This window comes from Quercus suber, unplaced genomic scaffold, assembly GCF_002906115.3.
Source record: "Quercus suber isolate HL8 unplaced genomic scaffold, Cork oak 2.0 scaffold_435, whole genome shotgun sequence".
Taxonomy (NCBI): domain Eukaryota; kingdom Viridiplantae; phylum Streptophyta; class Magnoliopsida; order Fagales; family Fagaceae; genus Quercus; species Quercus suber.
The window spans coordinates 546860-618948 of NW_027069886.1; the positions used below are offsets into that span (position 1 = coordinate 546860).

Genomic DNA, 72089 nt, shown 5'->3' on the forward strand with positions numbered 1-72089 from the left:
GTTCCTGATTATCTCAATGATACCCTCATCACCCTGATTCCTAAATGTTCTTGTCCAGAAACTTTAAATAATTATAGACCGATAAGCCTGTGCAATTCGGTCTATAAGATTATATCCAAGATTATAGTTAGCAGGATAAGACCCTTTATTGGCAAGTTGATTGCCCCTGTTCAAACTGCCTTTGTGCCTGGAAGGAAGGGTATTGATAATGTTTTGATTGCCCAAGAACTCTTTTTTGCCTTGGATAGAAAGAAGGGTAAAGAAGGCTATATGGCCATCAAAGTGGATTTGGAGAAAGCCTATGATCGGCTAGAGTGGAGTTTCATTTATAAAGTTCTTCAAGCTTTCACTTCCCTCAGAATATAATTAAGGTGATTATGAGTTGTGTTACATCTACCAAGATTTCAATTCTGTTTAATGGTGGTATTTTAGATCCCTTTATTCCAACAAGGGGACTAAGGCAAGGGGACCCGATTTCCCCATATTTGTTTATTTTGTGCATGGAATTTCTTGGACATTTGATTGAGCAGAAGTGTGTGGCAGGAGATTGGAAGCCTTTAAAAGCCTCTCGTGGGAACATAGGTATTTCCCATTTGTTTTTTGCGGATGACTTAATTTTGTTTGCTAAGGTGGAGGAGCATACTTGTGAGGTTATTTCAGAAGTTTTGAGCAGATTTTGTAAGGAGTCTGGACAGAAGGTGAGTCTTGAGAAATCAAGGATTTACTTTTCTCCAAATGTCCAGGAGGGAGTCAAAGAGGAGATATGCACTAATTTGGGTATCCAAGCTACGACAAACATTGGCAAATATCTTGGGTTTCCTATTAAGCATAGAGGGGCTGCAAGGAATAGAATGAATTTTGTCGTGGAGAGGGTGATGAACAAACTTTCTGGATGGAAAGCAAAGATAACAAAAAAAAAAAAAAAAAAAAAAAAAAAAAAGATTTAGGGGTTACAATTTATAATCAATTTAGACTCTCTGAAGACTCTTCAAAGGTCTGCGAGCAACTAGATGGCTATTATTTTTTAAATGCATTCAGTCCGGATGGGGTGTAAAACCCCCACTTTACACCACCCAATAAAAATATGTCACATTAGCAGCTTCTCCGTGCGATTGGACATTTGAGGCTGGCGTCTGTGGTGTTGTTCTCAACTGCAGCTTTTCCATGGGATCTAAAAGTGGGGTTTTTTTTTTTTTGAATTTTGAATTTTGAATTTTGTGAAATTGGCTTTTAAGGAGTTACTATGGTGTAACATGTGTATTTTATTGTTAAGTGTAATGCTTACTATGGTGTCGTACATAAGATATAGATAAACAATATAGATAATAAGAGGGCATAATTGAAAAACTCATACTTTAAGAATTTTAGAGAATAAATTTCCATGACCTTGTGGTGTGCAAAGAATGCTTTCTTGGATGGCTTCAATAGATGGTTACCACTTTCTCCAATTTTGTTGAAAGCCGTTGTTTCAAGATAAAAATATAAAGACAAAGAGAGATTAAATAATTGTAAATCAATCCGTGTGACCATTTTTGTTTACAGAATAGGTTAGAGGCTTCTTTGGGTGAGAAGATTGCTATTACGAAACTATAGATGCTTATTGTTCTATCCTCTTCCTCTATCTCATTCAACAATTTTTCTCCATTTTGCTTTGGAGTACACTATATGGGGGGTCAAAATTAAACATGGTGTAAATAAATACATATAAAATAATACAAAAAAGATAATTTCATGAAAAAAATCTGTTGTTGTACTTATGAATTATGATGCTAAAGAGAAAATTATGCACTTATGAAGATAATGGAGAACCTCTTCAATTATGCTAAAATGCTAATTGATAATATATATGGGGGTAGCACCACCATGGTAAACTTATGTTTGGAAAATTTTATTTTTCTTAGCCACAACTTAGAAATGATGAGCAAATTGAGTTATGGAGCATTGCCCATGCATGGACTGAGGTGGTGCCGTGACATTGGGTTCAGACAAGTGCTCATTGAATGTGAAGATTTTTCTCTGTTAAAGTTAATAACCAGTGGGGAAAAGTGTTAATTTGTCTGAGGTGGGGCTATTATTATTAGACCATATCCATTTCATATCACTATCATCATTTGTTTTTCAACATATCTCTCTCATTTGTGAATAAAAGTTGTGACAGAGCTTCCGGTGAGAGTGTCCTCATTTTATCCCATCTAGTGTATTGGAAGATTAAGATTTTCGAACAAAAATAAAGATCATCTAGAATTTACACACTTATTGCACACTTATAAAAGGAAAAAGTTTGTTCTAAACATATTCAAAGTTTTGGGCTTTAACTATCAATAGAAAGTTGATATTTGTTTTTGTCATATGCATGCACATGATTCAATCAACCAAATTTAATACAGCTAACCAGATGAATCATGTGCATTGCATATGATGAAATGTATGTCATCTTCCTATTGGAGGTTGAAATCTAAGGCTCCTAACATGTTTGCAGGCAAATCTTTTTTCGTATAAAATTAAGATTATTTGGAGTTCTTATGTAGTAATTAAGTTAATAAATTAGAACAAATAAGTGTTTTTTTAAGTACATTTTAAATCAGTACATGTGACAAAGTGAAGGAAAAATAAGGTTTTGATATCATTGAAAGTTGAAACATAAAAATAAAAAAAAATAAAAATTTTATTATTATTATTATTATTATTATTATTATTAAAAAAAGAAAAGTGTGGGGCCTGATAATCTGGCAGCCCTGTGAAACATAAAAATAAAAAAAAATAAAAATTTTATTATTATTATTATTATTATTATTATTATTAAAAAAAGAAAAGTGTGGGGCCTGATAATCTGGCAGCCCTGACCCATCTTATATCCGGCCCAAGGCCTATGCCGAGGATCAAGAAACGTCCGAGAAGGAACACATATAGCCCAAGCTGCCAGGAAACATTGCCGAGGATGATGTTGTCCTCGGCCAGCCGAGATCGTTGAAAGGGGAAGTAATGAGCCACCAGGAGCATCCAAAGAGAAAGGGCAAGTACAACGTGTCAGCCATGGAAGCAGGGTGGAGAAGCAAGTCCAGGATGAATTGTCACCTCCACATTAAATGCCCACAACTAATGTCCTGGTCACATTAATGAGGAGATGACCCTTGAATAGCGCTGCCTTGGTTGCTGCAACCCACAGGAAGAACGGAAAGGCGGCTAATGGGACAAGCACTCAAGTAGCGGCCTGATTTATCAACAAATGTAGGGCTGAGATCAATTGAGGGGGGGATATGTAATGTAAATCCCTCTAGAAAAAAGGAGGAAAAATCTGAAAGAAACTCTTGACATCAACCTGTATTCTCCCAGAAAATCTGAAAGAATACTGTAGCAACCTGTATTCTCCCAGAAACTCTTGTAACCAATCACGAAGGAAGTAATAAGAGCCGCAAGCTCCTGAGAGAAGGGCCAGGGAGCACCATTGCGCATTCTAACCCACATTCATGCTATTCAATTCACATGCAACCATGCCTAGCCGTTGCATCCCCCACTAAGGCCTAGTTCTTGAACCCGCTCTCTACAAATTCATTGTAATGGGCTAGTTAGGCTTGAGTCCACTCTCAATAGTAGACGTACTCAAATCCAGTCCCTAACAAAAGAAAAGAAGAAGAAGCCATAAATTCGAAAAAAAAAAAATTTGGGGGTATTTCATACGTAAAAAAGAATAAAAAAGAAAAAGAAAAAAAAAGTTGGAGTCAATTATTAATTTTTTTTGTTTATCCAAAGAATTTAAAACAAATAGAAATAAAGTAGTTCATAATAACAATTAAATTGTCATTTTCATCTAAAATTTACTACAAAGAAGTGATAACGCAAATCTCAAGGGCTCCTTTTGCATTTTGGCCTAAACAAAAACATGAACTTAATAATGAGATACATGAAAAGTTTTACAATTATTTTCCTTTTTAAATTATCAATAGTTGTAAAACTATAACACTTAATATGTCATTACTAAAATTTCAATTGAAGTGAAAGTGGAAATATAATTCTCTCTCTAAGTCTTTTCTATTTGATTAAGAGAAGACATTTGGTCCGGATGGGGTGTAAAACCCCCCACTTTACACCACCCAATAAAAATATGTCACATTAGCAGTTTCTCCGTGGGATTGGACATTTGAGGCTGGCGTTTGTGGTGTTGTTCTCAACTGCAGCTTTTCCATTGGATCTAAAAGTGGGGGGTTTTTTTTTAAATATTTTTTTTAAAGAATTTTGTGAAATTGGCTTTTAAGGAGTGACTGTGGTGAAACATGTGTATTTTATTGTTAAGTGTAATGCTTATGTGGTGTGTTTCTATTGGATGGAGTAAAGTGGGGGTTTTACACCCTATCTGGACCAAATGTATTCTCCTTGATTAATATATTTTTAATAGTTAATGCCATATGCCAAATTATAGCATCACTTAATATAATGAAACCCTCCAATAAACTAAGCACGTGGCTTGCCAGTGTCACTAATACTAATCATAAGAAAGAAGCATAGTTTATAAACTAACCACAATTAGACTACATGAATGTCAAAATAAAGTACCATGATAAGGGGGAGAGAGAGATTTGAATAGTAGTTCTTTTCATAAATGATGAGAATGCAAAATGTCATATTTTTTTCCCTTAATGTACTCATTATTCTTATATTTTAATTTATTATGCAAACGGAGGCATTAAGTGCAAAACGTAGTTAATTGGGCGATTCTGGACAACTTCGACATTGTTTTGTAATTTGGGCATAACTCTCTCATTAGAGCTCCGATTGAGGTGATTCAAGATGCCATGGAACTCCAAAACAAAGCTCTACAACTTTCATGTTTTGAGTTTTGAGAGATATGGGACGCATCAAGGTCGAAATCGGGCTTGAAATTGCCGCACCTGCACTGCTGACATTCTGGAATGTTCCTTTGCCTAAAATTCTAATACCTAATGCAGTTTATTTTCAGAAGCTTCCAGATTTGGTGCTTGAAATTTCCAGCTGAAAACACCACTTTCCTAGTTATATTAGGACTCTATTTTATTTATTTTATATTTTTCTTTAATTAGTTAGATTTGGATGTTGTTATTTTAAGATAATGTTTAGAATATTTTCAGGAGATCTTGTAAGCTTGGAAAAGGGGGAATTAATGTGTAAAAGAGGGGAGGAGAAATTAGATTGGACACACACGCCTCTCTCTCCCCTCTTCTCTAACTTCTCCTTTGAGTTTTCATCATGACCCTGATTGGCTAAACTTTTATATTTGGTTGAAGGAAACTGAAGTCTCAGAATCAATAAAACTGTAAGATCTAATTTGTTTTTATTGTTCAATTTATATTTTGAATATCGGATGTTCTTCTGTGCTTACTTTCATGATTGTCTCGTTTAATTACTAGAAGGCCTTCTAGTTTATTATTCGTTGGAATCTATTACTAGGTTAGATATCAAATCTGTAAGTTTGATCTCTCTAATGTGTGAAGTAACCAAGGCAATCTATCCTTCCAGGTTATCTTCAATGACTCCACCTCTGAGCCCTTCATCCTTGGGGATGGACAGCACATCATCAAGGCCGCCATTGTCTTCTCAGAGGCATTTAGCAAAGCTGGAACTGAGTGATGGCAATAGCCTATATACGAAATTGGTGGTAATTTTCACTTGTATGTAAATGAAGTTACATTGCCGTTTGATGAATAGTAGGATGAATAATTGCCCGTTTTATTCAGTGGGTAAGATCTCTTTGTAACATATGTCACTGATAAAATAATTGGTTACAAATATTCAAATTTGTTGACATTTATTGCAGGTTGGAGCGGATGGTGGCAAGTTACGTATCAGGGAATTAGCAGGATTCAAGACAACTGGATGGAACTACTCACAGAACGCAATCATATGTACAGTGGAACATACTGTTGAAAATGGATGTGCGTGGCAACGGTTTCTACCTGCTGGTCCAATTGCACTTTTGCCAATGGGTGATAATTTTAGCAATACTGTGTGGACTATGAAGTATGAACCCAAAAGAGTCAACAGACCGTAAATTAATGAATGAGGATGAATTTGTGAAAGATGTAAATAATGCTCTGGATTATGGATATGGTCCTCACGTCAAGCTTGTTTGGAAGCGGAGAAATGTTTTCTTGGCCTAGAGCAGGTGTGACATTATCAGCTAATGATTGTTTTGAAGTTCCACCAAAAGTGGTTAAGTTGTCATCTGAAAGAATGGTGTTTTCGTTGTCTTAAGGCATGCCAGTGACTGTGTCAAAGCATGTTGTTCTGATTGGAGATGCTGCACACACTGTTCATCCTCTGGCTGGTCAAGGAGTTAATATGGGTTTTGGAGATGCATTTGCTTTTTTCTAGGGTCATTGCTGAGGGTATAGCTAGCTGTAGGCTCTGACATTGGAGAGGTATATGTTTTTGCAAAAAATCTCTTATTCTGCAAAGAGGTCTTTTGAATTTCATTGTTGTATTTTGCCTTCTTTTATGATGCAAGGACCTTTAATCTAGTATCTCACTTGTTTTAGGTGAAGACATAAAGCTAGAGTGCTAGACAAATGGACTGATGGAAATATTTATTTATTATTTTATTTTCTCATAGTTATAATAGCGGGGAGATTTGAACCTGGACATCTTTGTTGTAAATACTAGGTGGTGCCACTTAAGCTACAAGGCTTTTGGTGGACTGATGGATATATCTGAACATGGTTACCAATGGAACATGTTTACCAATTAATTGTCCAAAGTCCTAACCACATCGGGATATAGGCAATTTTGGCTTGAGAAGTGTCTCAAAACTTGATTAGAGCTGGTTGCCCTGATGATGTAATTGTAATAAATTATTATCTCTATAACCACATGATGTGTGCATTGATTCAACTTATGCAGGTAACAGTGTTAAAGAAATATGAAGCCGAGAGAAAACCAGCAAATATTATGATGATGGGGATCCTGGACGGTTTTCAGAAGGCATACTCTGTCGATTTTGGACCCCTAAATATACTACGAGCTGCAGCATTGCATGGGGCGCACTTCATATCACCTCTTAAAAGAAGTATTATTTCTTATGCATCAGGGGAACAGAAACTGCCACTATTCACTTGAGAAACACTCTAAATTATTCTTACCAGAGGACATAAATGGACTGGACTTTTTGCACCTCATGTAGCAATGAATAAATTTTTTTTATTTCATCAGTCTTGTACAGGAACGAATTTTTTAATATCATTAAATGTTGAATATCCTGTTTCAATGACTAGCGGTGGTTGTGCTGGTGGCTGCGCCAAATTGCAAGTTTTTAGTTTTTACATAAGAACAAACAGCTTATTTGTTTTTATAAACTATTGCTTTATCACTTCTACATTGATAAGTATATAATTTTGATATATATATATATATATATTTTCCCTTTGAGAAATGATTTTTTAATCTTCATTCATGTGGAATCTAAAAACATTAAAATTTAAAATCTTTATTCACGTAAGTTCATCCCAAAAAAGAAAATAATAATAATAATAATAATTAGATAAGTTTTTTTTTTTTTTTTTTTTAAGCAAAAAAGGTTCAGTAAGGCTCCGTTTGTTTTGGCTTCAAACTGATTCCGGAAATGATTTTCCGGAAAATACGGTGTTTGGTTCTTATGGAAAATACTGTCAACGGAAAAAATGATTCACGTTGACCGGAAAATAAGGCATTTTGAACGGAAACCAATTTACACTCTTATTTTACCTTCAAAGCATTTTCGGAAAATACACCCGAAGAGAGAGAGTGAGAGAGAGCCCAAGCACACTCCACCTGAAGCACGTCCTTGCCGGTCAGATCGCCATCCTCGTCGCCGTCGCCTCCTTCGTTCTTGATCTCGTCCCCTTCTTCGTCTCCGATCTCGTCGCTTCCTTCGTCACCGATTGCGCCAAGATCGCGCCGCCCTCTCGATCGCGCCAAGATCGCGATCATGGCGCTAAGTTCGTGTTGTTGTTGTTGGAATTTGCTGTTGTTGTTGTTGTTGCCAGAATTTGTTGCCGGAATTTGTGAAAAAAATGGTAGGAAAATAGCATTTTCCTAATAGAACTAAACACATGAAAATATTTTCCACAACAATTTTCATAATACAACCAAATACTTGAAAATATTTTCCTTTTTCGAAAAATAGCATTTCTGAAAAATAAGTATTTTTCAGAAAATATTTTACGGGAACCAAACGGATCATAAGTTTCCCACATTATCTCTTGTTTTAAGAAATCGCTTGAATCGAGATGAGGAGAAAAAATCTGTGATGGCGGAAGAGCGGTCGTTATCAACTTTTACTCTACTGTTTACATCAACTTTTACTCTACTATTTAAAAGATTTTATATATGAATAAGTTGCATTACACTAATAATTCTAATGTAAAATTATCATGTAATAAATTATATTTCTAGTGTCTAAAGGTGAGGTGGGTAATGGAGGGCAACCGAATTGAAGACAAAATGTTAAGTTTTAAACCATAGATAGATAAAATACAAATAGGCTAAACCACAAATAGATTTAATGTAATTTGTTTTTTTTTTTATTTATTAGTACACATTATGGATTTCTACTCCATTTTACCATCTACCTACATACTCTTTCACAGCAAATTTCCATTTCCAAATTATGGCTGCTGCTCTACTTTCTGCTATTGTGGAGCCGCTTGGTTCTTTAATTTCTTTACAGTTCACGTTGATTGTAACTGTAAGGAAGACCTATTTATAAACTTTATTGTATTTTTAAGTACTATTTAGAAATGTAATTGTATTATTTTAATTAATTTTTAATTTTATATATAATACGAATTTTTTTTTAATTTTAATAAAATAAACAGATTTTAAATAGATCTTAAATAATCAAAAATATAAGCTCACGACAGACTCATCCTTCGTTGATAACAGATTAACAGTTGGCCCTGCTTTTTGGATTATATTGTGGATTCCAGTTGAGCTGGCGCTGCTTTTTAGATTATAGAGTGGATTCTAGGGGAAAATAGTTAACTATTTTTTTTTTTTATAATTATCTAGTTAGTTGTTTCGGTTTCTAAACTATATTGCTTACTAGCATTTCGAGTCTAAAAAGCTCGATTTTAGACTATAAATCGAGTTTCAAAGACTCGATTTTTATGATCTGATGTGACATTTCTTGCTCACGTGGAGACCACCTAAAAGTCGAGTCTCAAATACTCGATTTACAATTCAAAAAAATTTGATAAAATTTTCAGTCTCCAAGTCCCTCGTGTACAAGCCAAAATACCAAAAAAAAAAAAAAAAAATACAATCAGAGAGAGGGGAAAAATCCAGAAAAATNCTAAGTTCGTGTTGTTGTTGTTGGAATTTGCTGTTGTTGTTGTTGTTGCCAGAATTTGTTGCCGGAATTTGTGAAAAAAATGGTAGGAAAATAGCATTTTCCTAATAGAACTAAACACATGAAAATATTTTCCACAACAATTTTCATAATACAACCAAATACTTGAAAATATTTTCCTTTTTCGAAAAATAGCATTTCTGAAAAATAAGTATTTTTCAGAAAATATTTTACGGGAACCAAACGGATCATAAGTTTCCCACATTATCTCTTGTTTTAAGAAATCGCTTGAATCGAGATGAGGAGAAAAAATCTGTGATGGCGGAAGAGCGGTCGTTATCAACTTTTACTCTACTGTTTACATCAACTTTTACTCTACTATTTAAAAGATTTTATATATGAATAAGTTGCATTACACTAATAATTCTAATGTAAAATTATCATGTAATAAATTATATTTCTAGTGTCTAAAGGTGAGGTGGGTAATGGAGGGCAACCGAATTGAAGACAAAATGTTAAGTTTTAAACCATAGATAGATAAAATACAAATAGGCTAAACCACAAATAGATTTAATGTAATTTGTTTTTTTTTTTATTTATTAGTACACATTATGGATTTCTACTCCATTTTACCATCTACCTACATACTCTTTCACAGCAAATTTCCATTTCCAAATTATGGCTGCTGCTCTACTTTCTGCTATTGTGGAGCCGCTTGGTTCTTTAATTTCTTTACAGTTCACGTTGATTGTAACTGTAAGGAAGACCTATTTATAAACTTTATTGTATTTTTAAGTACTATTTAGAAATGTAATTGTATTATTTTAATTAATTTTTAATTTTATATATAATACGAATTTTTTTTTAATTTTAATAAAATAAACAGATTTTAAATAGATCTTAAATAATCAAAAATATAAGCTCACGACAGACTCATCCTTCGTTGATAACAGATTAACAGTTGGCCCTGCTTTTTGGATTATATTGTGGATTCCAGTTGAGCTGGCGCTGCTTTTTAGATTATAGAGTGGATTCTAGGGGAAAATAGTTAACTATTTTTTTTTTTATAATTATCTAGTTAGTTGTTTCGGTTTCTAAACTATATTGCTTACTAGCATTTCGAGTCTAAAAAGCTCGATTTTAGACTATAAATCGAGTTTCAAAGACTCGATTTTTATGATCTGATGTGACATTTCTTGCTCACGTGGAGACCACCTAAAAGTCGAGTCTCAAATACTCGATTTACAATTCAAAAAAATTTGATAAAATTTTCAGTCTCCAAGTCCCTCGTGTACAAGCCAAAATACCAAAAAAAAAAAAAAAAATACAATCAGAGAGAGGGGAAAAATCCAGAAAAATATCAAGCTCAGATATGTTCATCAGTGAAGAAAAAAAAAAAAAAATTCCAGAAACAGCGGCCTGGGCTCGCGAGGCTGACCGGATCAGATCAGATCAGAGAGAGAGAGAAAGTCCAGATCAGAGATCAGAGATTAGAGAGAGAGAGAAAGAGCTCGCGCGAGCTCAGGCCGCGCGCCTGAGCGGCCTGGGCTCGCGCGACCCAGGCCGCGCGAACTCAGGCCGTGCGCCCTGAGGTCGCGCGAGCCCAGGCCGCGCTGCCTGGGTTCGCGCGAGCCCAGGCCGCGCTGCCTGGGTTCGCGCGAGCCCAGGCCGTGGCCTAGGTTCGTGCGACCTAGGCCCGCGCGCCTGAGCTCGCGCGAGCCCATGGTCGCGCGGCCTGGGCTCGCCTGGCCTGGGTGCGCCGGCCTGTTCTTTCCTTCTTCTTCCGGTTTTTTTTTTTTTTTCTTCTGCTCTGATTTCTTTTTTGCTGTGTTGTTGTTCTTTTTTTTTTTTTTTATATATAGGCTTATAAATCGATTATAAGAGACTCAATTTTTATGTGGACGCTACGTAGAAAAAGTGTCAATTCAGACCCGATCAAAATATGAAAATCGACCCTCAAACACTCGATTTATAGCCCATAAATCGAGCCTCTTAGACTCGAGATATTAGTAAAAAATATAGTTTGAAACTAATGACAACTAACTATATAGTTTGAATTTTATAGCTATTTACCCATTTCGTCATGGATTCTAGTGTAAACTGGTGGGATCCGAACTGGTGATGCACTATGTGGACTTAATTCGTTGATTGACCAAAGCTGGCCATGCTTTTGAGATATCAGAACGTGGGTGGGCCCTCAACTTTATTATTGCATGCACTTTGGTTTCTCTTTATTCATTTCAGTGATTTCACCATCAACCACGTACTCTTTCACATCAAATTTTCGTTTTTAAAGTTAAAGTTTTATTTGTTGTTAATTTATTTTATTATTATTTATAAATTTTATTATATTTTTTGATATTATTAATAAATTTATTATATTATTTTAATTAATTTTTATTTTTATATACAATTTTTTAACAAATTTTTTTTAAATTTTAGTAAAATAAGTCAATTCTTAACCGAAGCTAAAAAGTAAAAAGAAATAAGCTCACGTCAGACTCATCCTGATAACAGTTGGCCCTGCGCATTGAATTATAGGGTGGGTTCCAGTTGAGTGGGCTCTGCTTTTTGAGGTGGTATATCTTGTACCCGGTATATGTGCCGGGTACAGGATGCCTGTTTGGATAGCAATTTTTCTTACGTAAAGTTGCGTTTTGTGTTTTTTTTTTTTTTTTTTCGCACGGGCAAAATTTACTGTATATATACTGTGTGTATATTGTTTACGTACTGTTTATGTACTGTTTATGCAATATTTAATATTAAAGTGGGTCTCACAATACTGTTCACACATTTAAAAATTATTTTGCTACAGAATTTTCAGCAACATTCAATCTTTATCAACTTTCAATAACAATAACGGACCTTGTTATCTTCTCTGTTAATCTTAAGTTTCCCTATGCAACAAAATATTTGTTCACACTCACACCAGCAGTAGTATCACACCACTGCAAAACCAACCATCATTCTCATTTAACAAAGTTACAGCAACCGCAACTCCTCTCTTCCTCCACCTCCATAAAAAAGGGAAATGACGGAGTTGGCCTTTTGCGTAGCAGGAAATGTTATCGAGAAGCTAGGCTCCTTTACTTTCCAAGAGATTTCCTTGACACGGAACATTGCAAGCGATTTGAACGAGCTTCAGGATACCATGTCCACCGTCCAAGCCGTGCTGCTGGATGCTGAGGAGAAGCAAGCAACAAACCACCTGCTGAGCGTTTGGCTGGAGCGACTCAAAGATGTCTTTCATGATGCCATGGATGTGCTGGATGAATTCGAGAGTGAAGATCTACGGAGGCAAGTGGTGCAAAAATATGGAAGCACTGGCAGAAAGGTATGTTGTTTCTTTTCATCGTCTAACTCGCTTGCCTTTCGTAATAAAATGGGTCATAGAGTCAAGGGATCAGACAGAGGCTAGATTTGATAGCAAAGGATAGATATCAATTTCAGCTTGAGGTGCGACTCGATGGTAATCGTATTGTGCACAGGGAGACCCACTCCTTTGTTCGTGATCGTGATGTTATTGGGAGGGCTGATGACAAGCGAAAGATCATAGATCTTTTGAAGCTCCCAAATGATTATGATAACATTTCTGTGATTTCTATTGTGGGAATCGGAGGTCTGGGAAAGACTACACTTGCTCAATGGGTGTATAATGATGAATGGGTAGCTAAAAACTTTGACCCCAAAATGTGGGTGTGTGTATCAGAAGATTTCAACGTTTTAAAATTGGCAAAAGAATTGCTTAAATTGGCAGGTGGTGGGATTAGTGAAAACATGAGCATGGATGAAGTGCAAGCTAGATTACGATGTATTTTAAATGAAAAAAGATTCTTTATTGTTTTGGATGATGTCTGGAACGAGGATCGTGACAAATGGATTGACCTTAAGAATTTGTTAATAGGAGGCCGAGGAAGTAAAATACTTGTCACTACACGTAGCCCCAAAGTTGCCTTAGCGATGGCTCCTGGACCAATCCATGACATAAAAGGTCTTCCAGAAAATGATTGTTTGTTATTGTTCTTAAGATGCGCATTCAGTGAAAGAGAGCATGAACAATATCCAAATCTAGTAAAGATTGGAAAGGAAATTGTGAAAAAATGCGAAGGTGTTCCTTTGGCTGTGAAGACTTTAGGGAGCTTACTTTATTCTAAAACCGAGGAGCGTGATTGGATCTCTACAAGGGAAAATGATATATGGAAATTAGAGCAAAAAGAAAACGACATTTTACCTGCATTAAGATTGAGTTACAATAAATTGCCATCATACTTAAAACAATGTTTTGCTTATTGCTCATTATATCCAAAGGATTTTAGATATAATAATAAGGACTTAATTCTGTGTTGGATGGCAAATGGGCTCCTCAAAAAGCCCAACAATAGTACTGAAGAGTTGGAAGATATTGGAGAACAATATTTAAAAGAGTTGTTATCAAGATCTTTCTTTCAAGAAGTTGAAGGTGAAGGCAATATTGTTTGGTCATTTAAAATGCATGATTTGTTACATGATCTTTCGTTATATGTTGCACAAAATGATTATTGCTTAATTGAAGACACTAATCACACAGCAAATTTGAAAAGGCTAGACACGTTTCAATTTTGGACCATAAGTTGAGTGTTGATGAAGTGACAACCCTTTTGCACAAATTGAGTAACAACATGCGTACTATTAATTTCTCATTTAACAATTGGGAAGGAGATGAAGGTCCTGTTATTAATATTAATAAATCCTTGGTGGAAACATGCATATTGAGATTTAAGCACCTGCGCTTGCTAAATTTAAGATATTCAAAGTTGGATACGTTGTCAAGCTCAATTGGTACATTAAAGCATTTGAGATATCTCAACTTACGTGGAAATTGGAAAATCAAGAAATTACCTGACTCCATTTGCGATCTACAAAATTTGGAAACTTTGATATTATTGGAGTGTGTAAATCTTGAAGAGTTGCCAACGGATATAAGAAAGATGGTTAGCCTCAGATGTTTTGAAACAATGACAAGACAAATGCATTTACCCGCCAATGGAATCGAGTGCATGTGTTCTCTTCGACATTTGTACTTTCAAAGCTGTTATGGACTAGAGCGTTTTCATGAAGGAATCCAGCGCCTCACCGCCCTTCGCTCCTTGGGCTTCAATGAATGTAGAAGCCTGATATCTTTGCCGCAAGGTATGAAACACCTAACTGCGTTGGAATCTCTGGTAATTTTAGATTGTGAAAAACTTAATTTAATGGAAGGGGATGACTACCGATGAGGCTTCGAGAACTCTTTGTTCGGAGATTGCCACAATTAGAGAGTTTGCCCAAATGGCTTAAAGGATCTGCCAACACTCTACAGTTTTTACGTATTACTGATTGTGAGAACTTGGCGGTATTGCCGGAGTGGCTTTCTGATCTCAGTTCTCTTCGCAAGCTTCAGATTTCGGATTGTCGAAAATTATCGTCTCTGCCAGAAGCGATGGATCAACTCACTGCCCTAAGAGAACTGGAGATTGCTTATTGTCCTGAATTGAGGAGAAATTGTGAGCAAGAGGTCGGCAAAGATTGGGGCAAGATGGTCAAATTCACTTTTCGTGATTAGGTAAGGGCTAAAATCTTCTTCCTCTTCTATGTATGCTCTGTTTTTCTATCTTACTTCTAACCTGAACCCTGATTGTTTATAGAATTAAATCACAATAAACAATACCACCCCCCCGCGCGCGAAACAAAAAAAAAAGACATAAAAGGTAAAAAAGGATAAGTCCCTTTTAATTTTTTAGTGTGTAATATATGCGTGTGTGTTTGTTCTGTTGTTGATGGAATACAGTATTCCCTGTCAGTTCTTAACATTATGTTCAAGAAATGAGCTCTTTTGACTTCTAGATTTTGGGTACTTACTATAGTTCCATAATATATGGTACTCCATGTAGGTTCTTAACATTGTGCTCAAGTTTTTAGGAATTCATTAGTAGCTTTTTGAGGTGGGATGTGGAGGAAAAAATAGCATTGCATGCATGGTCAACCATTTTATTTTGATTCTCTTAACTATTAATTCATTATAGCCAAGAGCCTTGTAACTCAACTGGTTGAAACCTCCTGGTGTCTCCAAGACATCTAGGGTTCAAATCTCCTTTTCCTGTTGTAATTATTAAATTATCAACAAAAAAAAAATCATTATATAAAGAAGGGTCTTTGCATGTCATGATTGTGATAATCAGCTGATGAGTGTTGTTTTATGAAAATTTGAACTGTAATCTGTGAACATATAAAAATTAAAAAGAGCTTGAAAATGTACTACTTATGATATGACTTATGAACCGGTTACTTCTTGATGAATGTATGTTAATGATTTTGATCTCAAAGTTTATGTTTAGTTAAAAAAAATGGAGTAGTGTCATTACTAGTGTGGTGAGAGATTTGCTCTACACTTTGCAGGGATGAATTGTTGAAATTTATGGGTGAGAGGCATCTGGAAAAACAATACTTGCCCTTCATATCATCAAGGAAGCTCAAAATCTTGGAGGTGCATACTAATTTTGTCCTCTTGTACTTTGTGATTGATGTTTTAGGTATGACTTGAATTAGTTTGGTTTGCCAAGGAAAACAAGAAACTTCTTTTTAACCCATCATTGTGCATGAAATCCAATGAGTCAATGTACATAGATCCCAGGACCCTTGACTCTTCTATGTACTGTAATTACATAATTATAGATCCTTCTCCAAAATTTCATGCGTATTTTAGTGCTTATTGTTCTATCAAGGGATGTTGGACCTTAATGAGTAGATTATTTACTAATTCTAGTCCCACTAGTCGAGAGGACTTCAACAAACCATCGTCCATGGAATAAGATATTTCAATTATTATTTCATCACCTATGTTCAGCATAATTCTGTTGAGGCTGATGTTTCAAAAAGACCACCCTTTTGGTGAACGCTTTTTTGGTGGAAATTTCCCACTTTTCTGGCTATTGATCAGAAATATATTTATAATTCAATTGCTGTTAATCTGTATTTTTAGATGACTAATATCTAATCATAGCTGATAATCTCTTAAATGAAGCCCATCTTGCAATTAACCCTCACATGCGAGATACAATTGCATCCAAAATTTCTGCTCAAGAATGCAGGACTAAGCCATATCACATTGCTTGATGCTTAGTATGAATAGGAGCCCCTACTGCCTTGCTCTTTCTGAATGGTTTCTCTGGATAGTCACTATTTTCTTTATGGAAGGTCCTATTACAGCTATTAATTGATAGTTATCAATGCTTTGTACATAGAAACATGTAATTGTATTGTGTAGAACTTTACTTTACCTATCAAAAAAAGAAACATGTAATTGTAAATATTAAAACTGCTAGCATAACCAGAACAGTGCAACCAATTTGAAGATTGACATCTTATGAACATGAACAACAGTAAGGAGATCTACTGGTGCTGTCTTGTCAGTGATGATGATAGTGAACTTGACAAAATGATTACTAGTGAATTCTGTGTTTATAGGCACAAATTTGTAAGATCACACCAAGTTCTTGGCATGTTAGGATTGCCTTTTTCTTCTTTTGGGTGTACATTAGATTTAATATGGCAGTTGTTGCCTTGGAGTGCTTTTGGTTGTAGTCAAGAATATCTGAGCTTTAAATTTGTTCTTCTGGTCTTGCTATGTAAATGCACTGTAGTTCTTCCAGATAGTTGCTTTGTTCTTGTTGTTGTTGTTGTTGTTTTTTTTTTTTTTTAAGTAGTTGCTTCACTGTTTCCTAAGTTTCCTTTGAATGCAAACAAAAAATATCAACAGTTACCTTTTTTCAAGAGATCACATATTTGGTCTTGTGCTGCTTATTGACAAAAGTTTAACATGAGTAAGAAAGTAAGTAGTTCCATCAAACATGTAAGGAAGGCAGATATCTTAGTGCTTCACTGAGTAATTGGTTGTTTATTTTGGCTGCATGGATTATTATTATTTTTTAAATGGACAAGCTGGCTTACTTGTTCTTTAGTTGGTTTGGCCGTAATTAATTACATTTTTCATACGAGATCTTCCTTCTATCCTATTTATTATTGTTCTTTATTTTGCGATTTTTTTTTAATAGATTAATGCTTTCTTTACCTCATAGAATTGTCCTTGTGGTAGGGTATTGTGCATATCTTGACGTAGAAACTGCAATGGACTCTTCACTTGTAGAATCAATGGGTATAAACATAGAAAATCTTCTTATCTCATGTCCAATCTCTGCTGAAAATTTGCTCAGTGTGGTTAACACTCTGACCAGAAGTGGAGCCATAGATGTTATTGTGGTTGATAGTGTAAGTGATTAATTCTCATAAATGATTATGGTGTTATCCATTAAACTTCGTTTGGGGAGAAAAGGGGGTGCCTTGCCTTGGTGTTTTTTTGCCCACACCCACAGGGGGGTGGTGTTCAACTATGGTGCTTTGGCCAGTCTTTACCAGTTTGTTTTTAGTAAAGTCGTTCTCCTCATGGATGACACATTTTAGTTTGTACAGAAAAATGAAATTTATTTTGTGAACCTGTTATTATTATTATTATCATTATTATCTTTGTCATTTAGGACCTGTTTGGATTGAGGGAGGAGGGAGGAGAGAGGGGAAGTGGAGGGAAGTAAAGTAAAGTTGGCTGAAAATAGGCTGATTTTGGGCTAAATCTACTTTACTCTACTCCACTCCCCTCTCTCCCCTCAATCCAAACAAATCATTTAAGAAAATACACCAATAGTTCTAGGTGGCAATATCTCCATTAGTTAACCTTTATTATTTGGGTTATGCAGTTTTTTGTTTTATGGTCATTGAAGCCTTTATTATTACAACCTACTCTCTATATTTCCACACACACAAAAAAAAATTCCTTGGGTTATTCCTTGTGATTGTAGATGACTAGAGATCTATCAATTGGACACATTGTTTTATTCTCTTTATCAGTATTATCATGCTCTAATAATGTCCTGCATGTTGGCTTTTTCAGGTAGCTGCCCTTGTCCCCCAATGTGAACTTGATCATATGATTGGTAGCACTTTCCAAGATATGCAATGACGAATAATGACCCAAGCACTTAGAAAAATCCATACTCATTATGACAATCTCAAACTCTTATTGTTTTTCTTAATAAAGTTGACGACAATATACTTCGTCATTTTTAAGCTCTTTGTTTATATTTTATTATTTTATCGGTTGTGGTGAGGATGAAATCCATTTATTTATTTCTAGGTTCGATCAAGTCCAAAATCAGGGCAAGGTTTTGGACTTGTGGAAGAGGTCACCTGTGGTGGAAATGCCTTGAAATTCTATGCATCTATATGAATGAAGATGATGAGGACAGGATTGCTCAAGACCGAGGATAAGGTTTATCTTTTATCATGTTTGATAATAAGAAGCATTAATGAGCAAAAATGTTTTTGATATTACTCGTTGATGTTATTTTATTGTATTTTTCAAAAACTAGTGTTCTCGGCCTCTTTAGGAGTACTTGCATTTAGCTTTTTGAATAAAAATCTGCCTCTCCTCTACCTCACATTTATTATCATACTCAAAGGGGAGCAATTAATGCACTAGTAAGAAAGAGTGAGTTAATTTAAGTTGAGGGAACAGAAAAGGGTAGAGGAGAACAAAAAATAACATTATTAGTAGTCGAAGTAGTAAAAGAAGACATGTCAATTAAGGAAGTAACAATGACTATGACTTTGAATAGCGTAGAATGGAGGAAAAGAATACAATAGCTAACCCTAATTAATTTGTTATGGATCTATAGCCGACCTCAAGAGATTTGGGACTAAGGTTTTATTGTTGTTGTTCACCTAAATAAATAAAAAGAAAAATAAATGATGACTGCCCTCTTCCTATTGATCTTTCTAGAGAAAGTTAGTATTAATAATAATTGGCTTTATTTCTCTTGTTTTAGTGGCTACTTTGGCATCAAATTGTATTTATGTGTCTGTATAGTCTTCCTATTATACCAAATAATGGCAAAGGCATCCCTCTCTCTCTCTCTCTCTATCTCTCTTGGAGTTGTGGATCTGTGTTTCAAGTATACGGTGTCGGTCTGTGATTGATGGTGTTGTCTCAAATTTTGTTGTCTTCTTAGTAACAACATAAAGCCAGATCTTAAGCTGAGTGGAAAGATAAAGGAAAATGCTAAATAAATAAATAAAGATTAATTTATCAATTGAATGATATATATAACCGCAACATTCCACTGTCAGCAGCTTGTGAAGACTGACACTTGCAGTAGAGCCATACATACTGAGCAGGCTGTTGTTTTATGAACAATAATTTTATCTTTGCTTAAAATTTGATGGTGGAAGCTCCTAAATTTGATGGGTAAATAAGGAATTAATTTAGCCATGGACAAGAAAGGTGGTTACAGCCTATTGTATCTAGGATTATGTAGGGATTTTCATATTTTAAACTAATTTTGTTTCATTGATTGTTTGAGGATTTTTTCTGCTCATTCTTTTTACTATTCGGAGCATTTTTCTTTTGACTTATTAATGTGTTTACTTTAATCTTGATTTACTTGTTTATGTATTTTTTTTTTAATAATAACTTACATTCCAAGTAACTGGCCTTCGGGTTTGCGTCCAAGTGGTGAAAAATAATCTGGCTCCTTCAATGAAAAAGGCTGAAGTGGGGATGCAATTTGGGAGAGGCTTTTGTTGTGAGGCTGAGGTCTTGGAGTTAGCTTGTGAACATGGAGTCATTGTCAAAGAAGGAAGCAACTACCTAATAGAAGGGAAACTTTTCAGTGATAAACATGAAGCTGAGCAGTTTCTAGTAAAAAATGATGGAATTCTTGATAAGATGATCATGATAGTAAGGAGACAGTTGTTTGAAAGAGAAAAAGGATCACGTTAGATCGTTGAATGGGTGAGTTTTACTCAGATATGGTAGTTAGATGTCAAAGGACCCAGCCACTTTTCTAACCTGTAGGATCCTCCAACTTGAGAATACCAGCGTCTTCCTTGTTATGGAGGGGGGGTCAACGAGTGTTTTGGTAATTCTTTACAAGTTTCCATTTCAGTAAAACAATCTTGTTATGGATGAGGTTTTCTAATCTGCGGAGTTGTTATTATTATCATCATTTTCTTTCACTTAAAGAGAATATACCAACTATAGGTGGCCATATCTCCATCAGTTAACTTATTCTGGAATGTATATTATTATATTGGATTCACATCAGGTGCAATACCCTAGGTATTGCACCTGATGCAATACCAAATGAATGGTTGGGATTGAAAGTTGGAAAAGCAACTTTCAATCTCAACCATTGAATAAAATATATTAAAAACAAAGTAAAAAAAGTTAAAGTTAAAATGTAAAAAAAGTAAAAAAAAAATGTGAAGGAAATGGGTGAATTGCACACCGTGCAATACCCTAGCAATTGCACTGGATGTGAATCCATATTATATTATTACAGCTTACTCAGTGTAGACAGCAAAAGAGTGATGGGTAATTTGCACGCCCTTTTTTATTTTCTTTCTCAGTATTATCATGCATTAATGCTGTCCTGCATGTTTGGAATTTTCAAGTAGATGCCATTGTACCCCAATGTGAACTTTGTCATATGATAGGTTTTAATCAGGTTGAAGACAATATATTTAGTTATTTTTAACTTCCTTGTTTATATGTTATAAGGTGTATCTTATCAGTTCTAGAATGAAGTAAAATCCACTTACCTGCCCATGTTACCTTTTATTTTCAGGTCCGAGCAAGACCAAAATCGGGGCGAGATTATGGACATATGGATGAGGTCACCTGTGGTGGACATGTCTTGAATTTCTATGCAGTTGTATGACTGAGGTTGATAAGAATAGGACTTCTCAAGATTGAGAATAAGGTCAACTTCTGTCACTTTTGATACTGAGGAGCATTAATAAGCTCGCAAGGTTCTTAGAGGTATGTTAAGTTATTGACATTGCACTTCCCCATGTTTTGTTTTATTTTTCAAAAAGTCATGCTGCCACTATCTTCTGGAGCAGACATTTAACTTTTCGAGAATATATTCTCATCACTTCTACCTCACCTTTTCATGGAGATAGTTTTCTGTGAAGTTGCTTTCTCTTAATTATTCTTTGGTTCTCCTGTTGCTTCTTGAAGGGCATCCTGATTCTATTTCTTTCATTCTTGTGTCCTCAATTAATGTAGTGTTACGCTCTATTAAAGATGTCTTGTTATTTAACTCTCTTTGTGTGTATATGAACATAAGAGAAAACCTTGTAGCTGAGATCTATCAACTTCAAACCACTTAAAAAAAATTGAAATAATGAACCAAATTTTTAGTGACTACCCTTTTCTTGTGATCTTTCTAGAGAAACTCACAGATTAATCATAAATGGCCTGATTTCTCCTGGTTTAGTGGTAATCTCGAAATCAAGTTGTCTCATTTAAGTCTATATAGACATAAGATTGTGTCATTTAATGATGCGTATGGGGTTTCAGGTCTATGGTGTCACTTTGAGCTTGATGGTGTCAATGTCCCAAAACATTTTTGTTCTTAACAGCCGGAAGACTGAAAGCTCAGCTGCTCATGTAAACTAACTGTTCCAAGAGAGCCAGGTATTCTGGTAAGATGATTGAGCACTGGCTATAAATGATACAGATTACATTTCATTGCAAATTATGTTAAAATAATAAGAAAAGTGATTGCAGTCTATTGTGTCTATATGGATTTTCATATTTTAATTAACTTTTTCTCATTCCCTTGTCCAATTGATTTTCAGAGGACTTTTTCAGCTCTTCCTTTTTACTTTTCTAATTTTTTTTTCCACTATCATCTTTATTTACATGTTTCCTCTCCGGTCATAGTTAATATTATATTATACTATTTTTTTTCCCTTCAAATAATATCTTACTTTTTAGGTAACTGGTCTTGGAGTATGCATGCATATGGGTTGAAAAGTAATCTGGCATCAGTGAAAAAGTAATGGGGGATACAATTTGTAGTCTTTTTCCCTATTTCTGAGGTCTTGGAGTTAGGTTGTGAACGTGGAGTCATCATCAATGAAGAAAGCAACTACCTTCATAGATGGTGAACTTTCCAGTGACAAACATGAAGCTGGAAAATATATGTTAAAAAATGATGGAATCTGTAAGATAGTTATTATCTTTTTCTTTTTTTGGCGTAACTGCATTTTTGGTCCCTATATTTAGGGGTCACTTCTATTTTACAGCTTTTAGTCCCTAAAATGAAAAATGCGTTTCATTTTAGTCCTTACCGTCACTTACTTAACTAAAATTGCTAATGTGACAAATGGAGTGCATTGCTGGCACATTAAGCACTGACGTGTCCATTAAAAAAATATTAAAAAATCTTAATTGGCATTTAAAATATGCCACTTCAGATTTTTAATTAAAAAAAAAAACCATATCAAATAAAAATAATAAAAAAACTTCAAACCTTCTTTTTTTCTTTAAAAAAGAAAAGAAAATAGTTAAATTAATTTTTTTTCTTTATTTTTGGGAAGAGCACGAAGATCGGAACATGTGTTCTTCATCCTCACTTTCTCTAGCACATCGACAACTACTCTACTGTAACATTCTTGTATCCAAAAACAATGAGTTTATCTTCATCCCTGTCAGAGTATTCAAGCGTTGTAATGTTGTTGTTGTTGTTGTTTTTTTTTTTTTAAAGCAAAAAAGGTTCAGTAAGTTTCCCACATTATCTTTTGTTTTAAGAAATCGCTTGAATCGAGATGAGGAGAAAAAATCTGTGATGGCGGAAGAGCGGTAGTTATCAACTTTTACTCTACTGTTTACATCAACTTTTACTCTACTATTTAAAAGATTTTATATATGAATAAGTTGCATTACACTAATAATTCTAATGTAAAATTATCATGTAATAAATTATATTTCTAGTGTCTAAAGGTGAGGTGGGTAATGGAGGGCAACCGAATTGAAGACAAAATGTTAAGTTTTAAACCATAGATAGATAAAATACAAATGGGCTAAACCACAAATAGATTTAATGTAATTTATTTTTATTTATTTATTAGTACACATTATGGATTTCTACTCCATTTTACCATCTACCTACATACTCTTTCACAGCAAATTTCCATTTCCAAAGTATGGCTGCTGCTCTACTTTCTGCTATTGTGGAGCCGCTTGGTTCTTTAATTTCTTTACAGTTCACGTTGATCGTAACTGTAAGAGCATCCACACTAGATGTGGGATATGTGCCAAATGTTAAATATTTGGCACATATCCCACACCAAATCTAATTTTAGCCTATTTAGTAGATGTGGCATATATTATTTTTTTTGCAACATTGAACAGTACCGTGGCAAATTTGCCACGGTACGGAATGCATGTGGCAAAATTTTTTTTCTTTTAATGTGTAGATTGTGTTGATGAGTTGTAATAAATATTATTTTAATGTGTAGTAAATATTATTTTAATGTATAGAATTGAATTATAAAACATCTGATAAATGGGATGTTGTAAAATGATGTGGTAAAATAATAAAGTAAGCCTTTGGTGTGGTAAAATGACATAATTTTTAGAACATCTGTAGGAAGACCTATTTATAAACTTTATTGTATTTTTAAGTACTATTTAGAAATGTAATTGTATTATTTTAATTAATTTTTAATTTTATATATAATACGAATTTTTTTTTAATTTTAATAAAATAAACAGATTTTAAATACACCTTAAATAATTAGAAATATAGCCTGCGTTTGGATTGCACGGTAAGTTGCGGCACGTTTTCATTTCACGTTTTCTCCCTTTTTTTTTTTTTTTTGCCGGCTTTTTTGACTTTGGGGGACAAAATTTACTGTGCGTGCACTGTTCATGCACTGTTTATGCACTGTTCACGCAATATTTAATATTAAAAGTGGGTCTCACAACACTATTCACACATTTAAAAATTATTTTGCTATAGTGTTTTCAGCAACAATTAATTTTTAGCAACTTTCAACAACAATAAATACTATCTAAACAGACCCTATAAGCTCACGACAGACTCATCCTTCGTTGATAACAGTTGGCCCTGCTTTTTGGATTATATTGTGGATTCCAGTTGAGCTGGCGCTGCTTTTTAGATTATAGAGTGGATTCTAGTGTAAACTGGTGGGATCCGAACTGGTGATGCACAATGTGGACTTAATTCGTTGATTGACCAGAGCTGGCCATGCTTTTGAGATATCAGAACGTGGGTGGGCCCTCAACTTTATTATTGCATGCACTTTGGTTTCTCTTTATTCATTTCAGTGATTTCACCATCAACCCACGTACTCTTTCGCATCAAATTTTCGTTTTTAAAGTAAGGTTTTATTTGTCATGATTAATTTTGTTAATTTATTTTTATTATTATTTATAAATTTTATTATACTTTTTGATATTATTAATAAATTTTATTATATTATTTTAATTAATTTTTATTTTTATATACAATTCTTTTAACAAATTTTTTTTTTTAATTTTAGTAAAATAAGTCAATTCTTAACCGAAGCTAAATAAGTAAAAAGAAATAAGCTCACATCAGACTCATCCTGATAACAGTTGGCCCTGCTCTTTGAATTATAGGGTGGGTTCCAGTTGAGTGGGCTCTGCTTTTTGAGGTGGTATATCTTGTACCCGGTATATATGCCGGGTTCAGGATATACAAAATCTTGCTGTTTTGATTGTAGAGTGGATTCTAGTGTGAACAGGTGATGTTCATTGATTGAGCTGGCCTTGCTTTTGAGATATCAGAACGTGGGCCTTCAACTTCATTATTGCATGCACTTTGAGCAGCTACACTATTTGCTATTTGGTTTCTCCATCTACCCACGTACTCGTTCACAGCAAATTTCCATTTCCAAAGTATGGCTGCTGCTCTACTTTCTGCCATTGTGGAGCGGCTTGGTTCTTTAATTTCTTCACAGTTCACGTTGACTGTAACTGTAAGGAAGACCTAATTTAAAATTTAAAATATTGTTGTCATCTTTTTTTTTTTCCTAATTCCTAGTAGAGTTCTTCTAGGGTATTATTTTGTGCAATACAACTTTTATTATAATTAGTTGGATATATAAATATATTATGTAATGTAATATAAAAAAAAAAAACAATTATTTCAAGTATTATCTATTTTTTTATAAAAAAAATTTACAAGTATTTTTTTGATCTTTTTATCTCTACAAATATATAATTCTATTACTTTTTGTGTGTTTGATTAATATTTTTTAAGGTGAATCATATTTTTCTAATTTCTATTGTAGTGTGTTATATTTTTCTAATATACAACTAAACTTTATAAATTTCAAATTTATTATTCAAATTTCCTATCTCTTAAATAATAAGGAGATTATCATGATAATCAAAACTCATTACAAAATTATAATTTTATTTTAATCAAAATTTAAAATGAAACTAAAGGAATAAAAGATAGACTTTATAATAATTTATTTCTTAAACAATTGGTAGGCATATTCAAATTCATAACTATGTAGATTATGTTTTGATATAAACTCAAATTCCTATTTTAAAAGAAAATCTAAGTATTGATCCAAACCAAAATTCAATTAAAGTTATAAAATGGAGGGAGAAGACTTTGTGATGGGACATGAAAGAAACATAATACCAAAACACAATCTAAAAAATAATATATGGCATGATGAATGAGGTGGTGCAAGAAAAGTATAGCAACATTAAACATTACCGTGATATATATATATATATATATATATAGAGAGAGAGAGAGAGAGAGAGAGAGAGAGAGAGAGAGAGATTGATTTTGATTTTCCTTTTTTTATTTGGTTATTTGTGAATCTAATTTAAAAGTAATATTTTTTGTGATTAATTAATATGTGTAATTTTAAATTTAAAGAGAAAATTTTGAATAAAAATTACAATGACCATCATGCTGCTACTATGCAATAACTATAAGTAAAAGTTATGTTATGTTAAATAAACTTTAATGGACATAACAAAGCTCTTGAACAAGTTTAATTTCAACTAAGAATTTTCTAAAAAAAATTCAAGTTTGAAAATAAAAATCGTGCTTTGTGTTAAGCTTAATTTTGATGACAAAGTAAACAAACCAAATTTGAGTACTATAGTTATTACTTTTTATCACAACTGTCAGATCCCAACAAGATAAAAACATCCTCAAAAATAATTTTCACCGTAAATTAATTAAAAACCTTTATAAAAAGTAATAATAAAATCTTCAATTTCAACGAAAAGAAACTGCAACAGCCTTCCTCCAAGAAACCTCTAATTATTTGTATTGAAGGAAGAGGAGGCTTAAGTGTAGTCTTGCTTTCTGTGTGAACTGTGACTAGTTACTTTTTAAAACTTGGCTCATTTGGCAGAGAAATTTGAATAATATTGTTTATATTTTTTTGAAATACATATAGGTGAAAAAATGTGTAAAAAATTTTATTTGAAATCTAAAAACATGTATTTAAAATACTCTATCAAATGGAGCCTTCCAAACATGTTTTAGGTTGGTTTGGGGATGAAGAATCCCATGAAAGTTGCTCACTGAATTTTTAGGGGGTGTTTGGTAGAGGAGTTTGAGTAATGTTATTTGAGTGTTTTTGATATACATGTGGGTGAAAAAGTGTGTAAAAATATGTGTAAGTGTGTTTAATGCTGCATTTGAATTGGTGGTAAAGCATTTCAGGAAATCATTTTCCACCTTTTCCTCGTGTTTGGCTCTTACGGAAAATAGAAATTTTCGAAAAATCATTTCCTATTTTCCCTTTGACCACAGAAATGATTTTCAGTTCCTATTTTTACTTTAAAGTATTTTTAGAGAGAGAGAGAGAGAGAGAGAGAGAGAGAGAGAGAGAGAGAGAGAGAGAGAAGAGGAGAGAGCCCAGATCGCGGTGCAACTTTGCTGGCGAACCCTGATCGTTGATCGCAGCACCGCGCTGTGACGATCGTCGATCGCACTTCCAGAACCTAAAACCCATCGTCGATCGTCGATCGCCACGAACCCAGAACCCATCGCCTTCGACCCAGACCCAGCAAGTTGCACCGCGCCGATCGAACCTAGTGGCCTCACAAGCCTTCGCCTTCACCTTCAAACCTAGTCGCCTCATCGCAACGATCTGACCGGATTTGATATTTTTTTTCTTTGGTTTTGTTCTGCTTTTGATTGACGGAGTTTGCTGTGATGTTGAAATTTTTTGGAATAAAATTTGTTTGGATGCTGTGAAAATAGCTGAGAAAATGTGAAAAATGTGTAGGAAAATAGCATTTTCAGAATAGAACCAAACACATAAAAATATTTTCTACAACAATTTTCATTATGCAACTAAAGACTTGAAAATATTTTCCTTTCCCGAAAATAGCATTTTCAGAAAATAGGCTATTTTTCGAAAAATATTTTACGGGAACCAAACATAGCCTAAAATGTGAAAAATGTTGCTCGAACTTTCACATTGCAAAATTTCAAAAGCTTTGATAGAAACCAAAAATCTCTTTGTCAAATTGTTAATATTTTAATTAAAAGTTGACAAATTTATTGTGAAGATAATGTGTCTGTTAAAAAAAAAAAAAAAAAAAAAACTTAAAAAGCGTGGGGTCTACTGAATTTAGAATTGTTTAGTCTAGTTTTAGGGTTATGTTTTCATAACTCCAAACTCAAAATTTTGAGGAGAAGTAATGGAAATTGAGTTTAGGACTGAGGCTGTTTTCAATTTTTAAAGATATGAGTTTGGGTGGCATGTTTGTAATTAGATGCAAGTATATGGAGCCCAAGTCAGTGACTTGTCAAATCCAAGCTATTGCAATGCTTTAGTCGGTTTCATATGTTGGAGTGTGGGTTCACCTCCTTGTGAGAGAGGAAAAACATGTTTCGAAAACATGGTAGTTTTTTATGAACTTCACAAGTTCTCTTTGTAATTAGATGCAAGTATGTGGAGCCCAAGTCAGTGACTTGTCAAATCCAAGCTCAGTTACAATCTTTTTCTTCTTTGGGTTTACCTCCAACTTTACAAGTTCTCTTAAGTACAGACGCCCACCTCTGCATTTTTCTCTAGAGCCATTACAACTCAAGTCACCTCATTTACTCATCTCACCCACCTCTTCTTCTGATTTTCTCTAGAGCCATTACAACTCCAATACCACCCCTTTTACTCATCTCACCCGCCTCTCTGAACCTAAAATAAATTTCCTCCGAGCCGAATGTGGAATGTCACATTGATAAAAGAAACTCCTTAATTATTTATACGTATAGGATTAATGGACTAAAATTGATTGGAGTAGAAATTGGGTCAGATACGAGGAGGTGGTGTCAAATCAAAGATATTCTTTATTATAACTTATAATTCATGAGTAAGTGATCAAATCTTCAATTTACAAATTGCATGTTTTGCATTTTCGAATACGTGAATCTAGGCTTATCTCTATAAACATTACTAAGAGGTGATGACTTTTTCAAATGAGGATCACTGATTTATTAGGGAAAGAAAAGGGAAAGATTTTCATTATTGATGGAATAATATAATTGGAGGAAAATTTTAAAATCCCAACTGTGAAAAATGAAAAGATCTCCCAAGTTTTTCTTACCGACAAGAGATTAATGGTATTTCCATTACTGGGTTCTAAACTTGTACAGTCCATTTTGTAAGAAATTTTTAATAACGTTATTTATATTTTTTAAAAATATATATAAAAAAATATGTAAAAAATATATAATATTATTTAAATATAAAAAATTATTGTTTAAACTACAGTAACAGACCCGTAATTTCCTTAGTTAGGATCCCATGCATCAGTGCGAGTGAAATAAGTGTGGAAATTCATTTTACTTGTCGATGGGTTGAAGAAAAGATGAGTGTGGCTGTGAGTGTGAGTGTGAATTGTGGACTGATAATGCAGTAATGCACGCGTGGACTTCATTGACCAGACCTACCTCAGGCTTTTGAGATAGTGGGTTCCACTTCCAAAGGGCAATGGATACTTTGCTTTACTGTATAGGGTACTTTTGCTTTTTTTAACTTTTGGTTAGGTGGGACTTCAATTATTTTGAGTTTTACCACCCACAAATTGAATGAGGACTAAGGAGGAATATACTCTACTTAGGTGGGCCTTCAATTGGTTAAAAATCAAACAAATTTTTATAATTATTGAAAATTCTTCAAATTTTTTCTATATCTTTTTATTATATATAATTTTAAAATTTTAATTATTAGATTACATTTAATGTTCTTATTATATTTTATATGCTTGTAAGATTTTAAGAAAATAAAAAATTAATAGCTATATTATCAATTAAATATTTAAAATTTAAAATTTTATAGTTTAAAATTTTGTATAAAAAATAATTTATTGATTCAATGCAAAGTAACATTCAATTTAAATACAATTTTATGGGAGCATCCACATCAGTCCGTGGAAAATTTTTTCCATTTTACAAGTCTAAAACTTACTTTTTTTATTTTTTTATTTTACACACCTATTTTTACAAAACACCCACATCAGTTTGTCTATTATACACATTTATTCAAATAAAATATTCATTTCTTTAATCCAATTCTACAGTGCTATAGTGCCAAGCAAAGTCATGCTACAGTACCGGGGAGAGAGAAAAAAACTATTAAAAAATGATATACACATGCTACAGTGCCCATGTAAATTTACACGGGTACTGTAGTTCGTGGATAATTTTAGAAGATTTTGTAAGATTTTAAACGGACTGATGTGGGCTGTTTTTGAACAAAAATGTGTAAATTTGAGCATTTTTTCTATTATACACACTTATACACGGACTGATGTGAATGCTCTAAGAGTATAAACAGCTACCAATAAATTTTTAAAATTTATTAAAAAGATAGAGGGTTAAAAGAGTTTGTGAAGAAACCTTGTCCTTCTGCTTTTCATCTTGGCGGACACTCCACTAGTATTACAACTTAGAAAAGTTCCATTACTTTGTAAATAAGTGGAGAAATTGACGTCGCTCTATGCATTGAAGTTACGCTGGTACCATATAGTAGCACAATTTATCTATATAGCAAATTGTGAGGGGCAAAAAGATGATAATAGGTTCTTGTAAAGACACTTTTCTGCAACTCACAATGCCGGGTAACAAGTTGTGTTAGGGTGTGTTTAGATACTGTTTATTTTGCTAAAATTAAAAAATTATTACTGAAAATACTATAAATAAATATAAAAGTTAGTTGAAATAGTACAGTGTGGCTTATGAATAGTGCCAAAAAGTATAGTGGAGCCCAAATGTCAGTTTCACAATAGTACGGCGGGATCATGATTGTACCCAAAAAAAACAAAAAAAAGCTAAAACCTGATTTAAACCACATTTTAACATGATTTGAAATGGATTCTTAAGTTGCATTTGATATTAGTGTTTAAAATTAGGTTATTTTATTATTTTTTAATTAGATGTGACGTAGTCTTTGTTAAAATTGGAGTAATGATTATAAGTTTTAATAATTTGGGTGTGTACATATAGATTCCCTCGTGCAATTAACCCTTATAGGCAACTGAGTGAATTATACTTAAAAAAAAGTTTAATCGGTGCTTTTGTGTATTACTTAAGTATAATTTTAATTTAGACCTTGTCAAAGTCGATGTCTACCTTAATTTTTTTTGGTATCAAGTAAAAAATGAAAAAGAAAAAGAAAAGGCAAAGGTTTACTTTATGGTCCACCTTTGAGGTGAAGGATCCAGTCCATAAAAATGCAGATCATGATAGGTCTTCTCTTTACGCGGTGAGGAATTTTGTCCACAAATTATTTGAAAACGTTTTTGTTACAGTTTTAACATGATAAACGTAAACAGTTAATTATCATTTATACATAAATTTACTATTTCTTCTTTACTAATTACACATAGTCATATCACAATTGTTGTAAAAAGTTGTGAAAAAATTTTATAGTCCAACATATTTTCCCCTATTGGGCGTTTTTAAAAAGTCAAACACCGGCCTATTTGGTACGTGTGTTTAAATAATAGTTTTTAATTTTAAAAAAAATATATATTAATGAAAAAATATATAAAAATATGTATAACGTTATTTAAAAATTAAATAAATTTAAAATTAGCGTACCAAACAGGGCCTTAAAAGCTGAAAAGTACCAACTTCCAAAACTCTAATCTTAGATGCTCTTCTGGGAAAATAGTGGGGCTATGGGTTTCCATTCGATGCTTGTGCTAGTCACCTGGGTTGGTGTGATGTTAACAGCAATAATGGCAGCCGCAGCAATAGCATATCCATTAGCCTTGCCTAACTGCTCCGACAGCTGTGGGGATGTAAACATTCCATATCCCTTTGGCACAACTGAAGGTTGTTACCGGAAAGAAGAAAGTAGACACTTTTTAATCAACTGTAGCGAATCGTCCGGCCATCCTCAACCAACGCTCTGGAACATCGACGTTACAAGAATTTCCATCGAAGGAGAGATGGACGTCATGATGGATAGCTCCATTAACTGTTACGACCAGTCGGGTACGCCTCTGCCAACTAACAATGAACTAGGGCTCCAGGTCCCCAGTTTCACGGTTTCTGTCACCAAAAACAAGTTCGTGGCAGTTGGCTGTGACACTTACACATTCCTTAATGGTACTCTCAAAGATGCACCGTTTACCACCGGCTGCCAGTCTATATGTAACGACAAACGCCAAATTGTAAATGGGAGTTGCTCTGGGATTGGGTGTTGCCATATAGATATTCCTGAAGGTTTGACAAAAGTTAGATTTGCAGCATATAGCTATAAGAGCCACAAAGATGTCTGGTCTTTCAACCCATGCAGCTTTGCCTTTTTTATCCAGGAAGACAAGTTCAGTTTCTCCTTAGCTTATCTAACCAGTCTACAAAACAATAGAACCTTTCCTATGGTTCTTGATTGGGCAATTGGTAACGAGACGTGTGAAGTTGCTCGGAACAAAGGGAATTACATATGTGGAGCAAATAGCAATTGTTCTGATCTAAAAAATGGTTCTGGGTACCGTTGCAAGTGCAAGAAAGGTTACGATGGGAACCCATACCTCAAAGATGGTTGCCAAGGTATATATTCTTCTTTTTTTTTTTTTTTGATGTGCCAAGGTATATATTCAATTTACTTATCTACAACAATTTTTTTAAAAATAATAAAAGGTTTATATTTTTCACGAATTTTTAAAATATTGCCTTATTTTAGTTACACAAAAAATGTAACATTTTTTTTTACTAGTGTTTAAACTGATAGGTTGTGATTTATTATAATAATAATAATAATAATAATAATGATGATGATGATGATGATGATGATGATGGATGCATGTATAAATGATGTTATACAAATTGTCTCTTTTGACTATACTTCTTCTTAGTGTTTTATTTTTGGGCATTGAATTAATTCTTCTTAGTTACTTTAAATGACCTTTGTAACTACAGACATTGACGAATGCAACGTGGAAAAAAAATGCCTGGAAAAACAAATTTGTGTTAATGAAGTCGGGAGTTATCATTGTTTGTGCATCAAAGGATACCATAAGGTTGAAGAAGTATGTGTTCCTAGTCGATCATCACTAACGATTTACCTCGCGGTTGGTGAGTATATTTACTGTATGTCTATATCGTATGATTAGGTTATTGCATGAAATGCAACTCCCAATCGCTGGTTGGGAGGAAAAGTTGTTTTTTTTCCCCCAACCATCAATATGGTATTGCATCTCATCCTCCTCCCATGAAGAGGATTCTATTATATCATCAATTTTTTTTTTTTTTTGACTTAGATCATATCATCAAGTTGGATCAATCTATCACGATTAATGGACCAAAATCACGGCCATTTTCATATTTCTAAAAATATTTTTCTGAGATTGATTTTGAGGTAAGGTCCTAGCATTACTCAAACATTCGTTATGGTTTTTTCTTAGCTAAGCCATATATTAAAAGGAGGTCAGCAATGATTTAAAAATTTAACTTTTTCTTCCTATCAAACACACACGGTCACGGGCATATGTTAATCTTTTACGACCAGAAGTAGGGGTGTCCAACTCAACTGCAAACCCGATCCACCCGGTAAATTCGACCAGAACCGAGTCGACCGCCGACAGACCCGACTACTCCAACGGTTGGCTGCGGGTATTATTTATTTATTTATTTATTTTTTTTCAGAATCCGATCTGGTCGGTTTGGTCTCGAATCTTCTCCCCAAAACCCGAAAAAACCCAAACTGATTGAGATCCATAACATTTACTAGCGAGAATTTTTAGATCCGGCGAGATCTCAACTAAATCCATGAAATCTCCATCGGATTTGGAGAGATCTCATCGTTTACGCCTAGATCCAACTACAATATAGTGGGTTTTGCTCAACTAAGGTTTAGATCTGGTGAAAATATGTTGGGTTTTGCTTAAATCTCGTGAGTTTTGCTCATATTTGTGCCGGATTTTTTGCTCTGATCTCGTGAGTTTGGTGCAAATTCGGCAACTATTTGATTTTTTTTGCTCAGATCTTGTAAGTTTGGCACAAATCTGGCGACGATTTGATTTTTTTTGCTCAGATCTAGTTAGTTTCGCACAAATTCGGCGAGGATCCGTCGAAAATTACAGATTGCCGCCCAAAAGGAACCTCCGGTAGCACTTAGAAGGCTTCGACCGACCCGACTGCCGGTCTTTCCAATCCGATCCAACCTGACCCATTGGTTTTTGCGGTCGGCGGTGGGTTTTCTCGTCGAAAACCCGATGTCATCGGGTCGGTTGTGGGTTGGGCACAGACCCGACCCGTGGACACCCCTAACCAGAAGAGAAACATAGATGGAAAATGTTTATCTTTAAACTAGTTTGGAGAAAAATCTTTCAAACTACTCATATATCTTTTTATTGAGTGTGAAATTTGAAAATATAACCGTTAGATTACTTGTTTTTTTATGTTCTTAACATGCATGTCAAATTTCATTCAAATCGAATGTTATTTACAATTCAATCAATTAAATTATTTTTTATGCATTATTTTAGATCACAAATTTGAAATTTAAACAATTTAATTCATGACATAGTAATTGGTCTTTAATTTTCTTGAAATTTTGCAAGTATAGATCGAGGATGGGAGTGTGTATGGATCGGGTTGAGTAGTTTTTTCTATCTAAACAAGTTATAAAAGTTTGAGGCAAAGAAGATGTTAACAAGAAACTCTAAACAGTCAATTCATGCTTTAGAAGGATGAAGGTGACTGTACTCAGAAAGTGTTGTCACAAGAGAGGTTTTTTGTTAATTGGAACACAATTGGACATTGCACATATGTACTAATTACTTGAAAATTTAAGCTAAAAAAATCCTTTACATTTGTTATATAATTGGAAGTTAACACTTACAGACTTTAGGAAAGTGTGGGATTTTGGGAACATAATTTGGAAAAATTGGTAACTTCTACAAAAAAAATTAGGGTATTTATTATCAAACTCTATTTTACACATTCATAATTTATACATAAAAAAATTGATATTTCATATATATATATATATATATATTAATGTTTTTTTGACTTGTGCAGGTATTGGAGCAATAGGAGTATTATTTCTAATATCTATTACACTGGTTTTATGTAAAGTGATAAAGAAGAGAAGTGAAATCAAGCTTAAGAAAAAATTCTTCGAAAAGAATGGCGGCTTATTGTTAGAAAGGCAATTATCTTCAAACGAAAACAATGTTCAAAATACAAAATTGTTCAATTCGAAGGAGTTAGAAAAGGCAACAGACAATTTTAGCGAAAGTAGAATACTTGGTAAGGGTGGCTATGGTACAGTTTTCAAAGGAATGTTAAGTGATGGAAGAATTGTCGCAATTAAAAAGTGCAACACAGTGCACAAGGGGAATCTCGACCAATTCATTAATGAGATTGTCATTCTTTCACAAATTATCCATAGAAATGTGGTTAAGCTAATTGGGTGTTGTTTGGAGATGGAAATTCCTTTGTTGGTTTATGAATTCATCCCTAATGGGACACTTTTCAATATCTCCATGAAGAAAATGAAGATTTTCCATTAACATGGGATATGCGCTTAAAGATTGCCACGAAATTGCAGGAGCTCTTTTATTTAACTCAGCAGCTGCCTCGCCAATTTATCACCGAGACATAAAGTCACCAACATACTCTTAGACAAAAGTACAAGCGAAAGTTGCGGACTTTGGACATCAAATCGATAACAATTGACCAAACTCATGTACCACCCTAGTTCAGGGAACTTTTGGGTATTTGGACCCAGAATATTTCCAAACAAGCCAATTCACAGAAAAGAGTGATGTGTATAGTTTTGGAGTAGTCCTTGTTGAGCTCTTAACGGGAGAAAACCTGTTTCTTCAACAAGGCAGAAGAAGGTAGAAGTCTCTCTGCATATTTCATTCTCTCAATGAAGGAGAACCATCTATTTGAAATTCTTGATGATCGAGTAAAGAAGGAAGGTGTTAAAGAAGAGGTCATCATAGTTGCTAATCTTGCAAAAAGATGTTTGCACTTGAATGGAAAGAAACGTCCTACAATGAGGGAGGTTGTAATGAGTTGCAGGGAATTCAAAAACANATCATAGTTGCTAATCTTGCAAAAAGATGTTTGCACTTGAATGGAAAGAAACGTCCTACAATGAGGGAGGTTGTGATTGAGTTGCAGGGAATTCAAAAACTTCTGATGATCAACAAAATTATGAAGAACTTCAATACGCTAGACGTGAAGAAATTGAGGCTTCAGGTGTTAGTTTTACATCAACACAATCATGTTTTGAAATTGCTTCATCTTCATCATCGATGTCCTACCATAATTATCTTTCCCATCACTATGATTAAGAAATTGTTTGTTTTTAGTAATTTGGTTTCATTCCATGCAGCGAACTATCATAGATTCTCTTAATATGTGCGGAATAAAATTTAAGAATCGTTCATGAATATTTGTGTAGCGATGGCTTGCATACATAACAATAAACCTATATTTACGAGGTTTCTTTTACAAGTATAATGTATCATTTTTATCCATATTTTAAAAGTAAAATAGGAATGATAGAGCTAATACATTGTTAACAGCAATGAAAAACTATAAATCCCATCATTGTAAGTGGTGATGTAGCATGCATCATATTTTGTTTCGGTAAAATCTTTAAAGGTCGGTTTTGAAAATAATGACAGAGGACTAATTATCCTATGAGAAGAACTCTTGCTAGTTAGTTTTCTCAAAAGAAGCATTTAACAATGAATCCCTTAGAGTTATCTATTAGAATTCTAAGAACATATTTTTGCAAGGAAGAATATTTTGGAGGTGGCTTCAACATTTTGGCCATAAAACCTCAAGATCTCATAAGACATTAAGAATTATTAGGCAATCTTTTGGAACCTTAAAAAATATAATAATAATAATAATAATAATAATAATAATAAAAACCTTGACCTTGGTACTTTGAGTAATTGCACCGTCTATGTAAAATACAAAAAATGGTGAATTTACACATTTTGGCTCAAAAACTACCAACATCAGTGGTTTATAACATTGTACCTATGCAAAAATCTACAGTAACCGTGTATATTTACAGATTACTGTATTGTTGTGTTAGATTATTTTTTTTCTCTCTCTCTCTTCACTTTGCCTTGTCAGATCTCTTCTCTCTTTCATTCCATGACTATCTTCTATGCCCAGAGAAAGAAGAACGAAGAAGAGGAAAAAGGAAGACCAAATCATCACCACCATAGCCCTGCAGCACCTCAACCTAGCACCACCCATCCACCCACTACCCATTAAAACAAATCATCATAATTCAAACACAAAATCAACCTAAAATCGATGGAAATCAAATCAAAATAAACTCAAACCTATTCCAAACCACACTCAAAATCAACCAAAAACATAATCAACTCAAAAAAAACCCACAGAAAATCCAAATCAACCCAAACCCTAAGTCGTTGCTGTTAGGACATGTATGATTTAATGTTAGGAACATATGTCATTTTTATGAATCACTAGTTAGGGCAGCATGCAAGGCACGTGCTTACCATGGAAAAAAAGTAGTAATTAAGGTCAATTCTAGATTTTATTTGTATTACAAAACAAAGATATGAATCATTTGATTTTTAAAATATATAGAGATTTACATTAATCAAAAGAGACATTAATTTTAGAATTTTGATAATTATGTCGTAAAAAGTTAATCTCATTCGCTTAAGAATTTTGATCAACCACAAAGTTAGGGCAGCTATTTAAAATATAAATATTTATTTAACTATAATAGTTTTTAGTACCGCAAACCAGAAGTAGGGGTGTCCAACTCAACCGCAAACCCGATCCACCGGTAAATTCGACCAGAACGAGCCGACCGCCGGCAGACCCAACTACTCCGACGGTCGGCTGTGGGTTTTTTTTTTTTTTTTTTTTTCTAGAATCCGATCTGGTCGGTTTGGTCTCGGATCTTCTCCCCAAAACCCGAAAAAACCCAAACTGACTGAGATCCATAACATTTACCAACGAGAATTTTTAGATCCGACGAGATCTTGACTAAATCCATGAAATCTCCACCGGATTTGGTGAGATCTCGTCGTTTATGCCTAGATCCAACTACAATATAGTGGGTTTTGCTCAACTAAGGTTTAGATCTAGTGAAAACATGTTGGGTTTTGCTTAAATCTCGTGAGTTTTGCTCATATTTGTGCCGAATTTTTTGCTCTGATCTCGTGAGTTTGGTGTAAATTCGGCGACTATTTGATGTTTTTTTGCTCAGATCTTGTAAGTTTGGCACAAATCTAGTGACGATTTGATTTTTTTTTGCTCAGATCTAGTTAGTTTCGCACAAATCCGGCGAGGATCCGGCGAAAATTACAGATTGCCGCCCAAAAGGAACCTCCGGCAGCACTTAGTCGGCTTTGACCGACCCGACTGCCGGTCTTTCCAATCCGATCCGACCTGACCCATTGGTTTTTGCAATCGGCGGTGGGTTTTCTGGTCGAAAACCCGATGTCATCGGGTCGGTTGTGGGTTGGGCACAGACCCGACCCGTGGACACCCCTAACCAGAAGAGAAACATAGATGGAAAATGTTTATCTTTAAACTAGTTTGGAGAAAAATCTTTCAAACTACTCATATATCTTTTTATTGAGTGTGAAATTTGAAAATATAACCGTTAGATTACATATTTTTTTATGGTCTTAACATGCATGTCAAATTTCATTCAAATCGAATGTTATTTACAATTCAATCAATTAGATTATTTTTTATGCATTATTTTAGATCACAAATTTGAAATTAAAACAATTTAATTGATGGCATAGTAATTGGTCTTTAATTTTCTTGAAATTTTGTAAGTATAGATCGAGGATGGGAGTGTGTATGGATCGGGTTGAGTAGTTTTTTCTATCTAAACAAGTTATAAAAGTTTGAGGCAAAGAAGATGTTAACAAGAAACTCTAAACAGTCAATTCATGCTTTAGAAGGATGAAGGTGACTGTACTCAGAAAGTGTTGCCACAAGAGAGGTTTTTTGTTAATTGGAACACAATTGGACATTGCACATAAGTACGAATTACTTGAAAATTTAAGCTAAAAAAATCCTTTACATTTGTTATATAAATTAATTGGAAGTTAACACTTACAGACTTAGGAAAGTGTGGGATTGTGGGAACATAATTTGGAAAAATTGGTAACTTCTACAAAAAAAAAAAATTAGGGTATTTCTTATCAAACTCTATTTTACACATTCATAATTTATATATAAAAAAAAACATTGATATTTCATATTTATTTATTTATTTTTGACTTATGCAGGTAATGGAGCAATAGGAATATTATTTCTAATATCTATTACGCTGGTTTTATGCAAAGTGATAAAGAAGAGAAGTGAAATCAGGCTTAAGATAAAATTCTTCGAAAAGAATGGCGGCTTATTGTTAGAAAGGCAATTATCTTCAAATGAAAACAATGTTCAAAATACAAAATTGTTCAATTCGAAGGAGTTAGAAAAGGCAACAGACAATTTTAGCAAAAGTAGAATACTTGGTAAGGGTGGCTATGGTACAGTTTTCAAAGGAATGTTAAGTGATGGAAGAATTGTTGCAATTAAAAAGTGCAACACAGTGTACAAGGGGAATCTCGACCAATTCATTAATGAGATTGTCATTCTTTCACAAATTATCCATAGAAATGTGGTTAAGCTAATTGGGTGTTGTTTGGAGATGGAAATTCCTTTGTTGGTTTCTGAATTCAACCCTAATGGGACACTTTTTCAATATCTCCATGAAGAAAATGAAGATTTTCCATTAACATGGGATATGCGCTTAAAGATTGCCACTGAAATTGCAGGAGCTCTTTTTTATTTATACTCAGCAGCTGCCTCGCCAATTTATCACCGAGACATAAAGTCCACCAACATACTCTTAGACAAAAAGTACAAAGCGAAAGTTGCGGACTTTGGCACATCAAAATCGATAACAATTGACCAAACTCATGTAACCACCCTAGTTCAGGGAACTTTTGGGTATTTGGACCCAGAATATTTCCAAACAAGCCAATTCACAGAAAAGAGTGATGTGTATAGTTTTGGAGTAGTCCTTGTTGAGCTCTTAACTGGAGAAAAACCTGTTTCTTCAACAAGGCTAGAAGAAGGTAGAAGTCTCTCTGCATATTTCATTCTCTCAATGAAGGAGAACCATCTATTTGATATTCTTGATGATCGAGTAAAGAAGGAAGGTGTTAAAGAAGAGGTCATCATAGTTGCTAATCTTGCAAAAAGATGTTTGCACTTGAATGGAAAGAAACGTCCGACAATGAGGGAGGTTGTAACTGAGTTGCAGGGAATTCGAAAAACTTCTGATGATCAACAAAATTATGAAGAACTTCAATATGCTAGACGTGAAGAAATTGAGGCTTCAGGTGTTAGTTTTACATCAACACAATCATGTTTTGAAATTGATTCATCTTCATCATAATTATCTTTCCCATCACTATGATTAATAAATTGTTTGTTTTGAGTAATTAATTTGGTTTCATTCCATGCAGTGAACTATCATAGATTCTCTTAGTATGTGCGGAATAAAATTAAGAATCGTTCATGAATATTTGTGTAGCAATGGCTTGCATACATAACAATAAACCTATATTTACGAGGTTTCTTTTACAAGTATAATGTATCATTTTTATCCATGATTTTAAAAGTAAAATAGGAATGATAGAGCTAATACATTGTTAACAAGCAATGAAAAACTATAAAATCCCATCATTGTAAGTGGTGATGTAGCATGCGTCATATTTTGTTTCGGTAAAGTTTTTAAAGGTCGGTTTTGAAAATAATGACAGAGGACTAATTATCCTATGAGAAGAACTCTTGCTAGTTAGTTTTCTCAAAAGAAGCATTTAACAATGAAATCCCTTAAGAGTTATCAATTAGAATTCTAAAAACATATTTTTGCAAGGAAGAATATTTTGGAGGTGGCTTCAACATTTTGGCCATAAAACCTCATAAATCTCGTAAGACATTAAGAATTATTAGGTCAATCTTTTGGAACCTTAAAAAAATAAAAAAAATAAAAAAAACCTTGACCTTAGTACTTTGAGTAATTGCACCTGTCTATGTAAAATACAAAAAATGGTGAATTTTACACATTTTGGCTCAAAAACTACCCACATTAGTGGGTTTATAACATTCTACCTATGCAAAAATGTTATAGTAACAGTGTATATTTACACGAGTACTGTAGTTTTGTGTTAGATTATTTTTTCTCTCTCTCTTCACTCTGCCTTGTCATATCTCTTCTCTCCTTCATTCCATGACTATCTTCTATGCCCAGAGAAAAAAGAACGAAGAAGAGGAAAAAAGAAGACCAAATCATCACCACCGTAGCCCTGCAGCACCGCAACCTAGCACCACCCCATACACCCACTACCCATTACAACAAATCATCATAATTCAAACACAAAATCAACCCAAAATCAATGGAAATCAAATCAAAATAAACTCAAACCTATCCCAAACCACACTCAAAATCAACCAAAAACATAATCAACTCAAAACAAAACCCTACAGAAAAACCCTAAGTCATTGCTGTTAGGACATGTGTGATTTACTGTTAGGAACATATGTCATTTTTATGAATCACTAGTTAGGGCAGCACATACTTACCGTGGAAAAAAGTAGTAATTAAGATCAATTCTAAATTTTATTTGTATTACAAAACAAAGATATGAATCATTTGATTTTTAAGATATATAGAGATTTACATTAAACAAAAGAGACATTAATTTAAAGAATTTTGATAATTATGTCGTAAAAAGTTAATCTCATTCGCTTAAGAATTTTGATCAACCACAAAGTTAGGGTAGCTATTTAAAATATAAATTTTTATTTAACTATAATAGTTTTTTAGTACCTACTTGCTAAAAACAATATATCTACTCTCTAAAAGTTTCTAAGAATGATAACGAATATCATCATCTTCCAACAATAAACAACCGAGTTTTGCTAAGAAATTAAAAAAAAAAAAAAGAAAAAAAAAAGAAAAAAAAAAGAGAAGATAACAAAAGGCATGTGTTATCGAATTTTTCATTAAATAAAACACCTAATATCATCATTCTAACTTTCTAAGAATTTTTATTTTTTAAAACTCAAAATATGTAAAGAAAATTTTTAGGATGTTAAAATTTAGCGGGAGTAATTTAGACATTACACAACAAAATATTTTAAGAATCATAAACTTTCATTAGGGTTTAACTGAGAGAATAACAATATAACATATTTGCTCTTTTCCAAAATATTAAGGGAAAAATTGCTTGATTTTAAAGTTTAAGGAAGAATTGTATACTACCCCAAACATAAAGGATGAAAAATGTTTTTTTCCTAAGTTTTGTTTGTGTTTTTGTGTGCAAAAATATGTGTTTTTACTTAAAATAGTGTGTAAAGAAAAAAATAAACGAAAAGTCAACCCAAGAAAATTGTATGTAGAATAGTGAATTTTAGCTCAGCAAAGTTGATTAAACCAACAAAAATTTTCTAAAAACACAACAGAATGATGCAATATTTTCATAATACCTTTATAATTTTATTATATTTTTAACTTGTAAAGAATTGACAGCTTAGCAGTTTTGTAAATATTGTGCCAACATCAAGATGTCTTAACATTTTTTACACAAAAAAATGTTATGTTTATGACATTTTCACAACAAATCATAGGTAGTAGGTTACTACAAGTTGTTATTGGTGGGAAAAAAAGTAGATTCATTGGTACGTTTAAATTAGAACCAATAACCATTTACCATATTTGATTTGTTATGAAAATGTTGTGAAAATTATTGTGGATATAACATTTCTTTTTCACAATACTTTTATTTTTAGTTGTAACTGGTTATAGTATGATATTTTATTATTTTATTTTGACCTATAATGAATTAACACCTTAACAATTGTGAAAATATTGTGCCAATTTGTGATGTTAATATTTTATTATAATGTGAAACAGTGTGAATTGGATAAACCAAAAATAATATAGCAAATATACTACAACTTTATGCATTCACAAAAAAAAAAAAAAAAAAAAAAAAAAAAAGGCAGCCTGCAAAATAGTGAAAGTTGAACAAACCAAAACTACTGTAGCGAAATTATTGTAACTTTTCCTATTCACTCTTTATATATATATATATATATACATTGCACTTTATGTAGTTGGTATTCTCAAAGATGAACCGTTTACCACCGGCTGCTTGTTCGTGTTAAGGACATATTTTATGTAGTTGGCTAATCCTATGACAAAACGTACTTTACTTGTATTTGGGTAGATTTAAGATGTGTTTAATACTTCAAGAAACATGTTGTTCAAGTCTAGTATTAAAACCATAAAGATTGGACCAAAAAACAAGTGAAGAAAAGATGTTCAATAAAGCTGGACAGATAGCTCGACACCTGTGGACAGATAACTCAACAGCTGCTCAACACCTCTCGACAGCTAGCTATCTATCGAGCTTCTTAAGTTTTTTCCTTATCGCAATCTCGACACCTCCTAGACACCTGATGGATCGATCGAGAAAGTTTTTGTTTCCTCGATACCTTCTCGACACTTCCTCGATAGCTGTATCTGTCGAGCCTCATTAAACCTATCTGTCGAGGTTATGGAAATTTAGATTTTTGATTTTTGGGCCAGACTTTTGTATTTGTGTAGGGTTTCTTTTCTCACAACCCTAGAACTATAGAAGGCTTATTTTAGAGGCCGTCACATAAGAGAATACAAGGAGAACGAATGCAAAAGGTGATCGATGCCTTATTCTGTCTGAAAGAAGCTACTGCATCTTTGCGCCTTAGGGTTTTGTAACCAAGTGCTTCTTGATCTTCATTGTTGATGAAGTGAAGAACTTTGCAGTCAACATCTTCTTCTCTAGTTGGTGACTGAAGTCACGTATTGAGATCCGCGTAATTAGTTAGTTACGTACTGGGATTTGTGCATCATCAAAGGGCGGCGTTCATATATTGAAGAATTCAGAGGTTTTGAAGCGGTAGAAGGTTTTTGTTGTAAGTTTATCTATGGGGATTGTAGAGTCTAGGGACAAAGGTTTTGTATTAGATCTGAAACTTCTCTTTACTATAGTGGATTGCTTTTCGGGAAGATTTCCCTCCAAGTTTTTACTATGAAACTGGTTGGTTTCATTGGTTTTCCTGGGTCAGCATATCTTGTCTTATTTACTTTTCCGTTGCATTCATTATTGACATGATATTGATGTTTGTTTGTTTTTTTTAACAAGTTTTATTCGTAATTAATCTAATTAACAACTTTGGCTTAAAACTTGTTAATTCTATCAATCGGGGTCTAAATTTTTCCACAAGTGGTATCAGAGTGGGTTCACTCTGATTGGATTAATTTCCTGAGTGTGATCCATTGACCCCTGTTGTCATGGATAGAGGAAAATCTTTATTTATACCTCCTTTATTTGATGGAACTAATTATGCGTATTAGAAAGTTCGTATGAAAGTTTTTTTTTTTGCAGGCTATAGGTGAACAGGTATGGCAAGCTGTTGAAGTTGGCTGGATTAAGCTAAAGGAAGCACCTGTGGATTGATATGACGCAACAATTGTAGTTGCAAATTTCAATAGTAGGGCCTTAAATGCTTTATTTTGTGGGGTTACCAATGAGGAAATCAAGAAAATATCATCCACTGATGTTGCCAAGGAAGCATGGACCATTCTTAAGACCACCTATGAAGGTACCAAGGCAGTAAAGACTGTGAAATTTCAACAACTCACAAACAGTTTTGAAGAAATATGGATGGAGGAGGATGAGACATTTGATGAGTTTTATGCTAAAGTCAAGGATATTGTGAATTCTGCTTTCAATCTTGGAGAATGTATTGTAGAATCCAAAATTGTTAGGAAAATCCTTAGGTCCTTACCTGAATGATTCCATGCCAAGATCACTGCTATTGAAGAAGCGAAGGACATTGATCAAATTCCTTTGACTGAGCTTGTAGGAAACCTTCAAACCTATGGGATGAGATTAGGCTCAATGGGAAATGTTGGAAATAGTAAAAACTTGGCTCTCAAGGGTATAGAGGAAGAGATTGAGGACTCTGAAAATGAAGATGAAAGTGAAGATGAGGATGAGGATCTAACCTTCATAACTAATGAGATTATCAAGTTTCTTTAGTTTAGGAAAAAGGATAAGGGCAAACCTCCTTGGAAACTTAAATCCTCAAGGAATGACAAGAATGAGAAACTCCTTATCCAATGCCATGAGTGCAAATGTTTTGGTCATATGAGGATAAAATGCCCAAACTACCTCATGAAGGAAAAGACCAAGGAGTCAAAAGATAAAGGGTTGGTTGCTACCTGGAGTGATACTGAGGATGACACTTCTGATGAGTTTGTGGATGAATGTCGTCACGTTATGACCTTTGCTACTTCAACTGATAAGGTGATTGTGGAGAGTGCTAGTGACAGTGAGAATTCTTCTGATGATGAAGTACCTAAGAAGATGACCTTTCAGGAAGCCTATGATAAGCTATGCACTGAATTTATAAAATTTGAAAAGACTTCTCATCTTTGTAGAAAATAGCTTAATGAGGTAAAAACTAAGAAAGCTGATCTTTTAGTCAAACTAGATGAGACTACAAGGTTAGTTGAGACTCTTATTGTGGAGAAAACCTCATTAGAAGAGAATCTCAAGAATCTTGAGGTTGAGCTTAGTCAAGCTAGAACTCAAATAGAAATGATGTCTAATGCAAAACTTGATAAGGTCTTGAGTGCTTAAAAGCCTAGTTCTGATAAGACTGGCTTAGGATATGCTGTTTCCTCCAGCCCTTCCTCTTCCATGGCTTCTAGATCAAGGACTGTCTTTATGCCACAATTTGAGAAAGGTAATAAAGGTATGAAATCCAAAAATGATTTGACTAATTCTAAATCCTTTGTTAGACTTCATGTTTGTCACCATTGTGGTGTTACTGGACACATTCGTCCTAATTGCTTTAGGTTGTATCCTCAAAAGCAATTGTCCAAACGGTCATAGATTTCCTCTCAAGGACCTACACCTTTGTTTGGAGAGTTATTAAAAGTCTTGAGTTTTTTAACTTAATTTCAAGAGAATTCTAATTCTTCTATGTCCTTTAGTAGACATACTAAGACACGTGCCTTTTTATCTTCATGGCCAAAGACTCGTGTTATGGGGGTGAGAAAGGAGCTTAAGACTTAATTGTCTTTTCTATTTGTCCTCTGCTATGATTCTTTCTATCTAAAGTAGGAATTTCTTTGCTTGATTTCTTATCTGTTTTTGGAATCATGCTTTCATGTATCTGCATATTTCTATCTTTTCATGCATATGCATTTTTCTTTCATGCATTCTTGTTGTTTATCTGTTCTTGTTTGGTTGTTTAGTTTTTATTTTGTTTTGTTTTCAAAATAAAAATAAAAAGGAAAAATCAGAAAAACACAAAAACAGTGTGTGTTTTGTGTACTTTGGTACTTGTGTACCTTGGATGGCCATTGAAACAAAATTTTCTAAATTTTGTATCTTTTGTAGTTTAGATTAGCATCTCTATCCACAACTAAGCAAGTGAGTTTTGTGGCTCTTGTTCGTGATGAGTAAGATTAAGTTATCTCCTGAACTTAACACTTATATCACTTTTTTTGACGGGTAGGATTAGAAAATCCTGAGAGAAAGGCATAAATAACCATCTCACCACTATTGCCTGCCAATCATAATATGACACATGTATACTTTGGCATAGTAAAAGTGCAGTGTCAAAGACATCCGTATGCTTCGGCATAACAAAAGTGTAATGTCTATGCTTAACATGTTGGGTATTTCTTTTCTCTCTCTTATATGTTCATGCATGATATGCTAAATAAAAAGAAAATATGCAAAGAAAATAAAAAGCAAAAAGATCAAAAATGCTTTAAATATGATTGTAAGCGTGTATTCTAGGAGATGTGGGAGTTATAGGATGTACCTCGAAGGTGATAGTCCCCATCAAACAGTATGATTGTGTGTGAGTTAAAGTGATTTTCTCATATTTCAAATTGTCATAACATGTATACACATATGCAATTTTGCGATATTTTTCACACACAACACGTAATATTCTTTGCTACTCTTGATACATGTGCAGGTATAGTGTGATTTGGCCATCACAAGGTTTTACATGTGCTATTGTATACTTACTAAAATGTCTTGATTTATTTTTGAAATATAAAATTTGTTAGACTTGTTTAGTGTGTGTGTGTGTTTTGGGATCTATGTGCTTAACATTTTTTTGAGAGATTTGTTTTTTACATGTTTTGCATCCTTCTGTTATCTTGTCATCCATAGCATCTTGTTTCATTACATTCATGTATTTATATGGATTCTTTGTACCCCCTTGATAATTCTTGATCATTTTTATGTTTCTCAGGTGAAGTTTTCTAGCTTCTTGTACCATTTGTCAATCATGACAAAAAGGGGGAGAAATTGTGGAGAATATGTGGTTTCTTTTTAAAATTCTACATGTTAGGGGGAGAAATACATGCCTCTGTAAGGGGGAGTTTTGTTTCATCTTATTAGGGAGAGTGTTTACCTTTTTCTTCTTGTACACCAGTCTTGTGACCATGTTTACATACATTGTGTTTATCTTTGATATTTATATGCTGATGTATATTTCTTTCACCTATCTCTACAAGTGTTGTTTCTTTTCTATCTTTATACACATGTTTCTTATACTTGTATGCAATCTATTATTTCTATTTCACATAAGATGCCTTGATGAGTTTTTGTTTAAGGTGTTTCAGAAATACAGGTTGTCAAAGTCTACTTGCCATAAATTCTTTTCTTGCAAAGTTTTTCAAGGATTTGTGATAGGATAGATTTTATTGTATTTAACAAGTGAATATGAGTTGAGTGATTTATGATTTCTCTCATATGTTCATTTGTTTGTTGTGATTTTGTCACAGATTGCCAAATGGGGAGATTGTTAAGGACGTATTTTATGTAGTTGGCTAATCCTATGACAAAACGCACTTTACTTGTATTTGGGTAGATCTAAGATGTGTTTAATACTTCAAGAAACATGTAGTTCAAGTATAGTATTAAAGCCATAAAGATTGGACCAAGAAACAAGTGAAGAAAAGGTGTTCAATAAAGCTAGACAGATAGCTCGACACTTGTGGACAGATAGCTCGACAGCTGCTCAACACCTCTCGACAGCTAGCTATCTATCGAGCTTCTTAAGTTTTTTCCTTATCGCAATCTCGACACCTCCTGGACACTTGGTGGATCGATCGAGAAAGTTTCTGTCTCCTCGACACCTTCTCGACACCTCCTCGATAGTTGTATCTGTCGAGCCTTATTAAACCTCGACATCTGCTATCTGTCGAGGTTACGAAAATTCAGATTTGTGATTTTTGGGCCAGACTTTTGTATTTGTGTAGGGTTTCTTTTCTCACAACCCTAGACCTATATAAGGCTTATTTTAGAGGCCATCACATAAGAGAATACAAGGAGAACGAATGCAAAAGGTGACCGATGCCTTATTCTGTCTAAAAGAAGCTACTGCGTCTTTGCGCCTTAGGGTTTTGTAACCAAGTGCTTCTTGATCTTTATTGTTGATGAAGTGAAGAACTTTGCAGCCAACATCTTCTTCTCTAGTTGGTGATTGAAGTTGCGTACTGGGATCCGCGCAATTAGTTAGTCACGTACTGGGATTCGTGCATCATCAAAGGGTGGCGTTCATATATTGAAGAATTCAGAGGTTTTAAAGCGGTAGAAAGTTTCTGCTGTGAGTTCATCTACGGGGATTGTAGAGTCTAGGGACAAAGGTTTTGTATTAGATCTGAAACTTCTCTTTACTATAGTGGATTGCTTTTCGGGAAGGTTTCCCCTTAAGTTTTTTACTGTAAAATTGGTTGGTTTCATTGGTTTTCCTGGGTCAGCATATCTTGTCCTATTTACTTTTCCATTGCACTCATTATTGACATGATATTGATGTTTGTTTGTTTTAACAAGTTTTATTCGTAATTAATCTAATTAACAACTTTGGTTTAAAACTTGTTAATTCTATCAATCAGAGTCTAAATTTCCCAATAGTCTGTATGTAACAACTCACAAAATGACAAGGTTCAGTTTTGCCAAAATGACAAAATGTGCAGGAATAGATCTTACCCGAGTTGAGTGACGAGGTGGAATGTCTTGTGCAAGATCTTCAGGCGGAGCAGGAGTAGGGGACCCAAGCTCAAGGTTGGGGTTGGGTAGCTCGTCTTTGACCTGTTCATCTTCCACCTTTTCATTAAAGGGTGAACTAGGAAAAGGATCAGTGATATTTGGTGGTTGGATAAAAATTGTTAGGAAATATATGTTTTCACTTGTTAAGAACATATGTCACTTATTTATGTAAATTGGCTAATCCTTTGACAAAACGCACTCTATTTGTAATTGGGTAGCTCTAGGTGTTTTTAATATTTTAAGAAACAAGGTTTCAAGGTTAAGTGTTGAAGTCATCAAGTCTATCCAAGAAAAAGCAAGCTGAAGTGCAAAGTTTTTAAAGCTCGACACCTGCTCGATAGCTACCTCGACACCTGCTATCTGTCGAGATTTAAAATTTCAGATTTCCAATCTGATTTTCTTGGGATCCATGAATATGATTTTGGACCTTCTTTTCTTCTAACCCTAAACATATAAAAGGATTGTTTTAAGAGCCGTCAAGTGTGACACAAGTTGCAATATCATTGAGCAATCTCTGTTCAAGCAAATTGTGATCAAAAGACGAAGTTCTTGACCTAGTTCATCTTCCTTCAAGAAGTTACTGTGTATTTGCACCGTAGGGTTTTGTAACCAAGCATCTTCTTGCTTTTCATCATAAAGGATGAACTGAAGAACTTTGCAGCCAACCTTTCTTCCTTAGTTGGTGTTCTGAAGTCGCGTACTGGGATCCGCGCATTGGTTAGTCACGTACTTGGGAGCCATGCATCAAAGGTGGGAACTGTCGCTACAGATCAAGTCCAATTGGGTATTGGGGTAAGGGTTCAACTGTAGGTTGGTAAGGTACTTGGGATTCCTTTACTTGTAACCACTTGATTTGATAATAGTGGAGTTCTGAGAGTGGTGACCTGAAAATCACTTGGTGGGGTTTTTGTCGTTAGGGTTTTCTCCATTCGTAAACAAATCACCGTGTTATTTAATTTCCGCTGCATATTTAGTTTTTGATGATTTGTTTGTGCTTCCACGCAATTGCATGATTAATTGATTAATTAATAACTTGGCTAATTAATTAATTATGGTTAATCACAAGGGGTCATTCAAATTGTGGCCTATCAGAAATGTCTATAAGAGAATCATGAGCAACTATAGGAGGATCAGGAGTAGCTATAGAAGGAATATGTGCCTCATCTGAAAAAAGATCTAAGACAGAGGAGGAAGATAGGGAGGCACGGAAGTGAGAGAGCTCGGCAAAGAGGCAGTGTTCCCAAAAGACAATATTGCGGGAGATACGAAGACGATGAGAGATAGGATCATTACACCGATACCCCTTTTCAATTTTGCCATAGCCAAGAAAACAACAAAACCTTGATCGAGGTTTAAGTTTGTTATGCTTATATGGTTGAAGAAGAATGAAACAAGCAGAGTTAAAAGAGCGAAGGTGGTGATAGTATGGAGGTGACCCAAAAAGGCACTCATATGGAGTTTGATTTTTTGGATAATAGGACTTAGAATGCGATTAATATTATGAACAGCATGAAGAGCAGCTTCTCCCCAAAAAGGAGTAGGAACTTTGGCAGAGAGAAGGAGAGCATGAACAGTGTCAAGAATATGACGAAGTTTTCATTCGGTTTTACCATTTTGCTGAGAAGCACCTGGACAAGTTAGTTGATGAACAGTGCCATAGGAATGCAAAACAGCTTGGAAAACATATTGAGTGTATTCAAGAGCATTATTAGATTGAAAAATTTTGATCTGTTTGGAAAACTGAGTTTCAACTATTTTTGCAAAATTAGAATATAGTTCCAATAATTCAGAACGATGTTTCATATTAAAAATCCAGCTATAGCGATAGTAATCATCAACAAAGATAACAAAATATCGAGACCCACCAATACTAAAGACAGAGGAAGGCCCCCAAACATCAGAATGAATAATGTCAAAGATATTAGTGGATATTGATTCACTAGTATTGAAAAGCTAAGCTGGTTGTTTTCCTAATTGACATGAAATACAATCAAAATTTTCTGTAGACATTGAACCTGACAAACCTCTAGAAGCCAATTGTTGTACTTGAGAGGAAGATACATGACCAAGTCGAGCATGCCAAAGTGCAAGGGAAGGAATTAAAGAATCTGTAACAGCTGCAGCAACAAAAACAGGAGCAACAAGTGGAAGACGAAGGTTGTCCATAAGAAACATACGCCCAACTCTGGGACCGGTCCCAAGCTCCTGTCCCGTCCTCGAATCCTGCACAATGCACCCAGAATAATCAAAGATAATGCGATAACCCAACTCAGCTATTTGTCCCACAAAAAATAAATTATAAGAAAGGTCAGGAACATTAAAGACTTCAGGAACCGAGAGGTTGGAGGTCGAAACTGAACCTATATTATGACCATACATTGTGGAACCATTTGTTGTGTGAATATTAAGAGGGTGCGGTGCAGGTTTAAGGTCAGAAAATAAGGACAAGTGAGGTGTCATGTGATTGCAACAAGCAAAATCCATAAGCCAAGTGGTAGGAGACATACCAGATAAAGCTGAGAGAGAAGAGGAATAAGATGCATTACCAACCATATGAATGGCATTGGTGATGATATTTATAAGGTTATCTCTGGAAATTGAGAAAGTGGATCCAGAAGACTGAGATTATGCAGAGACGGGAGCCATGGGTTGGACACTCTCAGTGTTAGCAACTGTAGCAGCAGAAATGGAAATAACTAATTTGTTGCACTGATAGCAAGTCCCAATATTATGGCCAAAATGTTCACAAAAATTGCAAAAACGTTTGTTGGATTGTCGGCCACGATTGTTGCAAAAGGAAGAAAACTTGTCCTTATTCTTCATTTAGAAGCAAAATATGCAAAAATGGACTACAAAAATGAAATTTATGCAAAAAACTGGGTAAGGAGCACTTGAACTGTAAAAAGTCAACTATGGCAAAAAGTCAACAGTCAACCCAGGTCAAAGTCAACGGATGATGTCAGTAGGTTGACTGGGCGATGACGTTAGCAGAAGAGAAGATGATGTCAGCAGAAACCCGGACGATGATGTCAGCAAGGGCTGACGTGGTAGAGTGACGTCAGCAGCAGGGTGAGACGGCGCGTGTAGAGCGTGAGGAGTGTAGAGTTCGTGCAGAATACTTCAACGGCGCATGAGAGTGCATGGACACTCCGACGAGGCTGATTCTTTTCCGATGATGTAGATCGAAGAAAGACGATCGAGATGACAGTGGTGGTGAGATGATTGGAGCAATACTAAAGGCGCGAGAAGTGCGTGGGACAAGCTGTTGAATCTTTGACCGGTGCGTGGTGGGTTAGATGATGATGATTCTGGTGGCGTTGTGTAGATAGGTTGAAAAACTACACGGTGATATGTCTTATGTCCTAATCGAAGGTCCTATGTGGAAGATCCGACGGAGGCAGTGATCTTGGTGGCGGTGATCGAGCTTCTTACAGTGAAGATTCAACCTTGGGCACCTTTGACGGCGGTAGAGCAGTCAGGAGAAGGTACGGAAAAGGTTTACTGACCGAAGAAATCGAGGCAGCGGAAAATACCAACAAAGACAAGATTGCAAGACACAAGAAGGTTAGAGCAATGACTCTGATACCATGTTAGAAATATTAAAATTTGTAGTATTGTATTTCTTAATGAAAGAATATACATGAGTGCCTTTATATAGGAGGCATATGAGTGTAGTACAGGTAAGAGTGTAGTACAAGAATATGTGTTATACAAGCAATCTAGTTGGGCCTAAAGCCTACAACACTATAATAATAATAATAATAATGATGATGATGATGATGATGATGATGCATGCATAAATGATGTTATACAAATCGTGACTTACAATTTCAATAAATTTTGAATTTTTTTTATCTGTCTCTAATTGAATTGCTAGGCAGTACTTTTATTTTCTTTAAAATTTGGTTTACTTTCAATACTTTTTAAAAATGAATTTCCTTTTATTTTAATGAGAGAATGCCATATCACCCATTAACTAAATAAAAAGTGAATATTAAAACCCACTACTACTTGTCTTTGTATATTTAAAACAAAAGGACATATTCAGTTAAAAAAGTACTGAAGATTAGCCAAATTCTTTCATTTAAATAGATTCTCTTTTGATTATACTTATTCTTAGTGTTTTATTTTTGGGCATTGAATTAATTCTTCTTAGTAACTTTAAATGACCTTTGTAACTACAGACATTGACGAATGCAACGAGAAAAAAATATGCCCTGTAAAACAAAATTGTGTCAATGAAGTCGGGAGTTATCGTTGTTCGTGCATCAATGGATACCGTAAGGTTGAAGAAGTATGTGTTCCATCGCTAACAATTTACCTCGCGGTTGGTAGTTGGTGTTCTGAAGTCGCGTACTGGGATCCGCGCATTGGTTAGTCACGTACTTGGGAGCCATGCATCAAAGGTGGGAACTGTCGCTACAGATCAAGTCCAATTGGGTATTGGGGTAAGGGTTCAACTGTAGGTTGGTAAGGTACTTGGGATTCCTTTACTTGTAACCACTTGATTTGATAATAGTGGAGTTCTGAGAGTGGTGACCTGAAAATCACTTGGTGGGGTTTTTGTCGTTAGGGTTTTCTCCATTCGTAAACAAATCACCGTGTTATTTAATTTCCGCTGCATATTTAGTTTTTGATGATTTGTTTGTGCTTCCACGCAATTGCATGATTAATTGATTAATTAATAACTTGGCTAATTAATTAATTATGGTTAATCACAAGGGGTCATTCAAATTGTGGCCTATCAGAAATGTCTATAAGAGAATCATGAGCAACTATAGGAGGATCAGGAGTAGCTATAGAAGGAATATGTGCCTCATCTGAAAAAAGATCTAAGACAGAGGAGGAAGATAGGGAGGCACGGAAGTGAGAGAGCTCGGCAAAGAGGCAGTGTTCCCAAAAGACAATATTGCGGGAGATACGAAGACGATGAGAGATAGGATCATTACACCGATACCCCTTTTCAATTTTGCCATAGCCAAGAAAACAACAAAACCTTGATCGAGGTTTAAGTTTGTTATGCTTATATGGTTGAAGAAGAATGAAACAAGCAGAGTTAAAAGAGCGAAGGTGGTGATAGTATGGAGGTGACCCAAAAAGGCACTCATATGGAGTTTGATTTTTTGGATAATAGGACTTAGAATGCGATTAATATTATGAACAGCATGAAGAGCAGCTTCTCCCCAAAAAGGAGTAGGAACTTTGGCAGAGAGAAGGAGAGCATGAACAGTGTCAAGAATATGACGAAGTTTTCATTCGGTTTTACCATTTTGCTGAGAAGCACCTGGACAAGTTAGTTGATGAACAGTGCCATAGGAATGCAAAACAGCTTGGAAAACATATTGAGTGTATTCAAGAGCATTATTAGATTGAAAAATTTTGATCTGTTTGGAAAACTGAGTTTCAACTATTTTTGCAAAATTAGAATATAGTTCCAATAATTCAGAACGATGTTTCATATTAAAAATCCAGCTATAGCGATAGTAATCATCAACAAAGATAACAAAATATCGAGACCCACCAATACTAAAGACAGAGGAAGGCCCCCAAACATCAGAATGAATAATGTCAAAGATATTAGTGGATATTGATTCACTAGTATTGAAAAGCTAAGCTGGTTGTTTTCCTAATTGACATGAAATACAATCAAAATTTTCTGTAGACATTGAACCTGACAAACCTCTAGAAGCCAATTGTTGTACTTGAGAGGAAGATACATGACCAAGTCGAGCATGCCAAAGTGCAAGGGAAGGAATTAAAGAATCTGTAACAGCTGCAGCAACAAAAACAGGAGCAACAAGTGGAAGACGAAGGTTGTCCATAAGAAACATACGCCCAACTCTGGGACCGGTCCCAAGCTCCTGTCCCGTCCTCGAATCCTGCACAATGCACCCAGAATAATCAAAGATAATGCGATAACCCAACTCAGCTATTTGTCCCACAAAAAATAAATTATAAGAAAGGTCAGGAACATTAAAGACTTCAGGAACCGAGAGGTTGGAGGTCGAAACTGAACCTATATTATGACCATACATTGTGGAACCATTTGTTGTGTGAATATTAAGAGGGTGCGGTGCAGGTTTAAGGTCAGAAAATAAGGACAAGTGAGGTGTCATGTGATTGCAACAAGCAAAATCCATAAGCCAAGTGGTAGGAGACATACCAGATAAAGCTGAGAGAGAAGAGGAATAAGATGCATTACCAACCATATGAATGGCATTGGTGATGATATTTATAAGGTTATCTCTGGAAATTGAGAAAGTGGATCCAGAAGACTGAGATTATGCAGAGACGGGAGCCATGGGTTGGACACTCTCAGTGTTAGCAACTGTAGCAGCAGAAATGGAAATAACTAATTTGTTGCACTGATAGCAAGTCCCAATATTATGGCCAAAATGTTCACAAAAATTGCAAAAACGTTTGTTGGATTGTCGGCCACGATTGTTGCAAAAGGAAGAAAACTTGTCCTTATTCTTCATTTAGAAGCAAAATATGCAAAAATGGACTACAAAAATGAAATTTATGCAAAAAACTGGGTAAGGAGCACTTGAACTGTAAAAAGTCAACTATGGCAAAAAGTCAACAGTCAACCCAGGTCAAAGTCAACGGATGATGTCAGTAGGTTGACTGGGCGATGACGTTAGCAGAAGAGAAGATGATGTCAGCAGAAACCCGGACGATGATGTCAGCAAGGGCTGACGTGGTAGAGTGACGTCAGCAGCAGGGTGAGACGGCGCGTGTAGAGCGTGAGGAGTGTAGAGTTCGTGCAGAATACTTCAACGGCGCATGAGAGTGCATGGACACTCCGACGAGGCTGATTCTTTTCCGATGATGTAGATCGAAGAAAGACGATCGAGATGACAGTGGTGGTGAGATGATTGGAGCAATACTAAAGGCGCGAGAAGTGCGTGGGACAAGCTGTTGAATCTTTGACCGGTGCGTGGTGGGTTAGATGATGATGATTCTGGTGGCGTTGTGTAGATAGGTTGAAAAACTACACGGTGATATGTCTTATGTCCTAATCGAAGGTCCTATGTGGAAGATCCGACGGAGGCAGTGATCTTGGTGGCGGTGATCGAGCTTCTTACAGTGAAGATTCAACCTTGGGCACCTTTGACGGCGGTAGAGCAGTCAGGAGAAGGTACGGAAAAGGTTTACTGACCGAAGAAATCGAGGCAGCGGAAAATACCAACAAAGACAAGATTGCAAGACACAAGAAGGTTAGAGCAATGACTCTGATACCATGTTAGAAATATTAAAATTTGTAGTATTGTATTTCTTAATGAAAGAATATACATGAGTGCCTTTATATAGGAGGCATATGAGTGTAGTACAGGTAAGAGTGTAGTACAAGAATATGTGTTATACAAGCAATCTAGTTGGGCCTAAAGCCTACAACACTATAATAATAATAATAATAATGATGATGATGATGATGATGATGATGCATGCATAAATGATGTTATACAAATCGTGACTTACAATTTCAATAAATTTTGAATTTTTTTTATCTGTCTCTAATTGAATTGCTAGGCAGTACTTTTATTTTCTTTAAAATTTGGTTTACTTTCAATACTTTTTAAAAATGAATTTCCTTTTATTTTAATGAGAGAATGCCATATCACCCATTAACTAAATAAAAAGTGAATATTAAAACCCACTACTACTTGTCTTTGTATATTTAAAACAAAAGGACATATTCAGTTAAAAAAGTACTGAAGATTAGCCAAATTCTTTCATTTAAATAGATTCTCTTTTGATTATACTTATTCTTAGTGTTTTATTTTTGGGCATTGAATTAATTCTTCTTAGTAACTTTAAATGACCTTTGTAACTACAGACATTGACGAATGCAACGAGAAAAAAATATGCCCTGTAAAACAAAATTGTGTCAATGAAGTCGGGAGTTATCGTTGTTCGTGCATCAATGGATACCGTAAGGTTGAAGAAGTATGTGTTCCATCGCTAACAATTTACCTCGCGGTTGGTGAGTATATTTACTGTATGTCTATATCGTATGATTAGGTTATTGAATGAAATGCAATACCCAATCGATGGTTGGGAGGAAAAGGACCTTACAGAAGGTTGGGAGCAAAAGTTGTTTTTTTTTTCCCCAACCATCAATATGGTATTGCATCTCATCCTCCTCCCATGTAGAGGATTCTATCATATCATCAAAAAATTTTTTTGACTTAAATCATATCTTCAAGTTGGATCAATCTATCACGATTAATGGACCAAAATCACGGCCATTTTCGTATTTCTAAAAATATTTTTCTGAGATTGATTTTGAGGTAAGGTCCTAGCATTACTCATAAACATTCGTTATGGTTTTTTCTTTGCTAAGCCATATATTAAAAGGAGGTCAGCAATGATTTAAAAATTAAACTTTTTCTTCCTATCAAACACACACAGAGTCACGGCCATATGTTAATCTTTTACGACCAGAAGAGAAACATAAACAGGAAAGGTTTATCTTCAAACTAGTTTGGAGAAAAATATTTCAAACTCCTCGTATATCTTTTTATTGAGTGTGAAATTTGAAAATATAACAGTTAGATTGCATGTTTTTTTTATATTCTTAACATGCATGTCAAATTTTATTTAAGTTGAATGTTATTTACAATTCAATCAATTAAATTATTTTTTATGCATTATTTTAGATCACAAATTTGAAATTTAAACATTTGATTGATGGAATAGTAATTGGTCTTTAACTTTCTTGAAATTTTGCAAGTATAGAGGATAGGGGTGTGCATGGATCGGGTTAAGTAGTTTTTTCTATCTAACCTACCATGGTGAGTTAAAAAAAAAATATTTAACTCAACCCTACTCATCATAGAGGTCCAACCCAACCCACCCAACCCACGTAGATCGAGTTGGACCCATAGGTTGGATAGTTTTATTTTTATTTTTTTAAATTACTATTATTATTATTAAATTGAACATTAGAATAACACCACTACAAAAAAAAGCAAATTTATAATCAAATAATCATGAGCATAACACCAAACAAACACAAACTATATGAAGAGAACTTAGTGTTTGAGTTTTATTTAGGAAGAGGAGCAAAAAAGTAAATAACAAAATTCTATAATATATATTTGTGAATCTTAAGTCCCGAACCCAACCAAAAAATTTCATAACCCAACCCAACCCAATCTACCAACAACGGGTTGGGTTGGTTCGGGTTGATTTTGCTTGGTTTGCTGCACATCTCTAATAGAGGATATAATAAGAACATATAATTGAATGCTTAGATTTTTAAAATAGACAAAATTTAGCTACAAAATTGGTTGTAGCCTAAGGTTACAATCTTACTCGATAAAATAAACATTACTACATATTTTAAAAATATAATCGTTGAATTGCACATTCTTTACGCTTTTAATACACTAGTCAAATTTTGTGTTAATCGAATATTATTTACTATATGATCTATAAGTTTATATTTTATGAATAATTTTTAATTACAAAAATTTTCAATTTAAACATTTTATTGATGATATAGCTATTGATCTTTAATATTCTAGGAATTTTATAAGTATAAAGGATATAAGAAGTAGATATAATCTAATAATAGATCTGTCAAAATTCATCTCCAATAAAATGATATTAAGTAAGATTCTCAAGTTATAACTAATTTTGTTGTTAAACTTTCTCCTTTCAAAATTGACACTCAATACAAAGATATAAGAAGTATTTGAAGGGTTTTGCTCATAACCTTTTTCAAAACAGAAAGACCTACCTAATGGACTTATCCTCTTAGAGCACTTGGCCCAAGTAATGCAAAATAGAAAAAGTTGCAAATTTTAGACAATTTTACACATTTTTACTCAAAAACTACCCACATCAGTCTGTCTAAAATATTGTTTATATGCAATATTGTTATAGTAACTGTATATAGGGGCATAGCCAGGATTTTTAACTTGGGGGGGCCGAATTATGTATTTTCATATTAGTCATTACTCGTGTGTATTAAAGAATTAGCAAAATAATGATAGTAATCAGTTTAAGCAATACAATAGACTTTTATCAAATTTATTATAAAAAAACAAGAAAGAAAAAGAGGCTACATTGTAGACTTTCACATTTGAACACACATGAACATTGCACTCTTGTTTTCTTAGAAAAAATAAAAGGAAACAACACCTTGATAGCTTGGTAAGTTTTTAAGTAGTAAATGTGAGTTTTGTTGGGTGAGTCCACTTGAGAAACAAAAATATTGTAATTGTAAAACTAGTCATATTACAAAGGGAATGAGTTACAAAGAAACATGGTATTATGCATATGAGTGACTCACAATAAATAATAATAATAAAAAAAAAAAAAAACATAGGAGAATTGCCTTGGTCCTTTGATTGATCATACAACAACAATCATATTTCAACTTGTACTTTGCAGGGCCAGTTTGTTTTTATATGGTACCATATGGGGGTTTCAAAAGCTTTGGGGGGACCTTGGCCCCCCCAAGCTTATGTGTACCTCCGCCCCTAACCATATATATATGCACGATTACTATAGCTTTTTATATGATTATTTTATATTTTTTCTCTCTCCTCTCCCTTGCCTTGTCAGACTCTCTCTCACCCACTCTAGAAGAAGAAGAAGCCGACCGCCAACATCCAACCACCATCACAACTAACCAACCACCACCACCATCACCACAACCAACCCATTACAACATCAATTTAATCCAAACACAATCAACCAAAAATTAATGAAAATCATCACAAACCCAACTTAAAATCAACTCAAGTAGCATGTGTGTGAGTGTATTGAGCCATGGAAGCTTGGTAGAGTGATTTTTTTTTAAGGTTTGAAGAGAGCATTGATTGATAGAGAAGGGGGGTGGGGGGGTGGGGGGAAGAGAGTAGTTTTTTTAAACATAGGAGAATTGCCTTGGTCCTTTGATTGATCATACAACAACAATCATATTTCAAAGTAAAAACCATTAAAGCTAACATTGGGTTGGGTATGTAAATTTTTTTGAAGGGGCCAACTTGTACTTTTGCAAGGCCAGTTTGTTTTTATATGGTACCATATGGGGGTTTCAAAAGCTTTGGGGGGGCCTTGGCCCCCCCAAGCTTATGTGTACCTCCGCCCCTAACCGTATATATATGCACGATTACTATAACTTTTTATATGATTATTTTATATTTTTTCTCTCTCCTCTCCCTTGCCTTGTCAGACTCTCTCTCACCCACTCTTCAATGCCAAGAAGAAGAAGAAGAAGAAGAAGAAGAAGAAGAAGCCGACCGCCAACATCCAACCACCATCACAACTAACCAACCACCACCACCATCACCACAACCAACCCATTACAACATCAATTTAATCCAAACACAATCAACCCAAAATTAATGAAAATCATTACAAACCCAACTTAAAATCAACTCAAGTAGCATGTGTGTGAGTGTATTGAGCCATGGAGGCTTGGTAGAGTGATTTTTTTTAAGGTTTGAAGAGAGCATTGATTGATAGAGAAGGGGGAGGGGGGGAAGAGAATAGTTTTTTTCTTTTTAGAAATGAAGAAGGAGAAGAAGAAGAAGAAGAAAGAAGGAAAAGAGGAAAGAACAAAGTGGAAAGGGGAAGAAAAAAAACTAAAGAGAGAGTATTTAGAGAAGTGGTGTGTGGTAGGTGATGGGGCCATGCATAGGTAAGGAAAATAATAAAAAAAAAAGTGAAAAAATATTATTTTAATAAAAAAGGATATATTATAGATAATGTGATGCAGATATTTTTAAAAATTAATAGTGTAAAATATAAAAAATTAATTTTTATTATAAAATGGAAGGAAACTTTTACTCCTATGCTAATCCTCTTATTTTTCATTTCTTTCAAATAAATAACAAACGTCTAGTGCTCAAAACGGAGAAATCTCGTGACACTTTTCTAGTCTTTTCATGTTGACTTTTTTAGACTGCCATTGTTGTGTTTGGTCACGTTGCTAACGTTGTCTTCTGGACCTACTTTACAAGCCATAATAAAACAAACCATTGTTAGGTTAAAAGGACTTTAGCAATTATTCAAAAATTCAACGATGACAGCAAATTACACTGTTTGGTGGTGCCCCCTTCCCCTAGTTGGAATTTTGAGATTGACAAAGTTTGCCTGCAAGTGGCTAAAAAATTAACAAAATTACATATTTTGAACTTTTAATAGCTGAATTTTATTTCTTTATACTCTTAATTTGTATGTCAAATTTAGTTTAAATTGAATATTATTTATATTATTTGATTCACAAACTTATTATTATGAATAATTTAAGGTTCTAAAAAATTGAATTTTAAGTATTTGATTAATGACATAAATATTGATTTTGATTTTATTGAGATTTTGCAAGTATGGATGATATAATTAAAAAATAAAGTACAATATAATGGTGGATTTGTCCAAAACTCAAAATTCACATTCAATAAAAAAATATAGCAGAAGTTTGTAGCCATTACCTACAAATTAGTTCATAGGAAAACTTTGTTATTTGAGATAGGAAAAAGTTATTTAGTGTAAAGTCTAAAGACAAAGTTTGACTATATCTCCCACTAAAAAATTAACATGGTTACATATTTTGAAAATCTAACCGTTGGATTACATATTTATTATATTCTTGACATACATGTCAATTTTTGTGTATAAAAAAAAATGTTATTTATCGATTTATAAAAGAATATTTTATGCATAATTTTATACTACAAAAACTTGAAATTTCAATATTTGATTGATGTCATAACTATTGATACTTGACATTTTCAAAATTTTGCAAGCAATGTAATAGAAAAAAAAATGTAATTTAATAGTAGATTTATTCAAATTTATATCTAATAAAAAGATATTGAGTGGTATTGTAGGCATTAACTACAATCAATTGCTTGTAGACAAACTTTGTCTTAAGTGTAATACTTAATTTTTTTTTTTTAAATAATACTAAATGTCTATCTATTTGGAGAGAGAACTACTAATAACGGTGATTATAAAAAACAAATAAATAAATGCTTTCCATTAATTTAACTAAATAATTTTTTTGCCTTATATAGATTAAGGTATGAAAATACATATATAGAACTTTTATTATATAGCTTTTATTATTTTCCATACCGAAACGCAGTTTCTCAATTTTTTTATTGAACAGAATAATAATTTCATAACACTTTAACATTATAGTCTGTCGATCATAGACCCTAAATGCATGTTATTGCAAAAGGTCCAAAACTAAAACTCTAGCAGTCTATCCTTGTATACTAAATGCATAATAGACCCTAAATGCATGTTATACTTGCGAGTTTTTGTTTTTGTTTTTTCTTGTTTTTGATTGGGTGACGGGTTGAGCTCTTTAGTTGCGGAAATGATATCAATAGGATGTTTTGTTATTATTCACCGTCATGGACCATGCAGAAAATAAGAAATTTAGACGGGTCCGCACATTGATTATATAAACGAGGCTACTGATTGAGATTCTCAACTAGGTTCGCTAGCTCAAGGTGCAAATTAAAACAATATGGATGGCCTCTTAGGCTTTTAGTACTACTTGTGGGAGGTTCAATCTTTGATATATAAGCCTTGATATTTTTAAAGAAATTATATATTCCGGGCTAATTGTCTTCTTCTCAGCTAACCAAGTAGCATTGTACTTTTAAAAAGGATGTCAAGTCAAAACTTGGTTCACCAGTTCTATTTTATCTGTCCATATTTTTAGTTTTGAAATAATTTGACATGAGTTGGATTTTATTAAAGCCGCTCATAGGAGATTTATATTTATGTGGCAGTCACTGAGTCACTATTTACGGTATAATTGAAATCTTGATTGATTCATCTTTATGTGATACGTATATTAAATATTTAATTTGTCCTTTTACTGTGTTAAAATGTTTGCCATAAAATAGACAATGATACTAACAAAAGTATAAAGTTAAAGCATTGTTCTTAGTGAAAATGCATGTTTGAATGTGTGTAGGTATCGGCATAGTCAGCCTCTTAGTACTGCTTCTGGGATGTTCTTGGATATATTGGGGATTGAAAAAAAGAAAGTTCATCAAACTTAAAGAAAAATTCTTCCAACAAAATGGTGGCTTATTGTTAAAACAACAACTCTCTAATCACCAAAATTCTATTGAGACAACCAAAATCTTTACTACAGAAGAGCTCAAAAAGGCCACCAACAACTATGACGAGAGTAGAGTCCTTGGCCAAGAAGGCTATGGAACTGTGTATAGAGGAGTATTATTAGATAACACAGTAGTTGCCATTAAGAAGTCCAAAATTGGTGATCAAAGCCAAATCGAGCAATTCATAAATGAAATGATTGTTCTTACCCAAATTAACCATAGGAATGTGGTTAAGCTATTTGGTTGTTGTCTAGAAACAGAAGTTCCCTTACTAGTTTATGAATTCATCACAAATGGGACTCTTGCCAATCACGTTCATGATAAAAGTCTATCATCCTTACTTTCATGGGAGAAACGCTTGAAAATTGCAACAGAAATTGCAGGAGCACTTGCATACTTGCATTCATCAACTTCTATGTCAATTATACACAGAGATGTGAAAATTGAAAATATGCGGTTGGATAATGATTATATAGCAAAAGTGGCTGACTTTGGAGCTTCAAGGCTAGTTCCTCTTGATCAAACACAATTGAACACTTTGGTGCAAGGAACTTGGTGGTACTTGGACCCAGAATACATACAAACTAGCCAACTAACAGAAAAAAGTGATGTATATAGCTTTGGTGTTGTTATGGCAGAGTTGTTAACAGGTAAGAAGGCACTTTCTTTTGATAGGCCAGAAAATGATAGAAATCTAGCAATATCTTTTGTTTCTGCTATAAAAGAGGATAGCCTACTTCAAATTCTTGAAGATCACATTGTCAGTGAGAGTAATATTGAGCAACTAAACGAAATTGCTAATCTTGCAAAAAGGTGCCTAAGTTTGAGAGGGGAGGATAGACCTTTCATGAAAGAAGTGGCAAACGAGCTGGAGAGATTGAGAAGTATGGAAAAAACTCCATTGGGAAACTTTGATGTCGATGGAAAAAAGACTGAGTACTTGCTTAGTGCAACTAGTCACTCTTTCAACATAGATGTTGGCATTGGTTGTTCTACGAGTACCAACTGCTGAGTATGATAGAATCAGAGAGCAAGCATTGAAATCTATGGAAGATGGGAGATAATTACTTAGTCCTCGGTAATAAATTTGTATCAATTGATAATTGAATTTGATATGGTATTATAATGAGCTACCTAATTTCGAAGTATGTATTCAACTCATAAAGTTTGGAGTTTTAAAGTTGTTTTGTAAGGTGTTTTGACTATTGGAAGTGTAGTAATCATGGTAGTAGTTTTTTGTTAAGGACTGTTATGTATGTATTAATGGCAAAGATGTAGGTTTCCTAATTAAGTCTTTTGTATTGATTTTTTAAATGATTTTTATCAGTTGGTTGAGCGTAGCTCTCATTTATCCATTTCTCTCTCATTTTGTGACTCTTTAAATTTCCAATTTTTGTTCGTTCCTCTTTCACCCATATTAAAAAAATATGGGCAAATTACATCTTACCTACATGTGATTTGACTGAAATTTAAGTTGTCTACTTATAGTATGCAATTTTACACTTTACTCACCTAAGTTTAGCTTAGTTAGAGTTTCTAACCCAACTCTATTAAAAATAGTGCTAAATATGTTATTTTGCTTCACTTTTATGTCTCTTTTCTTCCAAAAAAAAAAAATAAAAATAAAAATACAAGATCAAAAGATAAAATAGAATCCAATGGAACATTTGCATTATAGGATTTCAAACTATAGATAAGCAACTTAAATTTCGGTCAGATCTTAAGTAAGTAAAGTGTCAAATTTTAAAGCACAAGTAGACAATTTAAATTTTGGTTAAACCACATGTGGGTAAGTTGTAATTTACCCTAAAATTATATATATATATATATATATATATATATATTGTGGGGGTAAAAGCCCAACAGTAGAGGGGAGGATAGACCTTTCATGAAAGAAGTGGCAAATGAGCTGGAGAGATTGAGAAGTATGGAAAAAACTCCATTGGGAAACTTTGATGTCGATGGAAAAAAGACTGAGTACTTGCTTAGTGCAACTAGTCACTCTTTCAACATAGATGTTGGCACTGGTTGTTCTACGAGTACCAACTGCTAAGTATGATAGAATCAGAGAGCAAGCATTGAAATCTGTGGAAGATGGGAGATAATTACTTAGTCCTCGGTAATAAATTTGTATCAATTGATAATTGAATTTGATATGGTATTATAATGAGCTACCTAATTTCGAAGTATGTATTCAACTCATAAAGTTTGGAGTTTTAAAGGTGTTTTGTAAGGTGTTTTGACTATTGGAAGTGTAGTAATCATGGTAGTAGTTTTTTGTTAAGGACTGTTATGTATGTATTAATGGCAAAGATGTAGGTTTCCTAATTAAGTCTTTTGTATTGATTTTTTAAACGATTTTTATCATTGAGCGTAGCTCTCATTTATCCATTTCTCTCTCATTTTGTGACTCTTTAAATTTCCAATTTTTGTTCGTTCCTCTTTCACCCATATTAAAAAAATATGGGCAGATTACATCTTACCTACATGTGATTTAACTGAAATTTAAGTTGTCTACTTATAGTATGAAATTTTACACTTTACTCACCTAAGTTTAGCTTAGTTAGAGTTTCATAACCCAACTCTATTAAAAATAGTGCTAAATATGTTATTTTGCTTCACTTTTATGTCTCTTTTCTTCCAAAAAAAAAAAAAAAAACATAAAAATACAAGATCAAAAGATAAAATAGAATCCAATGGAACATTTGCATTATAGGATTTCAAACTATAGATAAGCAACTTAAATTTCGGTCAGATCTTAAGTAGGTAAAGTGTCAAATTTTAAAGCACAAGTAGACAATTTAAATTTTGGTTAAACCACATGTGGGTAAGTTGTAATTTACCCTAAAATTATATATATATATATATATATATTGTGGGGGTAAAAGCCCAATAGTATGAATTGGGCCTGTGGCCCTATTTGAAGATGACGGTGAGTTCGAAGAGGGGAAGATGATTGAGAAGGATTCCATGTGGGAGAGACACTTGGGAATGGTTGAGGAATATAGTTTGAAGAGATCATCAGTAATCCGAAGAGTGTATTCTCCTCAGATATAAAGAGTCTCGATCAAGCAAATACTTGGGAGGTACGAGTGATCTTCCTAGTGATTCCAATGGTAAGGATAAGCTTCGGGCATGTATGAAGATGAAAAGAACGGGGAAATATCTAAAGGAAAAAGTTGCTGCCACCGTGTTTAATGCACTGCAGCAACTTTTTTGGTCGCATTTATGTGAAGAAGACCCCTGAACAGTGCAACCTCAGCTACTACCACTCATGGAGAACTAAAGAAGATACCTGATGTGACCTGTACTCAAGTGGATGCTTAGATGAAGAACAAGTGTATGATGAAGATGGTTTAGAAGAATGCTATATAAATGGAAGAGGTCTCTGATGAAAGGGGATTGGAAAAGAGAGAAGAAGAAGAGGAGAATGATATTACTGTAGCTCTAAGAATTATATACACCTTTCAATCAATAATATACCTCTTCGGACCTCAATTTGTTTAGCTTTCAAGTGTGTTTTTATGTTGGTTCATCCTTTAATATCCTAATAATTGTTGTTTACTTCATGGATAGCCCAGTTCTTTCATCCACACTCTACAAATTCATTGTAGGGGGTTTATTAGGATCCAATCCCTTACCTCTTGGGCTTGAGCTACAAATTTTAGCCCTACATATATATATATATATATATATAGAGAGAGAGAGAGAGAGAGAGAGAGAGAGAGAGAAACAATTGGACAATTTGATAGAAGTGGAGGTGCAATTGAACTTTTGTACGACATTATTTTTAGGGTTTGGGTCCTCTATTATTTAAAATTCTCCCATTCTCTCTCATTTTTATTTGGATATAAGACACTTGATAGATAAGGAATCTAAAAGAAAATTGAAACCACGACAATGGCATAGTGAGAGAGAGAGAGAGAGAGAGAGAGAGAGAGAGAGAGAGAGAGAGAGAGAGATGTAAGAAGAAGCAAAAGACGTTAGGAAAATCTAGAAGGAGAATAAGGACAAAAAAGCTAATGTTTTTCTACTTCTTGACACTTTTACATCCCGCGTCAGTTGGTATCAAAGCCTTGACTTATCCTAGTCCGGTGGCTAACGTATGAGATAGTAGCAATTCCGGTGACAGAAAACTTAGCAAGTATTATGTGACGTACAGCTAGCACTCATAAATATTTTTGTTATGATATCGTCGTTGTAGCATGGGAACAATAGGGATAACTGTTGCGGAGACATAACTCACGCACAACCTATTGGTAAACAAATCTCATATAGGCCTTATAAGAGAATTGTAAGTTTTAATGGTTATTTTTTAAAAGAAGATTTTCTTGATTGGTTACTTGATCTAGAGAATTTCTTTGACTATGAGAATGTTTGTTATGAGAGAAAAGTTGGACTTGCCTTATATAAACTTAGTAAGTATGCCTTATGTTGGTGGGAAAGAGTACAATCTGATAGAATTTGACAAGGTAAAGACAAAATTCGTTCATGGCCAAGGATAAAAAATATGCTTGCTATTAGATTTTATCTGTTGGATTGTGATGAAATTTTGTATTATACAAAACAAGATTATTATTGGCCAAGAAGTTCATACTTTAATTATTTTGAAGAGCCATATATTCCACCAATAAGAGAGGAATTGCATGTTGAAGAAAATATTGTTCTTGAAGATTATGTAGAAGTCAAAGAACAAAATATAGAGATTTCTGAAGAAATTCTTGTTATGGAAGAAGATCCTCAAATCAAGATTATTGTGGAGGAGAATAATGAAGATCCTATTATAGAGAAAGATCTTGAAATCGAGATGATAGAGACCATTGAGGAAGAAATTGAAGAGGAAACTTTCAAGGATCTCAATGAAATCAAATCATATGATTGTTAATCTCAAGATCCTTTATTTTGGTGGTAAGCAATACACCGAAATTTATTAATTTTATTGGGGTTGATAGATTTGATTCAATTGTCAGTTCTTATTTGGTAAATCTCTACAATTATTTGAAGACTAAGGAAAAAGAAATTCAAGTTGATTTGTTTATTCCATTGATTAGTTGCAAGTACAGAAAGAAAATCAAGGGGCTCAAGAATTCGAAGTATTTGTTTATTTGGAGCAGAAGATTTTAGATTTTAAAGATGAACTTGAGGACGAGTATGTTTCAAGTAGAGGGGTCTGATGTAGGACAAAATCTACAATTTAATTTTTGTAATTAATTAATTTTAATATTTTTATGTAAAAAACGTTATTTTAGATTTAGGTATTTTAGGTGCTTTTACTGCTTTTTTGGTCCAATTTGGTTCCTATTATGGTTAGGTATTAATTAGGAGTTACTTTAGAATATATTTTCTTGTTTGTCAAGTTTTACAGAACCCTTAAATAGACCCCTAAGTCTATACACATTTTTTTAACAATTATTCAATCAATAAAATTCAGAATTTTGTCTTTCTATTTTCTGGTGAATTCCAAATCCTTTCTCCTTGTGGATTCAAGGAACCCTCGTAGATTCAAGGTTATTTTCAGAAGCAAACGTGTTTTGTTTCTTGTTTTCTAGAAGTAGACGTGTTCTGCTTCTTGCCACTTCGCATCGCACATCACTTTCCCAATTTTATGTCAATCCCCTGGTAACAAAATATATATATATAAATAAAAATAAAAATAAAAAAATAAAATACACCACATGCAAATGTTATTAATGACATTTCAACATCAAAATGTTAAATATTTTTAAAAATTTTATGAAATATAAATTAGCAATTCAAACAATTCCCTACTTTCCCTATAGCTTGTTATAAAACAGAATATAAACATTCAACATCAGTCATAGGAAAACTAAAAAATTATATAATTAAAGAATAAAAATTATTCACAAAAAGAAAGGAAAGCATAGGTAGATGAAAGAAATGAGTAATCAAACCTTAGGAATGGTTGGAATGCGTTTTGCAGAGCATAAATCAGGACTATTAAAATTGAGAAGAAAAGTAAAATTGGAATAGAATGAAAACCTCTTCCTATATAAGATATAGAAATACCCAAAAGCATGCATCATAGATCCCAAGAGATCCCTTTCAAATTCCATAGCATTCATTGAAAAAGAGGGGAGTTGTATATTAAGGTTCCTAAACTGGTGTGGTAACTGGCAAGATGCACCGTTGGTTGAGTAGGAGAGGAAGGAATTTGGGATTTCTGATTTGCGTTTGATTATTGTAAAAGAGGAGGTGAACCTAAAAATATGCAAGTATGATATTAAAGAAAAGCATAATGTTTTATTCATCCAAAAAAAAAAAGCACAACTTTTTTTTTAATGAGATAATTATGACATGGTCCCACTTAAATTTAGACAAATGAAGCAAAATTGGACTTCGATTTTAGATTTGAATTGAGCAACTGGAAGAATAATTATGGTGTGGTCTCCACATAAATCTAAACACATGGCACAAAATTGGAACTCTAATTTGGAATTCTAATTTGACTTTCTATGAACTTCACCTATTAATATATATATATATATATTATAGACACAGAAAAATTGACAGATGTTGTACACATTTTCAACATATGTACAATATTTATCATATTTTTACAAATGTGTACAATATTTGCTACTTTTTGTGTGTCTATAATGTAAGCTTACTTTGCAAGTACAATATAAACATACAAAGATCCTTAAAAAATAAACAAAAACAAAAACAAGCTCAAACCAAATTAGTGTACTTGAAAAAAAAAAAAAAAAATTAGCACTATTTTTAATAGAGTTAGGTTACGAAACTCTACTGAGCTAACTTTAGGTGAGTAAAGTGTAAAATTTCAAACTATAGGTAGACAACTTAAATTTAAGTCAAATACATGTGGGTAAGTTGTAATTTGCCCATATTTTAATATGGGTGAAAGAGGACAAACAAAAATTGGAAATTTAAAGAGTCACAATAAAAAGAGAGAGAAATGGATAAATGAGAGCTCACTCAACCAAATGATAAAAACGTTTAAAAATCAATACAAAAGACTAAATTAGGAAACCTACATCTTTGCCATTAATACATACATAATAGTCCTTAACAAAAACACTACCATGATTACTACACTTCCAATAGTCAAAACACCTTACAAAACAACACAAATACTACACTTCCAAACAACTTTAAAACTCCCAACGTGTGAGTTGAATACATACTTCAAAATTAGGTAGCTCATTATAATACCACACCAAATTCAATTATCAATTGATACAAATTTATTACCGAGGACTAAGTAATCATCTCCATCTTCCACAGATTTCAATACTTGCTCTCTGATGCTATCATACTCAGCATTGTACTAGTAGAACAACCATGCCAACATCAATGTTGAAAGAGTGACTAGTTGCACTAAGCAAGTCTCAGTCTTTTTTCCATCACATCATGTTTCCCAATGGAGTTTTTTCCATCTTCCCAATCTCTCCACTCCTTTGCCACTTCTTCATGAAAGGCCTATCCTCCCCTCTCAAACTTAGGCACCTTTTTGCAAGATTAGCAATTTCCTTTAGTTGCTCAATATTACCCTCGCTGACAATGTGATCTTCAAGAATTTGAAGTAGGGTCCTCTTTTATAGCAGAAACAAAAGCTATTGCTAGATTTCTATCATTTTCTGGCCTATCAAAAGAAAGTGCCTTCATACCTGTTAATAACTCGCGCTATAACAACACCAAAGCTATATACATCACTTTTTTCTGTTAGTTGGCTAGTTTGCATGTATTCTGGGTCTAANGTGTACTTGAAAAAAAAAAAAAAAAGGCAAACTCACCAAATTGACCAAACCAAAAACACTATTCATGAGCCTCTTGGCTCTTTTTATATATTTAATCGAAATAGAAATATAACTTACATAAAATTTAGTAGTTTTTATGTTAAATTTTCTTATTTAAAATCATTATTTTTAGTTTTTAATATGACTAATTCACTTGATGGTGATTAAGTTAGATTACTAATATTATTCCTTATTTTTTGAAAACTAAAACTATAATAAATTTTACACCAAAGAAAACTTAAAACCGATGTGATAATGGAGTAACAAAAATATGAAGTGAGAATTTATTCTTGACTTTATGAAAGAGAAAGTGCATGAGGTTTAATCTTAATCTATATAGAGATAGATATGGGCCATTTGATGTTGGTAATATCGTGGGTTGTGAGCCCAATTATTGAGGAGAAAGACATTAGCATTTTTGTCCTTATTCTTCTTCTAGATTTTCCTAGCATCTCTGCTTCTTCTTACATCTCTCTCTCTCTCTCTCTCTCTCTCTCTCTCTCTCTCTCTCTCTCTCTCTCCTAACAATTCAATGTTTATGATATTTGTTATCATCTTCAACCAGCCCCACCGTAAAAACAGCAATGAGACTTTTGAGATTTAAGCTAAGAGAGGGAGTCTATGCCATTGTCGTGGTTTCAATTTTCTTTTAGATTCCTTATCTATCAAGTGTCTTATATCAAATAAAAATGAGAGAGAATGGGAGAATTTTAAATAATAGAGACCCAAACCCTAAAAATAATGTCGTACAAAAGTTTAATTGCACCTCCACTTCTATCAAATTGTCCAATTGTTTCTCTCTCTCTCTCTCTCTCTCTCTTATATATATATATATTATATATATATGTAGGGCTAAAATTTGTAGCTCAAGCCCAAGAGTAAGGGATTAGATCCTAATAAGCCCCTACAATGAATTTGTAGAGTGTGGATGAAAGAACTGGGCTATCCGTGAAGTAAACAACAATTATTAGGATATTAAAGGATGAACCAACGTAAAAACACACTTGAAAGCTAAACAAATTCAGGTCCGAAGAGGTATATTATTGATTGAAAGGTGTATACAATTCTTAGAGCTACAGTAATATCGTTCTCCTCTTCTTCTTCTCTCTTTTCCAATCCCCTTTCATTAGAGACCTCTTCCATTTATATAGCATTCTTCTAAACCATCTTCATCATACACTTGTTCTTCATCTAAGCATCCACTTGAGTACAGGTCACATCAGATATCTTCTTTAGTTCTCCATGAGTGGTGGTAGCTGAGGTTGCACTGTTCAAGGGTCTTCTTCACATAAATACGACCAGAAAAGTTGCTGCAGTGCATTAAACACGGTGACAGCAACTTTTTCTTT

At 33.9% G+C, this 72089-nt stretch overlaps 4 protein-coding genes, 1 long non-coding RNA gene and 2 pseudogenes across 6 annotated transcripts; all 7 read left to right on the top strand.

Annotated features, from left to right (window-relative positions):
- The first annotated feature begins 5500 nt into the window (after positions 1-5500).
- On the top strand, positions 5501-7226 carry LOC112026526 (uncharacterized; annotated as a pseudogene).
- A 5100-nt stretch (positions 7227-12326) lies between these two features.
- Positions 12327-13909, top strand: LOC112026502 (putative disease resistance protein RGA1). Its single transcript, XM_065761936.1, has 2 exons — positions 12327-12629; positions 12746-13909. The coding sequence occupies exons 1-2, from the start codon at positions 12327-12329 to the stop codon at positions 13907-13909; spliced, it is 1467 nt and encodes a 488-aa protein (XP_065618008.1).
- A 1798-nt stretch (positions 13910-15707) lies between these two features.
- LOC136062644 (uncharacterized) lies at positions 15708-22506 on the top strand. 2 transcript variants are annotated; one of them, XR_010624373.1, is made up of 6 exons: positions 15708-15797; positions 17406-17578; positions 18498-18632; positions 20989-21182; positions 21726-21850; positions 22146-22506. It is a non-coding gene; the product is annotated as an uncharacterized LOC136062644 (long non-coding RNA). The 2 variants fall into 2 exon arrangements; XR_010624374.1 differs by having other exon boundaries at positions 20989-21123.
- An 8833-nt stretch (positions 22507-31339) lies between these two features.
- Positions 31340-32810, top strand: LOC112040896 (wall-associated receptor kinase 2-like). The gene is made up of 2 exons (XM_065761937.1): positions 31340-32247; positions 32617-32810. Exons 1-2 carry the CDS (start codon positions 31344-31346, stop codon positions 32808-32810), a joined length of 1098 nt encoding a protein of 365 aa, XP_065618009.1. The 5' UTR covers positions 31340-31343.
- A 1914-nt stretch (positions 32811-34724) lies between these two features.
- On the top strand, positions 34725-36069 carry LOC136062635 (wall-associated receptor kinase-like 2; annotated as a pseudogene).
- Positions 36070-38631: 2562 nt separating this feature from the next.
- On the top strand, positions 38632-44818 carry LOC136062636 (wall-associated receptor kinase-like 1). Its single transcript, XM_065761938.1, has 3 exons — positions 38632-38671; positions 38961-40015; positions 44718-44818. Exons 1-3 carry the CDS (start codon positions 38632-38634, stop codon positions 44814-44816), a joined length of 1194 nt encoding a protein of 397 aa, XP_065618010.1. The 3' UTR covers positions 44817-44818.
- A 10673-nt stretch (positions 44819-55491) lies between these two features.
- Positions 55492-63974, top strand: LOC112018004 (putative wall-associated receptor kinase-like 16). Its single transcript, XM_065761939.1, has 4 exons — positions 55492-55560; positions 55886-56077; positions 56172-56193; positions 62812-63974. Exons 1-4 carry the CDS (start codon positions 55492-55494, stop codon positions 63972-63974), a joined length of 1446 nt encoding a protein of 481 aa, XP_065618011.1.
- Positions 63975-72089: the final 8115 nt, after the last annotated feature.

Bases quoted from the DNA above. Each gene is read 5' to 3' on its own strand.
- LOC112026502 (XM_065761936.1), top strand. From the start codon at position 12,327: ATGACGGAGTTGGCCTTTTGCGTAGCAGGAAATGTTATCGAGAAGCTA. The intron at 12,630-12,745 runs GTATGTTGTTTC...TATCAATTTCAG, and splicing joins ATGGAAGCACTGGCAGAAAG to CTTGAGGTGCGACTCGATGG.
- LOC112018004 (XM_065761939.1), top strand. From the start codon at position 55,492: ATGACGTTAGCAGAAGAGAAGATGATGTCAGCAGAAACCCGGACGATG. The intron at 55,561-55,885 runs GTAGAGTGACGT...TCCTAATCGAAG, and splicing joins TGTCAGCAAGGGCTGACGTG to GTCCTATGTGGAAGATCCGA. The intron at 56,194-62,811 runs GTAAGAGTGTAG...GAATGTGTGTAG, and splicing joins GGCATATGAGTGTAGTACAG to GTATCGGCATAGTCAGCCTC.
- LOC112040896 (XM_065761937.1), top strand. From the start codon at position 31,344: ATGCTCTTCTGGGAAAATAGTGGGGCTATGGGTTTCCATTCGATGCTT. The intron at 32,248-32,616 runs GTATATATTCTT...TTGTAACTACAG, and splicing joins CCTCAAAGATGGTTGCCAAG to ACATTGACGAATGCAACGTG.
- LOC136062636 (XM_065761938.1), top strand. From the start codon at position 38,632: ATGAAGGTGACTGTACTCAGAAAGTGTTGCCACAAGAGAG. The intron at 38,672-38,960 runs GTTTTTTGTTAA...TGACTTATGCAG, and splicing joins AAAGTGTTGCCACAAGAGAG to GTAATGGAGCAATAGGAATA. The intron at 40,016-44,717 runs AATTATGAAGAA...GCTCTCAAGGGT, and splicing joins AAACTTCTGATGATCAACAA to ATAGAGGAAGAGATTGAGGA.